At 39.1% G+C, this 72,089-nt stretch overlaps 1 protein-coding gene across 1 annotated transcript; it reads right to left on the bottom strand.

Moving 5' to 3' along the window:
- Positions 1 to 15,880: 15,880 nt before the first annotated feature.
- PAPSS1 (3'-phosphoadenosine 5'-phosphosulfate synthase 1) lies at positions 15,881 to 66,447 on the bottom strand. The gene is made up of 12 exons (XM_086611484.1): positions 66,340 to 66,447; positions 59,021 to 59,135; positions 55,208 to 55,443; positions 53,702 to 53,840; positions 51,017 to 51,135; positions 42,915 to 43,028; positions 40,872 to 40,983; positions 37,626 to 37,831; positions 34,334 to 34,469; positions 32,618 to 32,886; positions 27,233 to 27,462; positions 15,881 to 16,820 (listed from the first exon to the last, which is right to left on the bottom strand). Exons 1-12 carry the CDS (start codon positions 66,397 to 66,399, stop codon positions 16,682 to 16,684), a joined length of 1,875 nt encoding a protein of 624 aa, XP_086467610.1. The 5' UTR covers positions 66,400 to 66,447; the 3' UTR covers positions 15,881 to 16,681.
- Between the last annotated feature and the right edge of the window lie 5,642 nt (positions 66,448 to 72,089).

The following is a 72,089-nucleotide window of genomic DNA, read 5'->3' as shown; positions in this document are numbered from 1 at the left end:
ATACAGCCTTATTTCTCATTTGAATTTCTTCGACCAGTCTCTCTCTCTAGGTCAAGGATCTCGGTTCCTCCACAACTTTAACCTAACTTGGGCACTTCTCAGTTTCTTTTTGAATGAACTGAATGAATTATTTCAAATTTCTTTCTGTAAAATGTTTTCCAGTTCTAAGTTTATTTTGATCTTATTCTGATTTTTTTTTGGTATTCATTCCTTCTGTGTTAACCTAAGACAGTATCTGATGCCAATCTCCCCAGTTCTGTAGAACTACAGAATCCCACACTCCTTCCTGCTGCTCCTGTTCCCCGTTTATAAAAAAAAAAAAATCAAGAACTTCAGGAGCCATTATAGTCTCACTGCAAATAAAGTTTCAACATTTTTCTCACTACAATGCCATAATCTCTTTCAGCATTTGCACCCTATAGAATTTGCATGTTATACTGATCTTCCCACTGTTTGAACTACAGCCCTTATGAGAAATAAATTACTTTTTTGGCTCACATTAAAAAAACCCACCAAACCCACAAACAAAAACAAAACCAGAAAAAACGCCATAAAGATAGCCCCAGTGAAGGTTTAAAGAAAGTTCACTGGTCATCCACTGAGCTTGATAACTGTCAATTATGAAACTCTATTAAAGGGCTATTAAAGAGTGATTTTCTGAAACACAAAAAATCTTGCATTTTGTCATGGCTCTGTGTAGAAGGTGAGTCAGCTTTATTTTTTAGAAAGTAAAAATCTACACCAGGGCTATGAAATAAATCACTAGAGCTCACAGTTTTGCATTACAGTAAGACCACCTTCCAAAGGCACCTTGTAAGTTATATTTCATTTATTCTGAGAGACAAAAATCACATGATCTCTTCCAAAGCTCTCCATGAAGCTACAAATATCTTGATACTATGGCCAACTAGAAGACAAACTACAGCTATGGCATTTAAAAAAGAAACCAAAACCACCACACTAAGTCTCCCATTCCCTTCCCTACAATTTTTAGCAACAGGAATAGAATTAATGTCTTCTAATCAGTCCCGTGTTCTGTTGCCTTGAGCAGTACAGGTGTCCAAAATGCAGATGAAACTTTGAGTTCATACATGCTTTTGGAGGTCATGTGTTTTGGGGATGTTTCTTTTTTCTTCTTTCTAGTAATCTACAAGACTCCTGGCTATAAATTGTTCCTTCTAGCAATCACATGCCACAATTTTGCTGGCTATTTTTATTCATTAATACCAGCTGCTTCACATTGCCTGGAGGTAACGGAAAAAATATGTATATGTGTTTTAAACATATGGTAAAAACTGATGAAGGTCTTTTATGTAGAATAATCCATATACCCAGGGTAAAATTCACTCTTATGCAAAGACCAGGCTAAAAGGCCTGTTCTCCACTTGAACCTTCAAGGACTCCCATCATTTCAAGTTTCTGAGCCAAATCCAAATGTGTAAGTTTGCATTGCTTCCATGAAGTGGCAGAGAAACACCCATCAGTTTCCATCAGTGTGGATTTTCTGATCGAGTGGTAAGCAAGCCTTGATTAGCCTTCTGTACAGGGATAGATTTTATGGTTGCGCTTAAAGCTAGAAAAGCACAGGCTCCCTTCTAACAACCATTAGTCATGCTCCACTTTGGTTCCAAAAGTGTTCTGTTGCCATCATTGCTAAACAAATCAGGTTTTCTCTAAGATTACCTAGTTCCAAAGTTTAACATACAGACAAAAATTAAAATGAGGATGAAATAGCTGCAAAAATAATGTATTCAAATTATGTGTTCTAATTGTCTGTAGTACTAAATAAAATCAAGGATATTAAGTGCTAGCACATAATCAAGTGCAGAAGGCTTTACTTCAGCAAATACTAAGCTTGTGCACAATAACAAGTTTCATACCTCTTAACCACAATAGTCCCAAACACAATCATAGGACACGTCAGGACAAAATACAACAAGATCAAAATAGAGAGGGAAATGGGGTTGACAGAAGAGTAACAACAAAAGAAGATGGAAGAGAGTCATGGATTGATTTATGTACAGGCACTATCAGGATCCCAAGATAAACTAATTCTAGGAAACTATCTTGATTTCTTTTTCTAGAGGTTACACACTATTCTATGTGACCCTTTTCTTTCCAGGATGATCTGCCAGTTTGGTTAATGGATTATTTTTAATTTATGACATTTCTGTTACATAGCAATAATGCAGGCCTTTTTTTGTCTTTTGTTGTTGTTAAAGACTGCATACATTTGTGAATTTTCTTTCATATCGGTCTCACCTTTTCTCCTTTACTACTACTTTCAGGTATGAAACATTTTCTTGTTAATGTAGCCAGCATACTCTCTGGTATAAGAGAAAAGGACAATCAAGTCCTACAAAATCTTGAGCATTCATTTGTGCTGCAACTTAACTAACAAACTGGACACAGAGAAAAATATCCTTATATCATCAGGGACATGATGTCTTCAAGATTTGTTATTGGCTTAAATGGAAAAAAAATTCCTAAGCACGAGAAAACATTAAACCTACTTAGCAAGTTAATTCTCACAGAACTCATCAGTGCTACAGAGCAGAATTAATCTCTTAAAATGACACCAAACTGAGTTTTACCAAGTGATTAAATGAAAGTTAACAGTGGACTTTTTCCTTCCTATCCGTGAATATCAAACTAATTCAAACCACGATTTTTCTGTTCTAGGTATTACAAGAGAATAAAATTTTAAGAGCTTTGCTTGAATCTAAAATGGCTTTTATGAAATTCTGAATAGTAATAAAATCTAATAGCAGTGAAAGCCTCTTTACCTTTGGCTTAACAGGAAAACCTTTCTCAGTGATATTAATTATTCTTTCTTTGCCACTGAAAAACATATCATTTGCTCTTCGTCACTGATTTTCGTACTACTGACTTTCCATATGCAACGCTTGGTTGTATAGCACATATCTTTTTCCCAACTGCCAGCAGAGAAAGAATGACAGGGTCTGAAAAATCGTGTTGCATTATTTCTGCCAGAGGCTATGCATCTGTCCTCTGCACAAAATAACCAGACTAACCAATCACTTGGCTGATTAAGCAATATGGCATCCAGCTCATTCTTCCATATCTGTGTTAGCCTGCAATCCCAACAGGGATAATCACGTGGCTTCGTCACTGAAGAAAACAGATGAAACTCAATAGAAACATATGTTGGGGTTAAGGTACTTCCTCTCTTTTCACATATCTCTATATATCTAAACATACATATACAAACATTTACAAATACCTTAGCATCTCTTGAATGTGAACAACATTGAAGAAAAATAAAACATGCCTCTGAATTTTCACTTGATTATCAAAAAAATCTTTATATTACAGGCAGAGGTTTTTTTAAAAACCTCTCTTGTATTTCTTATTGTGTGATTCCTACTAAATAACACTCAGCACTAGAAATCTACAGAACTAATTCTGCAAGCCAGAAAGGATCAGTAACAAACTCACCTCTTGATCATAAATTAGAATAAAACTCACCTAGTAACACAATTTCACCATACTGAGTACATCTTGCTCACCCATCAGGCAACCTGTCCTGTGGAAACAGGCTAGCATTTCTAGTGCACATTCCCAGTAAATGACAAAATAATCACAACATGAAAAACAAATGCAAATTTAGATTTTTTTTTTTTTCTTCTAAAGATGGCTTAAGATTTATGTCTGTTTTTAATGTTAACTGAACTGTTTAAGCCACCAGTAAAAAAGTTTGGTTTATGGGTGATAAAGATACGCGTCATTTAGTATAAATCCAGAGAAACCAAAAAACCAAAAGTGATAGAAATTAGATTTGGCAAGTTCTTCTGAGAAGCAATTAAAAGCCCTATCAAAGAGCAGAAAGATGAATCTAGTCTAATTTTATGATCCTCACACTCTGATGAATAAGAATTCTTTAAGATGAAACAGAACCCTATAAAACTACCTACCCCAGAAACAAAAATGCAAATATTTTTGCTTAGGCCTTACAGTAAAAGAAAAATTAATAATTTAATTCATTATTTTCTTTATGACAGAAGTAGCCTGATGTCATTGCACTAAATGTAGGCTTCCATCAGAAGGAAAGGAAACAAAACACAACAAACTAAACATGAGTGGCTAGATATTTCTTTCTTAAAAAAAGAAAATGGAGAGCAGAAAGGACCACGTTTCAAAAGTTTTGCTCAGGCAAATATACACTTCACAACTGTCTGCATAAAAGAAAGCTTAAATAAGCCCATAATTAAATCCTATTCAGTTCCTGCTTTTTTATTTGGGCAAAAGATCAGAGCAAATGCAAATAAGTGTGTCACATATGAACAGCAGGTCTGGCTGGTATTTACTTCTGAGGAAAACCAATACAGTCCTGCTTGTTCAGCAGAACCCTACAAAGAGAAGACTTCTATTTTTCTACACATTTGAAAAGAGAATGTTCAATTTCACCAAATAGGGCAGAAGGGTAAAAAGAACTCCCTCAGCAACCGCTGAAGTTTTCAACAATATTCCAATCTTCCCATTAAGCCATTCTAATACACAAGACACGAGGGCCTGTTCAGCAGTGGCAGGAAAAGATGATCAAGTACCGACTCCTGCAGTGAAACCGCAATGCCCTTGTTTTGCACTTAGAAAATTACTTTTCCAGGGACAAGATTCACCTCTGAACATGAGGGCACCTGCCAGCACTGACTGCCGCAGAAAGAAGGTCCAAGTGGTTTGAAAGTCTACCAAGGCAAGAACATGCTAAGCCAGCTGTTCCCACAGCAGCCTGTTCTCACAGAAGTCTATGGAGCATTTTGCACCGCATCCATTAATTTAATCCCAGAGCATCAGCAGTGAGGGCAGATCTGCTGCTGTCCCACTGGGAATGACATCTTCTAATTAGTGCAAGGTCAACAGGCTCACAGAGAGGCTGAAACAGAGCTCATAGACATGCTCATATAATAACCATCAACCTGCAGATTCAGCTTTATATTTTCAGGCTGGGTAGAAAACACTTCTGCTACCAGAGACAAGGGAAAAATCTAAAACATCAAGAAGCCTACCACTTTCCAAGTGCACTTTTCTGTCCTCCTACAATTTAAAAGCGCTATTGATTAAAAAAATAAAATCAGAGCTCTTGGATAATCAAAAGTCAGTTTAAAAACAAGAAGTGGTAATACTTAGTTCTTTGAAAAAGATTAATCTTGCAGGCTTTATGCAATCAGCTCTTTAGTAAAGAGCCTTGCTTAAGACCAATTATTAGTGAAAGCACTAAATTCCTTTAGCATTTTGTCTGTGCTGATTTGAAGTTTTAATGTTCCCCCACCCCCCTCACTCACTGCAGGATTTGTATGCTGCTACTCAGAGAGCAGCGGGCTTCTCTTTTGCTTTTTGTTTCCAAAGAAGCCCATAATAAATACATTTTTTTGATTATTTCCCAGTTTGCACATAGTACCATGGATAGTGTTAGAACAGTTCTGGCAACATTTTGAAAATGAAGCGCTACCAGATGCAGCTTAATTGTGTCACACTGGAAACAAAAAGGTGGGGGTTTTTTTTAATCATTTTACCTTGAAATACTGAAGAATCACAGCCTTTACATCAGATTAGTTGCAAACATGGTTTAATCTCTTTGATGCACATTGCTTATCTTGGAAGCATTAGAGAATACAAAATATAAAACAATGGAGAGGTCAAAAGATAAAGTAGGCATTTTTAAGAGAAAAAGGTGATTTGGAGCTCCTCTTTCTTAATTTTAGTTCAGAACTTCAGTTGCTTCTACGTCACTTAAGTTCATATTGTTTTTCCTCATTTTTGAGGAGAAATTCTGATTACTGTACTAACAAAGTGATATATCACGGCAAGAATAAAAATCCTCCTACAAATAATTGCAGTGTTCTACTTCCAGATCTGGTACAAATTCTTTCAGCAGCCTTCACACTTACATTGCCACTTGGTGTTCCATAGATAGAAGCACATAGAAGTAGAAATAGCAGCATATGGAAATGAAAGGCTCATGGGTCAAAACAAGGACAGGGAGGGATCACTCACCAGTTACGCTCATGGGCAAAACAGACTTGACATGGGGAAAAAATCAATTAATTACCCATCAAATCAGAGTAAGATAATGAAAAATAAAACCAAATCTTAAAACGCCTTCCGTCATCCCTCCTTTCTTCCCAGGCTCAACTTTGTCCCCGAGTTCTCTACCTCCTCCTCCCCAGCGGCCCGAAGGGGATAGGGAATGGGGGTTGCAGTTGACTCATCACATGTTTCTGCCACTCCTTCCTCCTCAGAGTGAGAACTCCTCACAATCTTCCCCTGCTCCAGCATGGGGGTCTATCCCATGGGAGACAGTCCTCCATGAACTTCTCCAACGTGAGTCCTTCCCACAGGCTGCAGTTCTTCACAAACTGCTCCAATGTGGGTCTCTCCTACAGGGTGTAGTCCTTCAAGAACAGACTGCTCCAGCACGGGCTTCCCATCGAGTCATGGTCTTCTTCAGGTGCAGCCACCTGCTCTGGCGTGGGGTCCTCTGTTATGGGTGGATCTTCTTTCATGGGCTGCAGGGGGGCCACCTGCCGTCTCACCACGGGCTGCAGGGGAATCTCAGCTCCAGCATACCTCCTCCTGCTCCTTCTTCCCTGACCTTGGTGTCTGCAGAGCTGTTTCCCTCACATCTCACTCCTCTCTCTGCTGCAGCCGCGCCGGGCTGACCGGCCCGACGAACCCTGGCAGCCCCAGGGGGACAAGCTCCACCCAGCACAGACAGCCACCCATCTGGGAGGCTGGGGGCAAGGGCGCATCTGCCCCCACTCTCTGCTGCAGGTTACCCCAGCAGTTTCATTTTGTGTTTGTTTCCCTTTTTAACTATGTTATCCCAGAGGCGCTACCACTGCCACTGATTGGCTCCGCCTTGGTCAGAGTGGGGTCTGACTTGGAGTCAGAAGAGCTTCTAGAAGCTTCTCACAGGAGCCACCCCTGTAGCCCTTCCCCTGCTACCAAAACCCCACCACACAGACCCAACAAAATCAGAAGAGCAGTTTCTGCCCAATATGGAAAAATCTCCAGATTTCTGCTCCAGCCTTCACAGCTCTATTTACAGAAGCAAAGGTTTACTGGGTTTGGTTGGGATGGAGTTAACTTTCTTTACAGCAGCCCATATGGCACCGCGTTTTCTATTCATGACTAAAACAGTGCTGGTAACACCAGTGTTTTGGCTATTGCTGGCCAGTGCTTGCACAGTATCAAGGCTTTCTCTGTTTCTCAGCAAGTGGGCAGTTGACTGGAAGCTGTGACATGAAAAGCAGCAGCAGAAGCATAGAGAGATGGTGAGCTAGGACACTTTGGTTCGTGCTACAGTAACTTGCTTTCGGCTACACAAATGTGTGAGGCGAGGAAAAAAAACAACCAACCAACCAACCAACCAAATTCACACCCCCAAAACCACAGACCATGAAAACATGCTCCAGAGATAAGAAAAATAGCAGAGATCACTGAAAAGCACACTCAGGAAACCCAAAAAATCGGACTGTGAAAGAGATCCAGCATATGCCACAGTGAGAAAGCAGCTGAGAGTCCAAAGAGAAACATCTCCTGGAGCCCTGCAAAGACAGGTAGAGTCCAGGTAAACCATAAGTATAAAAGGTTAAGGCTGTCAGATCCAAGCCAAATAACCCCAAAGCAGTGAAGTTCAAGGCAGCAACCACATGGGAGACAATGCAGATTAGCACCCTACATGATTTCTTCTTACATGGACAAGGTTCAACATTTTGTGTAAACAAGACTATTGTAGATGAACATTCCATTGGATACAGTCTCATCTGTCTTGGCTCTAACTCTGTAGCTAACGGACACGAGATCCAGTCCCAAAGTTCAGGGACTCAGTTCCTCTGTTGTTCTACTTTAACTGGAGGGCAAGAGTCGTCTTCAGATGCTTGCCTCCTAAGCCTTGGTTGGTTTGCAGTTGTTCTTTTAGCTTCACTGGATTCTCACCTGCATTTGTGGTAACATACAAACCTAGAGAGCCAAAATATACCAGCAACTTTCTTGTACATGGTGGATGTAAAATGGAGTTTGGCCTAAATGAGATAACCCCTCAAATACTGCCTACTCCATTTATAATCCTCTTTTATTCTTTCCCTTTATTTTTATTCTTGTTTCTTTGAATGCTTCTGTACTTTGTAATTTCATATAGACAAAATTAGTGAAAACCTGTTAACTGTTATTTTACAGCATGTTTTTAAACTTGTGAACTTCACTCCCCAGAAAGGCTCACAGACCACCATTAAAGCAACCTCAAAAGATAACTAAATAATAACACGATTACAGGCTGACTAATGCTTACTAAAGGAAAAAAAAAACCAAACAACCAAACAAAAGAACTCTACACACCTGTAGTAGTCTGCAAACCTAAAAAAGATGGTAAGCACCTGTTATACTGGCCCTGACCCAAACTTCATCACTCCAGTCTCTTCTCTCATAGTTTTCACAGATGACTGATGAAACTTTATACTGCATGACTTCCCTTATAAACCACGATGCTTCCCTCTGCACACCCAAGCTGAGAAAATTTTCAGCCTGAAACAATACCAGAATATTTTATGAGAAAAGGAAGAAAAAAGATACAAGAGCAGAATGTACTATGAGCACATATTTTATTAAAATTGCACATGGAGATTGAGCAGATATTGAACATTCCACAGGAATCATGAAATGCATAATAAATTCATACTGCATAAAATCCTCTCCGATGCTGGAATTCTTCATATTAGTGGTAGACTCCCTGGGGATATACATAGGCACAAATCTCTGGGCTTTAGTGGGCAAGACTTCTTGAATTTGTACTGATCATTTTGTGAGCCACTGGTTAAACAGCTCCTAGTTTACATTTTTGTCTTTATTTGGCTAGTTAAGTCCACTTCTTTGGAAAAGCCCATTGTGTCACATTTAAGAAAACAGCGACTTAACCCTTTTCTGTCAAAATAAATGGCTCTGTGTATTTCAATATTCAGTCACGGACTTAAAGAGAGGAGAATTAACACACTCTGCAGGCTCTGAACACAATCAGATTAATTTCCACACAGGCAGCCAAATCTTTCTTCAAGTTCACATTGATGAACATCAATGATGCCTTCCAGAGTTAATGTCACAAAATCAATGTGGAAAGGCACCTAATTCCTTAGCACTAGTTTCAAGATATACAGACACATATAGGATAATAACCAAACCAAGAATGGGTAAACAGGCTGAATTTTCTTTCATTAGTTACATGGTTATGGAGAAAAATCTGAAATGAGGAGTTGTTGCAAGTTACATACAGATGCAAAAAAGTCAATTAAGTATGCCAAAATGAAAAGATGAGCTTGATTGTTTGAAACTGTCCAGTGTAGGATCGGTCTAGATAAACTACAATTTTCATTTCATTACCAATATTTAGCAAATCCTCAAACTGAAGACAAGGCAACTGTTTGAAGGAGAGAAAACACATTGGTTCCCCATCAAGACATATCTTGACGTACCGAAATGGAAAGATCAAGACATTTATGTTCCATTTTTCAAGTACATTAAATATGTGAAAAGGAAGCTGCTTTCCCCACCCCACCCCACCCCAAAAAAAAACCACTGTCTTCTTTCTGCACATCTTTTATACACAACATGCTACTTTGAATTTGCATTTAGTTAAACTAATTTGCATTAGTTTAGTTTTAGAGAAGTTGTGGATGCCCTATCCCTGGAAGTGTTCAAGGCCAGGTTGGATGAGGCTTTGGGCAACCTGGTGTAGTGGAGGGTGTCCATGCCCATGTCAGAGGGGTTGTAACTAGATGATCTTTGAGGTCCCTTCCAACCCGAACCATTCTATGATCCTATGATTTTATATCCCAACTGTAGTTATAGAAATGGCGCAATATTCTTTTGAATATTGTCTTCAAAATAGATGTGGTCTTTTATTGTCAGTGCTTGAATGAGGCTATTCTGGAATTCTCCACCATCAACTCACCATCCTTAAATAAACTTTTCTCCAGCACACGAAATATTCGACAAGAAATCCTCACAGCATGAATGAAGGACATCCTGAACCAAAAGCTTATATGAAAAGGAAACCAGCTATAGGTGCGTTAACAGTTGACAAAAATTCTGTACCCAATCTCTACATAAGATTGACCTTTTTAAGACTGGTTCCTTTTCTTTGTACAGAGGGAAAAATGACTAAACTACCATAAGTAAAATAGCCAAGAATGTTTACAAAGAAAAACTTCAAAGATTTAATGTTCTTTTCAAAGCCATTTCATTGTGGAGCTCAGAAGCGTGCATGTATTTAAAAATACTCACAGCAAAACAGTAAAAACTATGAAGAATCACTGCCATTCTGAGTGTCTCTAACTACCAAGTAAGGTAAAAGATTTTCAGTTTTCATAAAGAAGCAGTATTTTTCCTTGAAGAAATAATAAACAAAGGAGTTATAAATAACTGTCTCTAATGAAGAAGCGTCAATAACACTTAGCATTTTGCACTGTATTTCTGATGTTGAGTCTGATGGCATGTTTATTGCTCTGTTGTCACATAGTATGATAGGAAATTTTTGCTCATATAATTGTAATACTGGATCTTTCAGACCGTATCCTAGTTTAAATATAAACTATAATAGAGCTAAACTTTTTCCTAGTGGAAAGTTATGCTTAAACATGATCTTGTCTCACGATTGTCTTCATTGTCTGGAAATAATCGAATCAAATGATCACAATACTGTTTTTCACAGGTGGTAGGTGAAATATAAACAAGGCAGAACTCAATGACACGTGAGCAATGCTGCTAACAACCTTCTGTGGGCTATCCAGCTGCAGTTTTCCATTCTACAGCAGGCAACCCATTTGAACCCAATGTTTAAGGGTCAAGGAGTCTCTTCTGCTTCCACTTAAGCCTTTGAGAAAGCTGTTGATGAAATCAAATTAATAATACAAAAGCCTAAACATTTTCACTTTCTCTGAGGAGCACTCCTGAAATCAGATAAGTGTTTCCATGTTGGAGGAGTGTGTTTGTCCCCCTGAACAAAATGACATGCTTTGTAAGAAACAAACTGCACCAACAATGATCAGCACAGTGAATGGATACTAGTGTCTCTCATCTGTCTCATCAAAACTACCGCAACAAACTTTACTATCAATCATTACAGAAATAATTGATTTAGACCCCAATAATTCAGACACGGGTCATCTGCGTGGAAAGCCTGGAGATCTGCAGGTGCTCAGCAAAAACTGAAAACTCGCAGCTTAGACTGCAAGTCTTTTACTTGCAATCATTAACTGCTGTTACAAGATTAAAATAAGTGGACATGGTCAAAATGTTTGTGTTCTCATATGATGCAATTTAGAGTGATGAGTGTAGGAATCCACAGACAAAACAGCTTTTTTTTTGCAGAGGATGAAAGTAATATTTGGGCACTATCTCCATCCTACTGAAGTTTATACTGAAACTGATTTAATATTTTTCCCCTCCTTTTATACACAGGCAGGTAGTGTTCTGACTACAATCATACTTCAAAGCATTGTGTAGTTGAATTTTAACATGAAGGTCGGGTGACAGTCCTTATACTGAATCCAAGGCTCCTTGAGTTTTATGACATATAAAAATCTCTGTATTCTCTTTTTTAAGTTGGAGCCGTTTACTATCTAAGAATTCCAGATGTGGCTTTAAAGCAGTGTTTTCTAGCTTTCAATGTAGTTGCCTTCCCCCCTCAACTTCAAAATGGTATCAAGATGAAGTTTCTAGGGCAAACAGATCTGGAAATGTTGAAGGCATGATTCTGGCTCATGCACATACATACCCTCCCATAAAGAAGAAAAAAGTGATTTTAATAAAGACTAAATAATGAAAAGCGATACAGGTTTAAAAAAAAACAAAAACGAAAAAAAACTTAATACCACAAGAGCAGAAGAGACACGAAGAAAACCCTTCGATGGACACTTCAAAAGCCTAGTAAAAATCCATCTATATTCATAACCAAAAAGTTCTTTGTGAAATGAGAAAGCAAATTTAGAAGAGGCCCTACTATTCCAGCCCTCAGGCTTTCTTCAAGGTAAAACACCACAACTGAGCAGAAACCTCAGCAGTGTTCCTTTAAATCATGTTTACCCAACACCTGTTTGGCTGCTGGCAAGGAACTCTCATATCCAATGAACTGGCCATTGAGGGCTTTCAATTTACCCTTGGCAATCTAGCTTCTCAACTCCATCTTGTAAAAAAACTCTAAACGTTAAAAAACTGGAACTAGCGTCACTCTCCTCTTTAACAGCATCTAAATCAGGAGTTTTGATAAGCAAGTTTCCAAGACCAATTCATAAAGAACAACAGAATATTAATTCTGAGCTATCAGTTGCTTTCATTCCAGCATTTGATTCGGCTGAAGTCCTTATTATTTTAAGGGTGGTTGTGAAAGATTCTGTGTCAGGTTTGAGGAGTAGAACACCATTCCTACGCATTTCTTACTAGTGTTCAAGCACTACACTAAATCCCGTTCCTACAGATGGATAAACAGACATGCACGCAAAGTTACATGAAGATTCAGTTTCTATCTTATTTTTTCCTGCGGATTCTCCTATATTAAGTGACGGAATAGTTTTCTCTTTCCCTGTCTTTGGAGATGATGCCATAGATGCAGTAAACTTATCTTCTGGCTCACAGGGAAGCAGAGTTTTTTTCTGTGCTACTGTAGTACCTAGCACAAAAGCTTAAAGGTTCATGATCAGATACAACAGATGCCATGTATGGAGACACACACTTGTTTTTGAAGCTGTTAGCATTTACAGGGAATACATTGATCAACACCTTTAATCCCTCGGGAAAGGAAAAGGATCTGGACTACTCTTAGTATTTGGTCGGGCTGCTCAAAGTAACCTTTATTCTTTTTGTAGGATGGAAAGGCAGCAAGTTTAACCCTCTGTGTGACTCACCTGTGGAACTTCTTGAAATTAAGGAAATACAAAGTGCAAAGGAGGTCATGGTAGCCCTGTTCTATTTCCACCACCACCATGCCAAGACGTCCACTCATTTAATCCCTCTCCTGATTTCTACTGAATTATTCCAGATGTAGAAGCCTGGTTAGCTCCAAACTGCATCTAAAAAAACCCTGTGACCTAGTCTACATTTTCCATTCCACACCTCTGATGTATTACTAAGTTGCTAGGGCTCAGAACCCCTATTGAAAGAAAAAAGATCAGGCAGATGTCAGCATTGCCAGCATTTATCTACTGTTTTTCCATCACAACCTGTATGTCCTTACTTGAAAAGTTACGCTGAATATTCACGTTAGTCAAAACCAGGCATATGGGAGCTCACATAGGAAAATAGAATTCTCAGTCATGAGGCTCTTTACAAAAAAAGATTGCCTTTTTCATAAATTGCTCAAAGGTCCTGCAGGAATCAAATTAATCATTTCATCTAGGAGATGTAGTAATTTTCTACCATTTATTTAACCCCCAAGATTAGGGATTGGTAATCTCCACCTACCTCATTAATCCTTGTGTTATGGAAAGCTAGGTCCAGATTGTCCTTCTATCAGCCATACAGATCAAAGGTGTTAGTACTTTCACACATCACATGCCCAAAGCAGCAAAAAGAACAGCTAGAAGTGAATAATCATCCTGAGACTGTACAAAAAGCACAGGATTACAGCCATCATTTATCCAAAAGTAGCAGGTAAAGAACCATTTATAAGGTGGATCAATGTAGAGGCAGAGGGTGAGAGGCAGGGGGGAATACTTTTTGACAATTTTCATCAATTAACAAAGTAAAACTCCTCTTGATTGTTAAAGCAAAATAACCTTTAGAAAAAGAACATACATGGAAGTTTCGTTTTGCTTTTCTTCACAAGAAAAAACATACCTATATAACTGCTTAGATTCATGATTCACGTACATATCAGTATCTTTCCAGTAAAAAAAAAAAAAAAAAAGAGTTGTTTTAGAAACTGAAGAAATGAGACAATGGAGCTTTTTATTTTCCCTGCTGGAAAGTCAGGTCCTCCTTGTCCTCATACCCATTGCGTGGTTCAAGAGCATTATTACTTTGTATTGCATGTTCCTGAGGTCATTGCTCTTCGGTAACAGAACAGATGTAGGAAGAACAAGTGTTGGGTGCAACAACCTTTATTACCTCATTAGTCCTGTTGCTGCCTCCTGGAAGACACCCAACTGTTGTCTCACAAGAGTCTCAAACACCATACCAACCTTAATGAAGTTGAACTTACTGTTAAAAACAGAACGTTAGGACTGGCCAACTGACAATGCTGCCCTTTGAGATAAGACAGAGAAAAGCTAACGAAAGAGAGACACTGGCAAAAGAATAATTTCTGGGGTAGCCCTATCCTGTAAGTATGGCTTCCTTAAATAAGGCAGCTGCAGACAACAGGGAAAATTTGAACTTTACAGTGAAAATTCATACGATAGAGGAAAATACGTTTGTAGAGAGCAAGTCCTGCCCACAAATCGACCATATGCTCCTGTTCTTAATAAGGGTTATGCTGGGAATACCATGGCTGTTGGCTTAAAGTTAGAATAAACCTGAAAGCTTCTTTAATACAGAGCCTTGCAAGGAATGCTTTCCAGGAACAGTGTAACAACAGGGCCTCAGCATCAAACCAGCTAAGTATGAAAACTAGATCTGCTTGTTATCACGGTATTAATTTGCTTGAAGGCATTCCTGTTTCTAAATTAACTTTACAGGATGATTCATATTCATGATTCCCATTCCCACTTATTCTCCAGAATTCATGTAGCACATATAGCATTTTTAAAACACTAACTTCTGTAGATTTTCACCTGTGTTTGCTATTCTGCCAAAATATTTTGATTGTCTTCCATCATAGCTAGTGGAAGAATCAAACCTGACAGCAAAAAGTCCAAACTCCAACTTCCAAGAGCAAATCCCATTTTAGCAGCTGATAACTCTTGTTCACCATCATAGTTAAACTTGAAGTTTTGCATGAACAGCTGCACACAGATGAACTGACTCCTTCTTCTGGATTTTGCATAGCCTACATGTTGATAGAATCTAAAAAGAAAGCCAAGTTTGAAGAAAATCTGTTCAGCAATTCTGAAAAAATAAGCTTTACACTACCAAAACACAGATTCATGTAATTGTTGAGGTTTGCTAATAAACATGCCTCTTTGCGTTTTCCCAATTCTGCCTTACTTTCTATCAGAGATAAGAATCCCATTAGAAGATACTTCCTACATCTCTTCAAAGAGACAGAGGAAGAAGAGAGAAGTAATTCTCAAAGCATTTATCTTAAATACTACTGTGAAAAAGTAAACAAAGATTGCAAATAGCATTCATCCCACTCATTACACAGGTCCCTTCATCACAACCTTCCCCCCACCCAAAAAAATCTAGATGAACATAAGTTTCATCCAGGCTCAGTAGCAGGCCGGTATCCACATTCTAAAAACAATTTTGAGCTGGTTCCTCCTGTATACGCTGTTTAGCAACAGAAAAGTAAGTTTCTGTGAGAAGGATATGAGACAGTTTCTAGCTAATAGCCTAAAAGGGATTATGACTATTCCACTGATTACTTGCAAACGCTTGAAAAGATCCCAGTAGGTCAGTGTTACTTTACACTTAAAGAAGTGTTTCACTTTCCATTTTTTTATGTTTTCCTTTAGCAGTTAATGTTTCATATACAAAAGTAACCAACTTCAGTATTTTTGAAGACTCCTAGAAAAGAACATATGCTTTGTCTTTCAAGCAAGCAAAGCTGAACCAAGAGAAGATTACTCTTTGGAGATCCTGAAAAAAATAGCCAGAAAATTAAACCAGGACCAAGCATTTGTACCACAGAAAATGCCAAAATCTAAGGATTTTTTTTTTTTTTTATTGCAATAATTAAAGATTAATTCAACTTTGGTCTGCCATAGTTTTTTTAGTTGAAGTAAGCTGAACAAGTATATCTGGAACAAAAAACTGGCAAGTTATATCAACTGAAATATAACATTCCGTACTGACACCTGTGGCAACAAGTACATATTAAACAAAAATCTGGATTAGTTAAAGTGAAAACTAGATATTTTCTTTTATTCGTTACTTGGCCATCTTTATAGGTCCTCCACAGCAGAAGAGAATCACCGGACAACTCAACGAACTCCAAACGTAAAAAAAAGCAAAAAAGTTTAACCATGCTACATAAAAAACTCTGCTTTTTTATTACATATTATGAGAAATTAATGTTAAGTGCTTTTGGAGATGATGATAAAGATGAGGACACTTTTACTGATGTTTTAAAACTTATTTACTTTTTTGATTTATAGATAATCCATCCATAATAAAGGCTCTAACCATTACATTTTCTCCTACAAACTACTAAAATCAGAGACTATCCAGCAGTTTAAATAACATATGAAAAAAGCTGCATCTATTTAAAAGCTAGAGAACTCATAGGACGGAGGGAGTAAAATATAAAAAAAGACAAGAGTTAAAAATCCTACTGCAAGAATATTAACTGCAATAAAAGAGAAGACATTAAAACCAGCAGCTAGTTAGGTGCCAGGACATAATAGAACCCATAAGCACAGGCAAAGAATGATGCTAAGTTAGGGAGAAAGACTGTTTTCAGAGAAGAACTTCCTGGCAGACACCACAACAAAGCAACATGAACGGTGACTGTGTGGTCCCCTTCTCGTAAATAAATCGGGCGTCAAAGGTTGATCTGCAGTTAATAAGAGGCCTACGCCTTCTCCAAGGATTTGTAGTATTCTGTCAGCACAGTCCAAGCCTTAGGAGCCATGAAGCCTTCCGGTGGGTTTTGTCCTTCTCGAGCCAGCTTGCGCATGCGGGTCCCCGATATAAATTCAAAGTCTTCATGGCTGCAAGAGTAGGAGGGGGGGCAAGGGGGAGAGGGAGAGGAGCAAGGGGGGGGGGGGGGAAAAGAACATATTTTAAAAGCAGGCAAAGTTACTCATATTCTTTCTGCTTTCTTGATACTTTATAAATTTCTTCTTGGGAGTATAAAGCTGTATAGCAACTGTCATCTCCAGACATTTGGCCAGCAGTGCCAATAAATCTCTACAACATATGCCCTCCGTAATTTAGCTTAGTAACTCCCGAGGTTTAGCAGCATGGTCCAACTGATCTCCTGCGGATGGAATTGAGCCTGTGCTTCCATCCTTCCATCTAGCCTAGCTGGCTCTCTGTAAGGAGACAGGGAACTGCTGTTGAGAGACAACCATTCCTCTACCTCCTGTCTCAGCCTTTTACCAAGCAACAGCAGCCATCTCTGGTTTGCACCTCACCCTGCCATGCCAGCAGACTAGCTCTATGTGCTGGCTGAAGAAGGTCATCTCAGTGCCACTAGAGGATGTGAAAAAACAACATTGCATGAAATCTTAGTGAAGGAGAGCTTGCAGAACAGAGAAAGTAAAAGCCTCAGAGTCTAGAGGCAAGCTCCACACCTGCAGCTGGGCCACTGCAAGCCACTGAGCATGCATATACATATATGCAAGGTTCTGCACACAGGTCGGGGCAATCCCAAGCACTAGTACAGGCTGGGCAGAGAATGGATTGAGGGCAGCCCTGAAGAGAAGGACTTGGGGGTGCTCGCTAAAGCGGAGCTCAACGTGAGCCAGCAAAGTGCATTTGCAGCCTAGGAGGCCAACCATATCCTGGGCTGCATCACAAGAAGCGTGGCCAGCAGGTCGAGGGAGGTGATTCTGCCCCTCTACTCTGCTCTTGTGAGACCCCAACAGGAATACCGCGTTCAGCTCTGGAGTCCCCAACACAAGAAGGACATGGAGCTGCTGGAGTGGGTCCAGAGGAGGGCCACTAAGATGATCCAAGGGTTGGAGAACCTCTCCTATGAAGACAGGCTGAGAGAGTTGGGCTTGTTCAGCCTGGAGTAGAAAAGGCTCCGGGGAGACCTTCTAGCAGCCTTCCAGTATCTAAAGGGTGCCTACAAGAAAGCTGGAGAGGGGCTTTTGACAATGGCATGTAGTGATAGGATAAGGGGCAATGGCTTTAAACTGAAAGAGGGGAGATTTAGATTAGATCTAAAGAAGAAATTTTTTACAATTAGGGTGGTAAAATACTGGAAGAGGTTGACCAGAGAAGCTGCGGATGCCCCATCCCTCGGATTGTTCAAGGCCAGGTTGGATGAGGCTTTGGGCAACCCAATCTAGTGGAAGTTGTCCCTGCCCACAGCAAGGATGTTGGAACTAGATGATCTTTAAGGTCCCTTCCAATCCAAAACATTCTGTGATATCAGCGATGTGGCACATACAGTTCAAAAAAAAAGAAAAAAGCAAAGGAATAATAAAAATATATTCCCTTAAAGATATTTTTCCCTAAAAAAAAAAATTTGGTTGGCAAATGCACAAATGAGCCCAGATCAGGATTTTTTATCATTGTTAACATGACAATCTAAATTAATGTTAACTTCTCGAGTATGTGGTCATAAGCAGCAAAAGCTCCACAAATTAAACTCTTACTCCTCACAGGACTGAAACAGTAGAGCAAGACGAGCACCAGAGTTCTACCAAATGCTCCAAAGCAAAAATGATTTATTCTTAAATTAAATATGTATTTTTTCTTACGCCATTTGCTCAGTTTGCAATACGTATGCATTACTTATTCTTTACTTGCCTATTTGAAATAAAAGCCAAGTATTGATCTCAGAGACACATGCCTTTAGACAGAAACAAGAGCCAAGTGTGTGCATCAGAAGGCATAGCTTGGCTCTACGTGCTGAGCTATGCTCAGTAGGGTATGGAAGTTCGCAAGAGACAGAAAACATTCCACAGTTCCCTTTCACAAAACCACTAGCCCCATAACTTTTTTATTTGGATTGAATACATTTACACAGCAGCACTGTCATACATGCTCTTTTCTTATTGCTCTCAATTTGAGACCGTGGGTTCCTGAAGTGTCACAAGGCAGAAAACCCTACTGTGCTTCAATTCTGCAAGATATAAGTTACATAAAAATGAAAACTTGAAGTTGTTGTAAGCTTATGGTGGAAAAGTTATATCACTGCTATTTATAACAGCTGAAAATTTTGCTCCTTGGCAGAGAGATGCCTACTGTCCACTAATGCTTGAAGGTAACTTGTGTTCTTTGCAAAAAACTATTTGTATAAAACATTTGCGAGGAACTGATACGCCTGGTTAATTCTAGCAAAAAAGTACTAAAGTCTTCAGATGCTCAGGAAGAGAAGAGTAAAGCAAGTGCTATAAAGTTTCTCTATGTGTGGTTTTCTCCACAGTATACTAGTAATACCAAAGTTCAAGTATTAAAAAAAAAATGTTAGCTGCTTTATCCCTTCCTTGTCTGTTAAGTTTTCAGAAAAACACTCAACTTCCTCCCACGCCCTACAAGTGAAATAAAGGTACTAAGACAATAAATTAAGACATGCCATATAAGCTTGCTTCAGTAAGACCTCAATTCCTTTAGCTTCCCGTTATCTCTAGTTGCATAAAAAGTAGCTCTAGGAATTGGAGATATCAAGAAAGACAGAAACAAAAAAAAAGCTAAGGAGATAAGGAGCTTATAGAAACTATAAGAAAAGGACAGGAAAGAAAAGCAAGACCGAGGACCATTTAAGAAACATACTACATTCAGCATCTCATAACGTTTCTAGAAATATTTCAAAAATACTATTTAAAAAGTACAAAAGTACTAATGATGCCATCTCATTATCCCAAATCTCTGTTTTGAATGGGTCTTTCTTTAAAAAAAAAAAAAAAGCCTTAATTAGTAATCACTAAAGTGATTCAAATGGAGCTTTGGTAATGTATACTGTATGTTGAAACAGCACAGTAATTTTTGCCTTTTTAAAATTACTGCATTTGCAATTTTATTGTTTCTAGTTTAACCTCCATTTTCATACCCAAAACAGATTATTTATTTGATTAACTACTCAGTACTCACTGTCTTTACTAACGGTAAAAATCAAATCTCTTGAATATCAGAAACTTAAGATTTCCATTAAGCAGAAATATCTTATCAGTACTGGCACTGTGGTGTGATGTGAACCACAAGCATTTTTAAATAAAATGTATCAGTAGGAGTAATTTGCTTTTGTAGAAAAAGAAACAAGAAAGAAGAGTCAAGTACTTTTGTTCACAGTGAATTTTGAGGAGTTACTCTACATCAAATGGATTTCAGAGGAACATGAGAGGAGGAAACATTTGACCATTAACGCTATGAAATGTAAACGTCAGAGCCATCCAAATTCCATTCTCAAGTGAGATTTGGAATGGCTCTCAATAAAACTTAACCCAAGCCTTTTCTGAGCATGGGATTTAAATACTTTTGAAATTTTTATTCAGTGACTGCTGGAATTAGCTTTCTTTGAGCCACATCGTATGTTAGTAAATGCTTGTAACATTGATTTGACCTTTTGGTACCCATTGAGTTTGACTAGTATTGACGTAATATTTGGTGCCTGGAGGACAGGGCTAGGCAGACAGAAGATGCATAACTTAGCTGTGCTCTCATACATCTAGCAATGGGAGAAAAAGAATCTTCTCTTACACTTCAGATTGTGCTCTCCTTCCACACTCAAGCAGTAAGTGGTTTAATTCAGAATAACATAGAAAAAATTTGCGCTGTTAATTGTCAAACTATTCACAGTAACTGAGCATCAGACTCAAAGGACACTACAAACCATGTACAGAAGATTAAGAATTCATATACCAGTTCTTTCTTTTCTTTCATTTGCAAAGACTAATGTTTTTATCTGTTAAATGGATTTCCCTTTTTTTTTTTACGCATTCAGTAGTTATATTTTACTAAAACATCACAGGTGACCACAGCAACAGTGACAGCTCTTTATGCTTTGTTGCAAGCTCAAACACTCTCAGAGCAGTGTGCGACCTTACAGTTCTTGTGACAAAACAACAAAGTTATCACCAATTTGCAAGTGGGAAATGACTGCACGAAGATGCCCGCAGTCCTACAGGAAACCTCTGCTGTATCTCTGAGGTGTCAGTACATTAATACAGTGACTGAGGAGAACATTTTTTCCACTTCAACGATTATTCCCTACAGGTTTAATCTAAGTATAAAACATATTACATAATTGATTTTTCACCTGAGAGCACTAAAGATCAGTCATAATCTTCAAATCCAGACCTTCTGTTAGGGTATCTGGCACTGTGCAAATGACCTTCTTGGAATTCCCATTTTCTGTGGAGGGCAACGTCTGGTGCTCTCCGACCCTTAAGAAATTACTCTTAAATACAAGACTCATGATCAAAGTAGACCATTTGTTCATAGTTTATCCATTCATAAAAATATGGTTTTGGAAACAAACGTAAGAAAATAAAACAATAAAATGACTTATTCACCCTGGTCTGGCTTCAAAACAACTGCCATGTTCTATTCAGCTGGTAAACTTTAGATCCAATTAATTCCTAGGACAATTCACAGCCTCTTTATCTGGGGTTCCGTCCTTTAACAATTCTCCTTCCCCAAATTCATGCTTCCTGAACAGCATCTGTCATGAGATGAAATCTGATCTTACAATCCTTTTCAGAAGGATTTTCACTCAACGTAAATTCGCCTTTGCAGCATCAAGTCATCGTAACTCCAAGAGGAACAGAACATTGTCCCTTATCCTGTCAAGTCTTTGTTACGCCTTGGAAACACCCCATGATGCTGAATGAACTAGCTACTATCAACTAGGTTCAAAACCTAACTGGCCATGAACAAACTCTCTGTGAAAGTAGAACATAATAATGTGATTAGTGCCAACATATGCAAAGCAAATCCTTTACCAGCTGTGAATAAATTTCCTTTCTGACTGGCAGGAAGGTTTAAGCCTTCTGAGCTGCTGTAGTGTTTTCATGTATCCTAAACTATGTACTAATGTTAATTGAGAAAACGTATTTCACACAGCTAAATTAAGACGGACAGTCAATGTGCTTATCTCAGTCACTGTCACTTTAAAAAAATCAGGTATCACACCAAACAAATTTGGGAACAGTGTGTACTCAGTTGGAACAACTGTCCTGTAAGTATGACTTGATAGTATTAAAGTAGTTGTAAAAGTCCTGGGAATAAACTACATAAAGTTAAAATCTCTCCTCTTCACAGATACCCATGCTTCATTCATATTTTACAGAAAGCATGAACAGTCTGGTCCAGTATCCTTACTTATGGGTTTCTTTTAGCCAAAATGATCTCATCAGTTTTCTTTCAGGACTGGAGGAAAAAAAAATAAAATAAAATCCATTTTTCCAGACACTGCTGTGGCTTTTTTAATTGCCAGACTAATTTCCTTTCTTAATTGAGTTTTTCCTCAGCAGCAGTTTGTGGCTGAATTTTATAGGACTGATCTTCTGTAAAGAATTGGGAATCTCTGCTCACCCAAACAACTACTATTATTAAGCCACCAATCCCAAATTACACTTGTCTGTGGTAACTGCTTAAGAGGCCTTTTTAGCTGAAGAGACACACTAACTGTTTTTCTGAAGAGATTTCAGCACTGGGTAGAGATTTTTTGGAGGGTGATGGTGTTTTTTGTTGGTTGCTTGATTCTTTGGTTGGTTTTTCTTTACACTTCAGTCTAATAGTGGTTCACAGATCAGATATTCATTTGGAATTTCTCTGTTATAACCAGAATTCTTCCTATAAACTTTTCCAAAACATGTTTGGACGCACTCAGTTATGGATCCAAAATTCTATGAAATCCAAAAGGGTAAAAAATGATAAGCGACAGACTGTACCAATATTCATACTAGTTTCTATATGTATTATTTCTTGAGTATTCTATGCAAGTGGAAATGCTCAAGTTTCCTACAGAAACTTAGATGAGGCTTGCTATCTAACTTCAGCAACAATTAAAAGGGATTTTATTTTTTTTTTTAAATTATCCTCATTTTGACCAAAGGGAAAATAAAACGAAGTTAGCTCTATCTGTGCTGCTATACGTCGCTTCAAATGCATTCCTCAAATCCCCTTCTTCAATCTTAGTTTTAGATACATCTTTTCAAAAATATGTTTGAAGACTGCAGTTCCATGAGGTGCTAAACCTAGTTCTAAGACGTCCCAGAAACAAATTAGAAATTGTGGTGGCTTCATAACGTAAAACACAAATACAATTTCAAGTTATTGGTTGTTCACAGGTCTTAATATTTTAAAGGGTAACTTCAGTCAAACAGTATTTACAAGTTAAATTTTGTGCACCACTCTGCAACTACAATTGCTGCGCAGCTAGTATAAAGGCTTTTATTTCAGTCTTTTCTTACCCCCTATCTTCACACACAATGTTCCATGATTACCCCTGAATGCAACCAGGATATCTCTGCCTTTCCTTATAAACAGGATTACATGTAGATACACCTGCTGCCAAGTGACTTCAGCTCCAACACAGCACCACAGCAACTCAATACTGTTAACCAGCAGCGCGAAGCCCTGACACTCAAAGTTAACAGTCATGTTCTCCAGACTGTTCCCAAGCAGAGATATTGGGTCTACTGAAACTCCAAGGGCAGCATGCGTTCTGGAGGATACTAATGGAAGTGAGAAACAAACTTAACTTGTATATTAACTCCACAAAACTGCGCTTGCGTGGACACCTTTCAGAGTCGAAGCCCTTAAGAACAATGACCTCTTAGAATCACAGGCAGCACAACTGAGAACTAAGGGTCTTTGTTACTAATGTGGAGGCATGGCCATGGTAGGCTTTTTGGTACTTCCCAGGCTTGCCACCAGGTCACGAGCAGTTTAGCAGCAGCTAGGTATCACATAGTTGTCCAGTATCTTATGATACGTAGCTGACCAGTACCAACCCATCATCTGAAAACCTATCGGCACAGGCATACATCGGATGCTATCAGCAAGTGCTACATCTTCCTCATAACAGCTGTGTAGGAATATTTAGAGATGTCACAAGAAAAGCAACTCTCTGCCACTGCTAATGCTGCCGCCCTAATTTGTCAGACATCCTTCTGGCAGCTGGATCAAGTTTTTGGTCACCACTAGCCAAAGATTCATCCCCCATTGCCCCCATGGCTTGGAATTGCCTTCAGAAGCAGACACATGAGTCAATAACAGCAGCAAAGAAGCCAACTGCAATAACCTCTTGCACGTCTTTTCTGCCAAGCCAGGTGTGAGTCCAACTCTGCCAAATTAGAGAGACACCCAAGGTAGCAGATGGTGTCCGTTATGGTTTCGTACAAGCACTTTCCCAGATAGAGGAGTCTAGGAGGCCTGAAAGAATAGACAAGATGACCACTCGTGGAGAGAATAACTATTTCCAGCAGCTAAGACACAGCTCAGCTATAGCTCAGTCTAAGGGAAGCTCACTTGCCATAACCTTCTGTGCATCCATTAGTGATGTAAATTCTTCAACTGCCTAATCGGCTGTCAAGTCTCCAAGCCTCAAAGAACTAGGAAAGGTGCAACAGAAGTCAAGTTACTCAATTCCAAAACCATCAGAGCAATGCTTCTATGCGAACAACCCTCTTCCCCATATTTTCATGTTGTGTTTTTCACCAGGTAAGCGGTGAGCGAAGGAAGATTTCCACGAACATAACTGTTTCACACCCAAGGGTCTTCCACCAGTACTGATCCTCTCCTATTTCCAGACAACCCTCTGTTCCCTGCCATCTTCCTTACAGACTCGAACACCACACGGTCCAGGAGTCTGCCACATTTTCAGCATGACACAGACTGAGCTGAAACGCAGCCAGCTGCACCCACCCAAGCTCTAACTCTGTCTGGAGCCTACCACAGTCGTCCTGTCTGTGGCAAGCAGGAGCGATAACGCCTCTGGCTTCAGGGAGTCTGCACGGGTCCGCATTGCCATCTAGAGGACTGCAGCCGCACTCCAGTCTGCCCAGTATACGAGCAGCGCCTAGGGAAGGACAGGACAAGCGGTCTCACGTTCTGATGGCAGCAGGGCAAAACTGCACACCAACAGCAGCGCGGTCTTTTTTTCCAAGCCGCTGGCAGGAACAAGAAAAAAAGCCTTAAACCAAAGGGTCCCCCCCAGGCACGATGAAAGGATAATCGGATGTGCATTATGCAGTCTGTGGCAAAAGGCAAACCTGTTACCACAGAGATATTTTTATTTTAATCATTTCTCTGGCTAATGACACAGGTACAATTTTACTCCCCCTGATCTAAATCAAATCTATCCTGCTAAAAGTACAGTATCAATGATCACAGAATCAATATTATTCTATAAAGATTTTTCAATTCCATGCAATGGGAATTCTAGCCTCTCACATTGCTACTCCCCTTCTATTCCAGCTTATTAAGAAAGGACACACCAGCATAACTCTTTCACTTTAATTTTTGTGTATTTATCTTCTAAACCTTGCTGAATTACTTGGACAACAAACAGGACAAATACCCATAGTATCTACTACAACAGCCTGTTGAACCTTACATTATAGTGTATACAGGTTTGCATAAAATTAGCAATATTTACGTCACAATCCAGTTACTGTGCACATCAGCAAGGATTTCTTGATGCATGTCAAATAACAAAAGGCACGAAGGTAGTGAAGTGTTCCGCAGCTAGCTAAAAGGCATTGATTTCAGGAAAAGACTTTCATGTCATATATGCTAGGAGTATACTCCCCTCTGATTTTGTTCCTGCTAATGAAAATATCGTATGTGTCAGGGCATAGGTCTGATCTGATGCTACTGTCCATAGCTTCATCTGAGAACGAAAAAACCTGCTGCAATGCCATCCAAAGAAAAGCTTCAGAGCACTAAGGAGAACCTTATGCTGGAGCACTGCGTATATGGGAGGGAGGAGGAAGGAAGAACATCATCAGCAAACTACAACTGCTAAATAAGCCTCCCTGATTACCTTCAATTTTAAAACATCTGCAATGTAGCAAATCATCAAATTTTCAAACACATATGGATGTCGTAGAGTAATACACAGTGAAACTATTTTAATTCTTGTCAGATTTCAACAGATTTGCCTTTATCATGCTGCTTATTACTTCCAAACAACAGAAGAACATACCATAAAGTTATACTTAGTTATGCAAGAGACAATAGCACTTTGTGGCTTTTAAAAATAAAAGCAGACAAATTCAGGTGTCTGGAACTTACTGCTGAAATATAAAGCAGTTACACAACTTACAATCAAGGTTGTAAGCACAACTATTTACTAATAAACACAATTCATGGTAAGACAGACACAAACTGCGGAATAAAACTTGTTGGTTAATCGTCACAAGCCACAGTGACATCTCTAAGGTCCCTTCCAGCCTATGCCATTCCATGATTCTATGACATCCTTGGAGAATTTTATACTCAGTGTAACTGCAGCATAAGAAGTTGAAGAACAAGCGATAAGAGATGGGTTCATTTTTACAGATCAATCCATCCCATGCTGAGTTCATGTTTTCAGAGATGAACTGTTTTGTGCAGACATACTTCTTCAGTTAGAAGCAGCAGGAAAAAGTTGAAATAAGAAATACAAGAGTGTGTTAGAAACACATCTTGCTCGATAGTTTGTATTTCAGTACTAACTTCAACTGCAGTTTGATGGAAAACAACAGCACAGCTCAATAATCAAAATAAAGAGGTTTAAACTAAAATGTCAAGTCACCTTCCCAGTCCCACTCATTGGCACCACAGCAACACATATGGTGAGTTTTGTACTCTGCTATGCCACATGAGTGAGAAACAATATTGAAATATGCAGAAGGTGAAATTGCCTGTCCTGTAAGTGGATTAAAAAAAAAAAAAAGCACAAAAAACCCCAACCCACCACAACAAAAAACAAATCACCTCACAAAACCAAAAACAAACAGCTGAAAGCCGAGACATATAACGCAAAATGATGCCCTAAGTCCATTTTTTTTTGAACAGGGTAAATAGTTATTTGTCACCTCCTCTTGTCCACTATCCTCTCATTATTTGTCTTCCATCATATCTGATGCATACCTGACATCTGAGAGGCATATTTAAAACGATAAACCAGCACAAAGCTAATCTTACCATTATAATAAATAGTAATATTTTTATATGGATTTAGCAATCTGTGACAACATGTTCCAGGAATTGAGAAATCCCAGTACCTGGGAGGAAAAAGGGAGCTTCCAGTGGCAGCTAAAGTTGGATCAGGTTAGTTGTGCTGTGAAACTGCACCCAAATCATGCTGAAGTCAAGTTGCATTCATAAGCTAAAACCACATCTAAACACTGACATCTTTGAGCAATATGAATGTAATTAAAAGTAATTTTTTTATGTGGGTGGGGGGTAAAAGGCAGCTATTGCTCAAAAAAATCTTAAAACAAGAAATATAACTTACTGATTAGAGTCATAATAATCCATGCACTTCTTTTTCTTGTTATAAGCTGCAACTCTGAAGGGTACAATTTCCAGTGCTCGGAGGCCTGGAGCCATTGTCAGCACTTTGGCACCATGGGTTGGTTCGTACAGATCTTTCCCAGTGTCAGGGTGTGGCATCCCTGCTGGATCTCGCCCTACAATGTAGAAGTTAGCTCCTGCAACCATCCGTGATCTACAGTGCCACTGAACCTAGAACAGAGACAGGAGAAAACCAGTTAACAGAAGCAAAACTGTCAAAATATGACCCTTAAAATGTGCATGCACTGTTTAACTACCTATCCAGACATGATTTTTACTATGGAGCCACAACAAAACAAAGAATCAATTACGTGAATCACCACCAAATTTACAGATAAGACATACTACTCCCGTTTCATTTGCAAATTAGGATGCTTAAAGAGTTACTTCAACACAGTGTTTGGAACAGTCAGAGCAGGAAAGATGGAGTTCATCCATTTCTTAGCTCAGTTCTTTCTAATGTCATCACTCTCCATCCTTTTCCTCTTCATATAGAAAAATCATGTATGATTCTATGATTCTATGATTAATGCAAAAGCAACCGCTTTGGGAAGCATATTGGGATCTAGCCATATATTACTCTGTTTTAATTAGAGTAATTTCTCTAAAAAGACACCCGGACCAACAGATAGCTGTCAAACATCTCATCGGAAGAAAGACAAGATAGGCTACTTAAACACAGTGTTCATGAGCGATCTAATCAACCCATCTACACATTAAAAAAGAAAAATTACCCACCCATGCTCAGCATTTTCACCTGGTGCACGTGGCAAGGATGTTATCTGAGGCAGGACTAACACTTAAATCTGTGTCAATATTAAGATCCAAAGGACGTATAATCTGGGTACATGATGCACGTGAATGCTTGGAACAGGCTTTCAGAGTACTAACATCACCTATTCATACCACGGGCTTCCAAGATGGGAACAGATAAAGCAACTCGAGTTTTGTTAAATATTTAGTCACTTTTCCCTGATCATTTTGAAATAATTTGATCCTAACACATCTGTATGAACTGAGGAGGAATCAATGTCAAATTCAGAACATTTAGCTTTATTAAATTTTTGCTTGGATGCACCAACTCCCTTCCACCTAATATTTCAAGTATTGTAAACACTGACAAACAGCTTTTCCGCATTACTTCACTGCATGTTTCAAAATTAGTAGTTCCACAACTAACAACTTGATTTTTACTTTTTTCCTTATAGCTCAGTTACTACTGAAGGAAAAAAAAAAAAAAACTTCAAAGGAAATTTTCCACAGAGACTATTCAATCATCCTCACCCTACAATCAAAAAAGTGCTTTTGAATTATTTAGAACACTTTTACTAAATACAGTGAGGGATTTTTTTTTTTCCTCCCAAAGACTATTTGCAGTATTTACTAGATCCTAGACTGTTAGATATGTTTCACTTATGACAGTTTTTAGGCTTATGGTATAGGACTGTTGGTGAATTTTCCTCATTCATTTTATATGCAATATTTCCAGTTGAAAATGTAACTGTACAGTATAGCAAAAGTAAAATAATTATTACATTGCTTTAGGTAACAAAGACACACCACTTCAGGAAATGTCAACATGTTCTCATACTGGGAAGTATTTCCCTAAAAGAATTGCCATACCATCTGTATAGCTTAGTGTCTGCCAAGGATACTCAGAGAAGAGTTTAAAAAAAACCCAGCAAGTATATAACAGTAGTTTCTTATATGTGCAGCCTTACCTTGAAACAAAACTAAAGAGCCTACCCAGTAACTACACAGTGCAAAATAGCTTCACAAGTTGAACAGTAATAAGCATCTGTCAAAATATGTCAAGCACTAAAGGGAAAAAAAAGAATGGGAGGCGGGAGGAGAAAAAACCCACAAATAATAGGACAAAAGTTGCTGCCACTACTTTGTAGTAAACAGACAATGTAATGGATAAATTTTCCTTCCATTACACAAAAAAAAAAATTGCATCTGCCTACTGCAAATCTTTTCAGAAAACAAAACCACAGCGTTCCATATTTTAGTCACTGTGCATGCTGTTCTATGTTAATAAGCTTTAGGCAAGAAGCTCAGAAGTGATTTCTCAAAGCAGTAACAAACTTAGTTCTACATTAGTTCTACAACTAATTGTTACAGAAACCATTCAAGGAGGAAGTTTTGCAGTCAATATGGACAGAGTTCTGTAAATCAGTAATCGGATAACAAAATTAAGATCCGTTCGTGAGTTTTGAGGATACCGTTGGCATCAGTTTTCATCTTGACCACAGCCAGACATTACACACGACGGATTCCACTGCTATTCAAGCATACAGGGTGCTATGGAAGCATCTGGATGCTGATAGTTATGCTAATATTTTAAATATTTATATTAATGTATAGTGATATGAGTGCATATTCATAATATTAATGTGTGTTGATATTCCTGTACATCAATATTAATGTTATCTTAAGATTAATGTGCATCAATATTGAATATTAATGACATTAATGTATATTAATATTTCTGTATTGGGTTTGCATGGCAAGGTTTTTGGCAGAAGGGGAGCTACAGGGGTGGCACCTGTGAGAAGCTGCTAGAAGCTTCCCCAATGTCCAGTAGATCCGATGCCAGCTGGCTCCAAGATGGAGCTGCCACTGGCCAAGGCCAAGCCCAGCAGCAACTGTGGTAGCACCATTGTAGTAACATATTTAAGAAAGGGAAAAAGTTGCTGTGCAACAGTAACTGCAGATGGAGAGAGGACTGAGAATATGTGAGAGAAACGACTCTGCAGACATCAAGGTCAGTGAAGAAGGAAGGGGAGGAGATGCTCCAGGCACTGCAGCAGAGATGCCCCTGCAGCCTGTGGTGAAGACCATGGTGAGGCAGGCTGTCCCCTTGCAGCCTAGGGAGGACCATGGTTGAGCAGAGATCCTCCTGCAGCCTGTGGAGGACCCCATGCCAGAGCAGGTGGATGCCCAAAGGAGGCTGTGACCACAGTAAGCCTGTGCTGGAGCAGGCTCCTGGCAGGAGTTGTGGACCCACGGAGAGAGGAACCCACGGTGGAGCAGGTTTGCAGTCAGGACTTGTGACTCCACTGGAGCAGTCTGTTCCTGAAGGACTGCACCCCATGGAAAGGGCCCACACTGGAGCAGCTCATGAAGAGCTGCAGCCTGTGGGAAGGACTCATGTCAGAGAAGTTCTTGGAGGACTGTCTCCCATGGGAGGGACCCCATGCTGGAGCAGGGGAAGAGCGTGAGGAGTCCTGTCCCTGAGGACGATGGAGCAGCAGAGACAATGTGTGACAAACTGATCACAACCCCCATTCCCCATCCACCTGCACCTCTCGGGCAGGAGGAGGTAGAGAATTCAGGAGCAAAATTAAGCCTGGTAAGAAGGGAGGGGTGGGGGAAAGTGTTTTAAGATTTAGTTTTTATTTCTCATTACCTTACTCTGATTTGATAGGTAATAAATTAAATCCATTTTCCCCAAGTCAAGCCTGTTTTGCCCATGACGGTAATTGGTGAGCGATCTCTCCCTGCCCTTATTTCAATCCATGAGCCTTTTGTTGTATTTTCCCTCCCCTGTCAGGTTGAGGAGGAGGAGGAGTGCTTAAGAGCAGCTTTTGGTGGGCACTTGGCATCCGGCCAGGATCAACCCACCACACCAGCAAAGAGTGGGCCATATACATGAAATTCCAGCATACCACAGCAGCTAGCAGCACATTTTCTGAAACTATTCTAGCATAGTTAAGAAATTTGTGTTTCATGCTGTCATTTGGGTAACAGCAAGTAAGAACTTCATCTTGCATTAGCAAAGCTACTTGACTAAGAGAATTTAGAACAATGTAAACTACACGTTTGAAACATAAAACTAGCAGCTCTTATCCCATTTCTGTAAACCCATACTACTTCAGAACATATTTACTTTCCTAAGCAAGTGAATTTATTGCATTTTGATACAGAATTTTCCTTTATAAAACTGTTTCTTTTCTTCCTAGGTAACGATCATGAAAGTTAAAAATCTAAAAATGCTAAATTGATGCTTATCAAACATGTCCTTTAAAATCTTTGCAGACTGGAATGCCACATCCATCCTGTAGAGAACCACACTAACAACTGCTTGTTGTTCTGCAAAGCCTTTGTGTTACAGAAAAAAATCTCATACTAATGTCTTAAATGACCTATGGAAAACGATTAAAGGAAGAGTCTCTGTTATTACTTGGCTACAAACATTATTGTCAGGCTATACTTTGAGGTCACTGGAAATGCCACATAAGTTAGGAAAAAAACCTCTTATTCTGTTCAGAATAAGGATTGTGGATTTTGTTCCTCTTCATGAATACGAGGCTGAAGTAGAAGACTTCTGTTAACTCTCACAAAAGGTGTATGGGGAACAGTACAAGACTCCCTACAGTAACTCACTTACATGCCTTGACTAGACCTGGACTACAGCTTTTTCTCCAGCCTGAAAGGCAGTGCAAGCTCTGTTTGATCAGCCAAGTGGCTAACAGAAAGTGAGCGACACCTGTCTGATTTAATTCCACTGGTGAGATCTCTTATCTATCAAAAAGCTACCACAGAGTTAACCTCTTGAGCCTGGTCAGAATTTGAACTTGCTGTGACTTATGGTTGGGGGGTGGTGGTGGGGAAAAGTAAGGAGATGGAGAACCAATATCCCCTAAAGGAATTGCCCTCAAACAAGAGCATGTATTCTCTCCGCTGCTTCCCACAAACCTCTAGGGATTCCAACTCATGACCTGGCTTCTAAATAAAGTGTTGCCAAAGAATTACTTTATAAGAGCCTTGAAACATTTCTCTCTGAATTAAGTTTGCCAAAAAATAAACAAAGCCTTTTTTTTTCCCTATTTGTGCATAGCCCTCACAAACTTTTTGCTTAACAGTCATAAAGCTTCACTTATTTCCCTGCCTATGGCAGGGGGGTTGGAATTAGATGATCTTTGAGGTCCCTTCCAACCCAAACCATTCTATGATTCTATGATTCTATGACGACTATTTAGTATGTCAATAGATCTTATCAATCCTTCTGAAAAAGACTGTAAAAAAGGAGGAAGGATTAATTAATTATCATACCCTTATAACAGTAAAGAAAGGAGCACATAAACCCCAACATTGTCTCCCACCATTTCCAGCAAAATCCTCCAATACAGAAGCTTCTTCATAGAAAAATGCTTTGGCTGATGACAATGGGAACCATTGCAGTCTGGCTTCCCAAAGAAAATTAGTCTTCTCTCTCCATTAAAAAAAAAAGTACAATGCATAAATATCAGGCATAGCATGAAATACTTCAGTGCACTATCCAAAGGGGTTTTGTTTTGTTCTAAACTCTTGATGTAGTTACCTCAGTTGGCCCAGCATACATCATGGGGGAAGGGAATATAGCCACCACTGTTGTTTCCGGATTCAAGATTCCCTCCTCCAGTACTGCAGCATGTTGCTTCATGCGCCACATGAGAGGAACATCATCCTCTTTTGTCCAGCCTCCAAGAGGATGCAGGAGTAAAACTGGGCGCCGGTAGCCACGTTCCAAAAGCTGCTTATGTGTATCTTGCATTAAAAGAGCATGCCCATTGTGCACCGGGTTGCGTAACTGGAATGCAAAGACAGCATCTATGGAGAAAAAACAGACAAAAGACATAAGGAAAGCAAGTTATTTTATCAGGAGTTGTACAACCACAGAAAAAATCTTCAAACAGTACAATCTTTCCTCTGAACTCTATAAAACCTGTATAATAGCAGTAGTCACAGGTCATTGGAGTCTTATGGATTATTATAAAATCATTACACTCAATACGCAAAACTAATAAAAAACAACCATACACAAAACCTCATCAATCAGCTTCCTTCGTTTCTGAGATTTCTGCAGAATTACTCTAGCTTCTCCACTACCTACATTCTTCTCTTTGGATATTTCACTTGCATAAGCGTATAATATAAAATTAAATTCTAAGGAAATCAAACTATGCTACCTGTCTTAAAGGCTCAGTGTATCATCAGGAGAACAAATGGACATGTTTGCAACAAAACAAATAAAAGGGTATTTAATGTGCCTTAATAAATGTCCTTTACCTAAACAGCTTAGTAGAGTTTATGCACAGTAAGAACAAAGCAAGGCTAATTGCTGTTCCAAAGTATTACAAACCCTTCGATGAAAAACCCTGACACAACCAGGATTTCTCCCTTCTGCAAATTAAAATGAACTAGGGCACTCTGCAAGACAGCAAAATGACCAGAACTGAGAGGTTTCCCAATAAGGAACCAATGAAATCTAGAGAACCAGGGTTTTATCAGGTATCAAATACATTTATTTAAGGGCTAGCTAAAAGACTGGTATCTTAAACCTGTAGATCCTGGAAATACTCACCACACTGAAAAAAGACAGGAACTCAGGTCCAATCTTGGTTTGCATTCTTGATATTAATCTCTTCCCTCGTACTTAGAAGTGCTTAGCAGCTGCCTGTCAGTATGTCTGATTGTTCTCTGCTTCATGACATTACTCAGCCTCTTATTTATCTGCCTAACACACTGCTTTAGTGAGAAAAACCATTTTGTTTCTTCCACCATATAAAGCTAGCAGTCAGATAACAATTTTTAACTGCGATACATTCCACTTTGCACTGGTCTACTTGCGTTACTGTCGTAAGCCTTGCTCCCCAGACGCAGCATGGAATAGAGTTAAAAATAGAAGAGCATGAAAACTCAGCACTCAACCATACCTCTACGGTTTTAGCCAAACCTGATGATTTCTAAATCATGTTCTACCACATTTTAACATTTTTAACACTATTTTTTTATCTTTTCTTGCATTAGTAACATGTCCAGTGTGCACAAAAAGCTAAAATGCAGAATCTTCAGGCATTACCAGCTTCTCTTCTGCATTTAGGCAATGCAATGCCTGAGATGATGAAAATGAATATCAGTAAAAGGCAAAGAATGACACCTACGAAAGCATTCAAAATCTTCATCCTTGCAACAATGCTAGCCCCTGTGGTATTGAGGCAGCATGCATTTGGATAAATCTTTGCAGGAAGAAACAAAACAAGAAAAATTTACTCACCGGCATTCATTTCCTTGAATTTCTGCCTTAGTTCAGTTGGAGTGAGACGGTATTGATCAAGTCCATCATTCCAATAAATACGATCAAGGACCTGCAGATCTCCACCTACAAGCCAGTTCCCTTTCTCCATAACCATCTAAGAAAGAAAAATCTGTGTTAGGATTGGTTGTCAGCTACTCCTGAGCATCCAGAGCATTGCAATGAGGGCACATCTTTACCAAGGGAAGATTCCAGGTTAATTTTATTTGACAGTCTCAAGTCAAGCATTAATGTTTAAAAAAAAAAAAAATCACTGGAACATAGTCCAGACATATTATACCATGGTGCAGGTGAGATGCACAAATCTTCAGTTGGCATACGCCTTTCTTTCAAAAGAAAGTGGTTTTTTTTTTATATATATAGAAATGTAAGTAGTATTCTTTACCAACATTATTACATGACAAAAGGAGATAGTGTCTGAAAAGTCTAACACATTAAGTATTAGTACATGAAGTTGCACACTTCTTAATTGTTGGTCAAAGTAAATGCAGTTCCAGTATCACTCTACAGTTTACAAGATTCTGGTCAGCAATAAAGTAACAAATAAAACAGTTCTGATCAAGTACTCACCCTCTTTAATTTACAAATAAAATCAGAATCTTTGAAGTGGGACAGCTTTTGGGTTTGTTTCACGTTAGCACTCCACCAAGGCACCATATATTGTACACTCACTAAAATTCTTTTGATATCTTCAAATATCACCTCATTCTTTATCAAAAAATAATTAGGGCAAACTGCTTAACATACTCTAGCCATGGCGATAGAAATAACTTAGAAATTCTTAATTTCCAAGAATGCATTTGCTTTTGAAGATGGAACCACAAAAAACTTCCAAGTTCCATACATATCTCTGATAATTTTTTAGCCTTACGTAATTTAAAGGTAACAACAAATGTTGACATAAGCTAAGACATTACATACTAAACCCACAAGCCAAATTGTTAAGTTTGGATTTTTCAATTGACTTTTGCTTTTGAGATAGAGGACCTCCTGGAATGAAATTATGCTACAGTCACCACCTCCTTCACAAAGAAAATGCCAGACTTCAGCATCTTACTAAGGTGGGGGGAAGATGTAATAAAGATATGAAGATGAGAAAACTCTGCACTACAGTAATTCTCAGACATCCAAAGATTGCTGACTAATTTAGAAGGGCCACTAGATGTATGTGCTGTCGTAACATTCATGCACACATTCATATGCTGTCATGATACTACTATATACCCCAGTACAGACATATGAACATAGTTCCTCATCTTAGAATCACAGAACCATAGAATGGTTCGGGTTGGAAGGCACCTTAAAGATCATCTAGTTCCAACCCCCCTGCCATGGGCAGAGAAATCCTCCACTACACCAGGTTGCCCAAAGTCTCATCTAACCTGGTCTTGAACACTTCCAGGGACGGGGCATCCACAACTTCTCTGGGCAACCTGTTCCACTGCCTCACCACCCTCAATGTAAAAAATTTCTTCCTTAGATCTAATCTAAATCTCCCCTTTCAGTTTAATGCCATTGCCCCTTGTCCTATCACTACATGCCCTTGTAAAAAGTCCCTTTCCAGCTTTCCTGTAGGCCCCCTTTAGGCACTGGAAAGCTGCTATAAGATCACCCCGGAGCCTTCTCTTTTCCAGGCTGAACAGCCCCAACTCTCTCAGCCTGTCTTCACAGCAGAGGTGCTCCAGCCCTCGGATCATCTTCGTGGCCCTCCTCTGGATTCGCTCCAGCAGCTCCATGTCCTTCTTGTGTTGGGGACTCCAGAGCTGAACACAGTATTCCAGGTGGGGTCTCACGAGAGCAGAGTAGAGGGGCAGAATCATCTCCCGTGACCTGCTGCCCACGCTGCTTTTGATACAGCCCAGGACACGGTTGGCTTTCTGGGCTGCCAGCGCACATTGCCGGCTCATGCTGAGCTTCTCATCCACCAGCACTCCCAAGTCCTTTTCCTCAGGTCTGCTCTCAATCCATTCTCTGCCCAGCCTGTACTTGTGCTTGGGATTGCCCTGACCCATGTGCAGGACCTTGCACTTGGCCTTGTTGAACTTCATGAGGTTCTCACAGGCCCACCTCTCCAGCCTGTCAAATCTAATCTTCTACATTAGTATCAGCTATCTCATTCTGTAATTGCTAATGCATTATAACAAAGTCATCCAAATATTCTCTGCATGAGATTTTATTAGAATGTCTTAAATTCTTATTAAATTTTCAATAATGAGGTAATCTTATGTTCATCAGCACAGAACACATCAAGGGCTTTGAAAATCTTCCAGAACACGCGTATTTGTACCTAGCAGATGTCGTTGTTTTTCAAAAATACTCCTGAATACAGCTTCAGTCAGTAAATGGATATCATCACATATTAATAAAAAAATTGGTAAGAAGTCAAAAAATCCATGGTTTTCACATATGTATTATGTATTAAGCATATGTATTATGTATTGCATACATATGTACATGCATATGTATTACATATATTAATACATATGTATATGTATTAGTCATACAGGTACTTTTAGAACACATCAAAGTCTTTCCTTTTTTAAGAGCAAGCTCATAATTTGAGGTTTGTTTGATTTCTCTTTATCTGAGTTTAAGATATAGTTGTAAACAAAAAGTTCCTGTAGAGAAATGGGGAAAGAAATATATCTTGGCTGTGCAGAGCTCAGATGCAACATCAGCTTGCAAAACCAAACACAGCATTGCAATGAGTACGTTACAATTAGAATGCTTCAGTACGACGTACACATAAAGTCAAGATAATAAAAAGCACTGAACACAACGGATGGGAAATAACTCCCCAGAGTGTTAAACGGTGAACTCTCCTGGAACGGGGCCTATTTCAAAAGCATTTAAACCTGGCAGTTCTCATGTGCACTATATGCAAGCTGAAGACAAGTTTTCTTGCCTTCACAATTCGTATATCCACTGATTAAGGAGCTTTGATGTGGATACACAGAAGGATGTGTTTCCTAGGCACACAAGAGGGCAAAGTTCCCTCTTCTGTAGCACAGATTCTCCAGTACATTCTAAATTCATTTCATGTGTACATATTGACATTAGATTTTCACATTGAGTGCAGACTATTCAACAGCTACATAGAACGAAAGGAAAAAAAAATCACCTTTCTTTCTGCTCAAATGTTTTAAGTAGTTTTGCTGTCGAAATACACCAGTCAGACATCAGCTTCCCTTAATCTGCAGCTCCACGAATAGTACAGCTAATACGACTAGATTTTCAACTTTTAAACACACACCTTGATATAGGGATGTTCCTTGCATGTAGTTCCCCATTGCCTGGCACAGCGTTCCTCTTTCCTGTGCTCGTAGAATTCAGGATTACGGAGAATGGCCACGCGGCGACCTTCATACACCAGTGCAATCGCTGTACATCCATCCAGTCTTTCTTTGTCTTCTTGAGTAGCCGTTAGCACTATAGGCACTGACAGATTAATAACTCCCCCTGCAGAGTGAAGAGAAGAAAAAAAAGCCCTCATCCTTAGTAATGGTCATCAATGATGATACGAAAACCTACCTCCTAACAAGTTACAGTTCAGGCTGTAAGCGTATCACACAACAGATAGTTCAAGTACTTATTTTAACAGGGGTTAAAAGCAACTTTTATAATGAACTCTTGCATAAGATATGTGTGCTATAAAAATGTGCAAGTACTGAGGTTTGAGAAAAAGCAAAGACAGTACTGAAAATAGCAAGTACTTACAGCTGCACACAAGTATTTATACTGTGGGGATGCTACTTTTTTGGGAATCTCAAATATCTTGTTCAAAAAGCTATATAGTAAGCAGAAATACACAACTGACATTTTTAAACAGATCATCTAAAATATTAGGCATGATTACTACTGGAGTGGACAATAGAAAAAAAAAAAGCAGCATTCTCAATAGTCATACTTTCAGTCGACAAGAGAAGTTCAATGTGACAGAAGCAGCCAAACGTACCCAAGTAGGCAGCGTATATAATTCAACTGTTTCAAAAGGTGACTTTTGTTGTTTACTTAAAACTGTATTCAGATTCAAGCACATATATTTCAGAAAAAAAACCTGTTGAGTCAGGCAGACATTTTGCATACTCTGTTCAGCTGAAAGTTTACTTTACTTCTAAAACTAAACCAATGTATCTGAATTTTAAGGTTATGTGTGGTCCTCATTTGTAAGCATCTACTTCACTGCTAGATGCTGGAAGTCTTGTTTTTCTTGACTACAAGAGTGAGATTTGAGAAACCCAGAGGAGTAAATACTGCAAGTCTCATACAAAGGCTTGAATTCTAATGAGCATACATTCACCGAAAGAGCACAAAACTTTTGGGTGGTGTCCAGGAGAAAAGTCATGGAGTCCTTGGAAGTATAACAGGAGTTTTGCTATCGGCTTTAGTGAGGCCAGGACTCTAAATAAGGCTGATTTCCCTGTTATTTGAGCAATACGTTTTTTTATAAACATCTCTCAGTTTTACCTTAAATGCGGTAGGAAGTTAAAAATTATGAAGCTAGATCAAAAGTTTAAGACAAAAACAGGTGCCCCCTTCCTTCATAATGCAAAGTGAAAAACATGCTGCGCATCTTCTCCTAAATTCAGTCTTAGTGCTCAGGGTTCTTTTCACAGCAACTAGGTCATAAAATTGAGCTTGGCAACAGTCACAGAGAAGGTGATTTGCCACCCCTAACTTGATGATTCAAAAATTCCTTTTGCTTTGTGAACAATTAAATAAATATTTCAAACTGGGAAGAGATCTCAAACCTGTTGATTATTAAAATTTTGTCAGTGACTGACAATAAATATATAATACCTTTGACATCTGTCTTCAGCCACTGCACAAATGAGAAACTGAGGCAAGGTGGTGGAGTGAGTTTGTTAAGTCACAGATGAGCACAGTGTCAGCTTGAGACTATTTCAGATAACTTAAGCTTTACAGTGAGAATATCAACACACCTGCGCTGATCTCCATAATGTAGAAGTCAGTCAGTAGGAACATTGCATTTAGAGGCCAAAGGATGAGATGCATTGCAGGAATTAAACAATTTCCCTCACTTCAAAATCAAAACCTTGGGAAATGACTGCTGCTGTGAGACTCCAGAACTAACATCTCAAGCAGGGTGGAAACTTTCAGGATGTTGTTTTGACTTAACCATTGCCACTGCTTCAAGTAGCAAAGCAGCTCACATATAAATGTTGCAGTAGATATTTAAGAATAGGAAATGTGGTAGCATGTAAAGGATCATGACTGTTCTATTCAAGCCTGGGACAGAAAATTGTTTCCATCAGTAAGTTATTCATTATTTTTCATTACTCATTTTTTGCAACACACAAGAGGTACTAAAAACAATTGCAAGAGAAGTTTAAAAACTTGTGATATTGCCATATCTGAAACACTCACCTATACAAGGTCTTATAAATAAGTTCTGATTTACAAGAGATTACAGGACAGAATAAGGAGCTACAAGCTACTTTAGCAGTTGAATGCATAGCATGTCATTTGCAGAATACGTTTCATCTGCATGGACACACAGAAGGCAAATGGAATGAAAACACAACTATCAGTCCAAAACAATACTGCAAAGTTTAGATACTCCAAAATAACAGGATGGCTTTATGTTGCCTAGGATAGTATCTGAGAGACTTACAGAAAAAGGAACTAGAAAACGTAAGAGGGACAACAGACGTCTGGATCATAGAACTGAAAGACAAGTGAATTTTTTTTTTTTTTCCTGCTATTTGGTCTCCAGCAAGAGAAAAGTAATGCAAAGGAAGCAGGGAGACAGGAAATTTTACTATCGTCTTTGATACAGAGAGTGCAAAGAAAACTTAAAAGGCCAGAGTAAAACAGAGCCTTCCAAAACGGAGTAAATGAAAAATGACAGGGGATCACAATCAAATTCCAAAACCTGAGGATGATATCACCTGTTGACTACCTTAACTAACGCTTGCTCTTAGCCAATTGGTAGTGCAAAATAAAATACATTTGTTTAAATAATCACAGGATAATTACTAAGTCACAGTAATTCAATGACATGTGACAATTGTCCATACTTAAGTCACCTCCTCAAATTCTGATTTCATACTTGCAATAGCTCCAGTGCTCGAGTCAGTTTGTTGTCCTTTCCTTCATTACCATTATGGAACACATCTTTTTTGATTAAACAGAGCTAAAGAGCAATTAAATTGCAATACTGAATTCTAAAATCAATTTCTTCAAAACAAATTAGAAACATGGATTTTAGGTTTATATGTTTTTCAAAACATTTGAAAAATATAATTTGTAAAGGCCAAAAGACAAGTCATTAAAACTCTAACATGATGGTAGATACAAAAAGAATAAAACCATCAAGTTTAAAACTGATGATTATAATATCCTGGTGTCTTTCCCCAGGTTGTCCACAAGCCTGATAACCTCTTACCACATGACCACTAAGACACAAAGCATCAACAATTACTTCTAGAAGTAGGATTTGTTTGCTCAGTTTTACACATGGTAAATTTTACCCTACCATCGAGGAGACAGTCAAAGTGAAGGCACTGTAGGTATTCTCTCTCTCTCATAAAGCCATTCAGGGGTGTTGCCCAACCTTCTGCTAGTACTTGCACCCATTGCATATCCACCTTGTGAAGAAATGGAGAAATAGACTTAGAGCAGATAATAGTTGTTACTTAATGACTGACATCAGGTATTAATCATAATAGATCATAATTTACCCATAATATGCAAAACGGTATAAATAGAAGATTTCTCAGTATTAAAGTTTTTAATCACAAAGAATTCAAAGTTGCTACAAGTAAGAAAAAAAGAACAACTTGTTCCTCACTGCTCATATTTTTGGCTATCTTCAAGGTCAAATTTCCATGTGTTAAAAAATGAACAACCCACAATAATAAACTTTCTGTGTAAATGTTTGATAAAGTTCAACTTGTGTTAATTTTTTTAAAAAAGCAAGATAGCCAAGAGACAAAATAGGAAAAAAAAAAAAGAAAAATACCACATACAATTACCACAAAAATATCAGAATTATGGACATGAATATTAAGAGGTCTAATCTTAAAACAGATTAGAAAGAAATCTTTTATTGCAGAAAGTGGTGAGACAATCCACAAGTAAAACTCTCGTGGGACTAGTGCTTATTTTAGTTTAAGAGGTATCAGCCTCAGAGACTGATTCCCTCAGAGGGAATTTCCTTCCTTAGCACTTGAACAGTCACACTATGACTCTGTGTGTGGCCGCTATTATTTCTGCACGTGTGTTACTAAGACTTGATCAACTCTTTGACAAGCACAGCCTCTGCTTGCGCAAGTCCCTTTTGCAAAGAGCATGACTAATTTTATTACGCTGTTTAATTTATGCTGAGGCGAGTACAACACACGTTTTCTTCCCAAGCTTACGTTATATACTTGCTTGATATTTAACAAACCACTGGGTGGAGGGGGAAGGGTTTGTTTTTTCTAGATAGGGAGCAATTTAGAACAGGACACTACAGAAATTTAATAATGGTGACCTTAACTATTTATTTCTCAGAAAAGCAATAAATAGTTTTACAGACGCATATGTGAAAGGAATTTAGTAAGATGCAGTGAAAGGAAGTATTAAAATATATTAATAGCAGAAGGCTAGAAAAATTTTAGAACTATTTAATTCAGTGCTTAGCATGTTGTCTCAATCCTTCAAAGTCCAGTTACTCACTGCAGATGCCCAACTCTGAGTTTAGTCAGCTCCTAGGATCCTTAGCTTTAAGTTCTAGTAATACTGTCAAAAAGCCAGTGAAAACATTCATGCATTGTATCTATGTTTAGGCCTAATTCTTCAGAAAAAGAAGATGAGGTAGAACAGAAACACAGCCAGAAGCAACTTTTTCTAATTTATCTGAGTTGGAAAATAATGCATTTAACCAAAATTAAAAGAATTGATCAAGTTGATCCATGCTTTTCCATAGTTTCTCTGCTGGAAGCCAGAAAAGTAGCATGAATATATTCTCACCAGAAAAAAAAAAACAAAAAAACATATAAAGTAGATCTGATCATCTCTCTGTAGACTTAAGTTTGCAACTGTTTGAGTCTGGTATATAAGTTTACTATTGTTCGGCTCAATGTTACCAAAGAAGAGAATCAAGAAGCAGTTACTGATTTCCTTCATATTTCCAGGTGATTACAAGTTAGAATAAAATGGTTTGTGTAAGTAAATTAAAAAATAATTTAGTAATTTTCTAGAAACAACTACTCATACAAGAATGCCAGGCATGATTTAGTCCACGGATGGTAGGGGACGAGGAAGAGCACAGGAGGAAGTCACTGTAAACTTAATCTCCAGGCTTGGTATGAACTAAGTAACACTATATCAGGCATTATTTATGAAATTATGATGATCCAATTGTTATCTCTGGTAAGCAATCAAAGAAAACACAGATGCTGTGATTTCTCTCAAGAACAGGGAAAAAGTATATCAAGATACTTTCTGTAACTAATACAGGTATTTTGACTACACCTTCTTCCGCTGAGCAGATGGACTTTCAGTTTCAACAATGAGACAACTGCACACACAATACCTTATTTATTTCCAAGGTTAACAGAGATTCAGCATCAGTTTTGGCCAACTGTAGCTTGTTTTCTGGCACATAAAGCTCTTTCACCTCATGAGAGGCATCCACTGGTACAATATCCTGTATAAAGGAATGAACAAAACTTACTGTTTACTCAGAATGCTTCATGGACACTGAACACATGGTCAAGAAGTAAAATTCTAATGTTGTACTACTCTGTAGCAAGAGTTTATTAATTTAGCAATTTTGATTCATTTAAAAACTAGTACTGTTCCAAGATTATGATGTATTGCTAGCCAAGATGCTGGCTTGAGCAACTAATTTGAAACATTCTGACAAGATTTTTTTCTAAACCTCAAGTACCCCATAACATATACCTAGTAAATATTTAACTACTGCAATTTAAGTGCAAGTTTTCATCACTGATTAATACCTACATTACCTACAGCAGGCCGTACTTGCTATAGTATACTTGCCAAAGATGGGAAAAAAAAGATTTGAGGGACTGAGCGTTTATAAATTTAAGTCGTTCACTATACAACATACACTAGAAGCGGTAACATGGAGGTGAAAAAAAACCCAAACACTCTCTTTCCTCAACTGAAAGTGATTAATACAGCAGTACAAATTAAATGTACTACCTACAGCTAACAACATAACACCAGTGTCCTAATCTATATACTGAGAACATTTAAATCTGAAGCCATCTGTGCATATACATATATATGTAATGAAGTGAAACCTAGTTTTATAACCAGAATACCACAAAATAGCAATTTTTTATTTGAAAAAAAATAAGTTTTCCTCCATGTGTTTTAAACAAGACATTCTCACTCCACAATGCTCAACCTTAAACTTCTCATAAGATATGAGCATAACTATAAAGATGTAATTTTTCTTAAAAAAAAAGGGGGAAGAAGGCCATCATGATAAAATTTGAAAGAGTTTCCTCTGACAAAAGATGGTATAAAGTGTCAAAACCCAGTCAAATGTTGCAGTGATATTCAGTAGCCAAAAAATCAGTGAAAAGCAGCTGACAGTTCTTTCTAAAACAGGTTTTTCACAGTTTTGGAACCTTTTGTAAAGTAATGCTTTACTGTTTCAGAAAAAAAAAAAAGTTCATCCTTACAGCAACGTATGTACAGACCCATAACAAGTTTAAAGAAATTATCTTCATTTTTCCAATATATGCAAGCTCAGAGTAAGCAGGTACGCCTGTAGGAAACACAAAGTTTGCCCAAGCATTTTAAAGCAATTATTCAAGTAGTTATCAGACATTAGGCATTACCTCCATGGAAAGTAAAACAAAGGGAGTAGGATGATGAAAGCAAGTGGGAGATAAAGTGACCTTGGGAGTAAAAAGACATGGTGAGCCTCACTGGCTGTTACATAATTCATATCTCCAAAGACAAACAGAAGGAAAATAAATTAATCTAGCATTAGAAATTGTGTTTTATAAGGAAAAGCTCAGTCCATTACATACCAGACATCATTTGGGACACTGATTTAATTAAGCAGTAAGGTAGGCAACACCCACTTTCTATTTTCTTGGCCTGAGCAGCAGCAGCATTACAGCCCAGGAGAGCTGATGCAGGGCAGACTTCTGCCACAGCAATAACCCACAATCAAAGAACTGTATTGCCTGCCCTGAAGAAGAGCAGACCTTACAAGCAAGTGTAATGACTGAGTACACAGTATGCTGCTTGCCCTCTGGACCTAGCTCATTACCATGCTAGAATGTCCTAATTTAACAAACCATCAAAAGCTTAAAATAAATGTGCCTATTAAAAAGGTCTCTTCAAATATTATCCTGTTTTTAGTGCCACACTAATGGGCAAAACAATGGATAAAACAAAGGTTTCAAAATGCAGTTTCTGTCAACAACCTACCTCATTATAAGGATGTCAACAGCTTGAAGACAGTTCTAGCAAAACACTCAGACATTTAGAGAATCTGTAGGGTTAGCAAACATATACTCCCTTGCAGACATAAAAATGGTATTTAAACCAACATTTTAGATTTGGGGAAAAAAAAAAAGAAAAAGAAAAACAGCAGCAAGAGGAATCCGTAGGTCTTTAAACTGTCTGAATTTTATGAAAATGCTGGGCTAGCAAGCCATCTAGCGACCACTTTAAGGTAGTAACTTTACTCAAAGGTTCATTCTACCCAAGGACAAGCTGCACAACATTCCTCAACATTTATTATTTCTCAATGCATTTATATAAATAACAGCAAAATAACGAAAAAATAAAACCTAGATGCTTTATGGGAATGTGCCTCCTCAGACTGCACTGGTAGGTTCTTTGCTGATGCCATCTAACATCCTCAAAAGTCTGCAATGAAAGGGCCTTTCAGGCAAGTTTTTGGTAGGTATCATCCAATTTAAATTACTGAATGACTAGTCTTACAAACTCATATTAATTGAAGGTGCAAGGCCACTGAATTATTCATATATGAAAAAAAATAAACAGAAGTATTTGCTTAACTATACTAATTACTGAAGGTTTGATACTTTTAGCTTGCAGGGAAGTATGGGGAAAACTGAAAACTGCAATGACAGCCATTATGTTGACAGAGTGAGGTACTATTTTCTGGAGTGAGGGCCTCTTGTCTGCCCATCAGTTGTGTTCTATCACATTTTAAATTCACTTAAGCCATAGAAAAACTCCTCCTCTTGTGCCAACAAGAGGAATTTCTGATCCAAGCCATTCACTGCTGTTTCTCTCAAACATGTTAAGACGCCCTTTACACATGTGTTTTGGTCAAAATAATTCATGTTTAGCTTACACAGTACATTTGTATCAAGTTAAATTATTTTGACCAAAAACATCTAGGAAATACTGATACAAACCTATCAGGCAGCTGATCTAACTGGATAATTGTTGTCAATCAGAGTCTCTGCAATTAACATAGAATGACTCTGAACCAAAAATCTTATCTGTGCCTTTTCCCAGAATACAGAAGTTAAAAACAAGAGAAGAAAGCAGAAGAAATAAGCAACAAAACCAACACCATCACAGCCTTTAATGATTATACTGTGACTGAAGCTTGTTCTTTAATAAATAATTCCAAAATTATACACGCTTTTTTACCAATTTGAGCTACTGAAATCTATTTCTATAACATTCAGTAGCACATTTTCAGAAGAAAACAACCTCAACTAAAGCACACACACCTCAAAAATAGGAAATCCATAACTTAAAACACACAAAGTTCTGCTTACTTTCCTAAGGATGAGAAGAAATCAGTGTTTTATTGATTGTGGGAATTACAGAAGTTGAACACGTCGATGTTGTTTTTTTAAATTATGCTTAAAAGCTTATACCAGTTTCTGCTCACTCTGGCTTACATCTTTACTGGTTTGTGTTTAAATCTTCACTGTAACAGTATAAAACCAATAGTATAATCTTGCATGTCCTTTACATAGGGCGTGTTTTTTTTCCCCAGCTTCTCACACAAAATAACTATTAGCCTTATCACAGAATCACAAGGTGGGCCTCTGGATGTCATCTAGGCCATTCGCCAGCTCAAAAATGGTCCCAGTACAGCAGACTGCTCAGGAACTTGGCCAATCAAGTTTTGAATATCTCCAAGGGTAGAGCATCCACAGCCTCTCAGGGCAACTTGTTCTAAAATTTAATCATCTTTACAGTGAAAAGGTGTTTTTCCCCTATGTCTAGTCTGAATTTCCCATGTTTCATCTCATGCATGTTGCCCCTCATCCTACCCTTGCGCACCTCTGAGAAAAGTCTGCATCATCAGTCTTCTCTATAGGCTCCCATTGGGGTGCTAGAAACAGCAACAAGACCTTCTTTAGCCTTCTCTTCTTTAGGCTGAATAAGTCCAGTTTCCTTCAGCCACTCCCCATACAGCGACATGCTCCAGCCCCTGACCGTCTTGGTGGCCTTCTGCTCAACTCACTGTAGTACATCAATGCCTGTCTTCTACTGGGTGAGGGAGAAAGGCACAAACCTGGACACGGTATCTAGATGAGGTCTCACAAGTGCCACATAAAAGCACAGAATTGCTGCTCTTGACCTGCTGGCTATGCAGCTGGCCTTTTTGTTGCCTGGGCACATGTTTTCATAACACTGACAAATATTTTTATAATGCTGAACAATTTATTTCAGTTCTCTTGTATCCTCCTCATGTCTGAGGAAGAGAGAGACTTCGTTTAATTATCAAAAAGGTGAGTAATTCCATACAATGTCAGAATACATCAAAGTTAAAAGGTCGGTATGCTGCAAGTTAATATCATTGTGCTGTGTTTCATATTAAATGCTTACTTCCAGCATTATAAACCATTTACAAAATCCCCATGGTCTGCTCTTGGTTTTACAAATCCTGGTTAGTCCCACCCAATCACCTTTTGCTGTAGGTGTTTGGTTTGAACAGCATCCAAACAAATAACAGTTGTATTCATACAAATTTTCTGCTGAAATGATTTTGAAAGCAGGAGGAGACAGGAAACCAAGTTTCAGGTAAAATAATGATTTAGTACCCAGCCAGTAGCTGGGTATAATCAATTGTGTCAAACATACCATGCTGAGTGCCTAATTTACGGTCAAATAATGAAAAAGTGGGCTGAAGACCTGTAATGCCTGCTCTACATGAATGCTACAGATATTAAAAATACTAAGCTCCCATGTTTGCAAGTTTCTCAATTAAAAAAAGATAGTGAAAGATGGTTTAGAGCCTGCTATAACTCACGTCGATGACCAAGGTGATCACACAAAGTATTCTTTATTATCAAACTTTTGAAACATGAACGAGGAACTAGACAAGACTGAGAACTTTGCTCCATAATGAATCATTGTATTGTTACAGTCATAGCTGCAGTATAATTTGAGGTAAAAAAAAATTACAAATGTACAGAACAGCAGAATCCATTTCTACATATTTTCCAGGAACCACCAGCCTCAAGCTTCACATCTTAACAGAAGAGACTGCCCTTATAAACAACAACAACAAACAACCCCTAACTACTCTGCTCCAAATTCTCACTGCTCCAAAACACAGAATTTGAACACAATTGCAGGGAATTGTGTGAATATAGCTAGGAGGAAATCAGTACTCTAAGATACCACGAGGACCACCTTCCCCAATGCAAGTATAACACTAAGCTTAGATAAGAACTTGACTGTAACTGTTGAGGGATGGGTGAGAGATGGGCAAAGAGACAGCAAGTTTATACATACACTCACAGTGGATTGATCTAAATTGAAGTGCATAATCAGATTCCAGTTTGGGGGTGGTATCTGGAGAGTTGCCGTAAGTTGATGTCTCTAAGAATGGGTCTCTCTGTTTATAGAAAGTGAGTTTAAAGTTTAAAGTTACCTACTGGAAATACAACTCCTTCCTTGTACACTTTCGCACTTCCTGAACAATAAAGGTGGCGTTCCTGAGCTATGACTTTTTCAGAAAATATTTTCTGAGCTAAATATTTAACTTCCTCCATAGTAAGGAAATATGAACCTTGGGCAACGGCTAGATCAGCTGTACTTGTTGACAGGAAAAACAAGAATGAAAACAATTAGATCTTTACAGCCAAACACCTGCATTAGGCTTATCTGACTCCATTGGAAGATATCAGCAGGTTGAAAGCGAAATTTATCAAGCTCAAAAGCCGTATGAGCCTTTCTGACAAAAAAAAATAAAACCAAAACAGAAACAAAAGTGTGCAAGCACTGATTTGTATAGTACTGGAAGCAGCTGGGGGTGGGGGGAGGGAAATAAATAACTTTTCATATGACTCACACTCAGTAGCTTTAGGAGATACTCATCAGTACCTTGCATTCTAGGTCCCTAAAAAGAACTTTGAAGTATCTATTGCATTTACATGCAAAGTAACCAAACCAGGTGACTCTCAAAACCAAATTATACCACCTAAGAACTTTCCAGATTCAACAGCTGCTTATTACTGCTACTTCTGTGTGGTTACCTCCCTTTTTCTTTCATAAAGGATTGAATATGCTTTTGGAAAACATTTGATAAATTTATTTCAGAGGTCTTTCCAAATATTATGAAAAATCCTAAGCATCAAACAATTCCACTACCTATAGAAGAAAAATGTTTCAAATCCTTGATTAATAAATATGTGTGCATCTATCTCTATCTCAACACACATTTATACAGTTCCAGCTGTCTTCTCTTCACTCCCATTATTGTCTGAATTGGCATAAAACAGGCCTTGAAATTCACAGATTACCAATACTTTGAGCAGACTTCTTCCCAAAGTTTTTCACAGCTACTGAAACAAAGCAAACATCCCAAATTATTTTTAATTCTGCTGGCCTATCGTCTTTTTCTTTACTAATCACAATGGATTATTAAAGAAGAACACAGCCACAGCTTGTTCCAACTAAAGGAGATCTACAGAAATTATATTCTCAAGATATCACTGTAATAATATAACCTGAGAAGAAGACACGCCTGTTCAGACATGCCTTGGTCTCCTTGTCTTTCATTAAAGTAAGCAGCCACTAAGATATTCTGGCATTCATGACACTGTTGTCTGTAAAGAAAGAAAAAAAAAAAGTGCTAAAATGTGCCTTAAGCAAAGGACAGAGCAAAGCTTTCTGGGCCAGGAGCCAGCATTCAGCACTGTGTACCAAGTGCACTAGTGCAAGACTTTGGGGATCGCTATCTTGGCACACGTGACATTGGTTTCTACAATTATGAAATGTACCAAATTGTTCTTCTCAGCAGGAGGCACAGGGCGTCTCACAGTCAGGATCACAGGCAGGACTCCTACATAGCTCTTTGTTTTTTAATTCCAAAAAACATTCAGATGAGCATTAGGGTAAAAATCTAAAATTCTGATGTGGTTTTCTGCCCTGTCTTATCTTCTGAGCAACCTTGAGCAAGCAGTGATCTATTAACAGAGTTTTCTTGAAAATTTAGATACAAAAGACTAAATCTCTCCCGAGCTGTACTGGCACAGAGGATTAACATTAACTCCATGCTGGCTACACGATGAGGTCTTTTGCTTATACCAACTTCAACACTTGGTGGAGGTTTACTCAAGCCTACACTCTAAATTTCCAGAACATCCACCTTGCAAAAAAACAGGAATAATTGTCTGCTAGAGTATCTAAACTAAAATAATGGTCTGAAAGGTCATCTCACTATCCACTGACTATAGCTAAGAATGTAAGGAGACACATTTCTTCTACATGAAGATTTGCAAATTCTGGAGGTATGGTTGCAAGAGGCTAAAGCCATCTCAGGGCTGCCTTCACTTTTAGTGAATTTTAGGTTTGGGGGTTTTGTTTGTTTTCTGTGGGTGGTTTGTTGGGCTTTTTTGTTTGTTTATTTGTAGGGTTTTTTTGTTTGGGTTTTTTTTTTTTCGGTTGGGTAATTAGCTGAATCTACTTATCAGGCAACAGGAGGAGGCCCAAAGGCTTCAAAAGGGATGGCATAGACTGCAGGCATTAGCAAGGAAAAAGACCTACCTTTTCAGAAGTTATGAACCATTAACTCAACTCAGCCATGTCAAGATCAGCTTCCTGAACTGATCATTATACAATTACAGGACCACTTTTATTAGTGCAAGATAAACACTGGAAACCAGACACAACCACAGCAGCCCCTACTTAAGCCAGCTCACATTACCGTGTAAGTGCATCCCTGTCTTCACTTCTGCAGTATATATTAATTTGTACGCTATAGAGACAAAGTAAAAAGTTTCAGACTCTTACAAATGCTGGTGCCCATTTTCAAAGTTGGTTTTCATCACTGGTTCTGTAACAGACAGCCTTCTCTCCCTTCCAGTTAGCAGTTATGATAATTAACATAAATTTATTTTCCACTTGTCCAACTCTTATTTCACTTAGAGATCAATGTTATTGCAATGTTCAAGTTTAAAAAGGAAACACACAATAGGACAAGTTTAAAAGCTAGAATTTAAAGATGTATGAAGCTTTAACTCTTAAAAACTCTCTGCTTTTCCCAGTACATACATTCAGATTGCAGCAACAAATGCTTTGAAAAAAGTTACTAAGATAGTTCCAACCCCCCCATGGCAGGGGGGTTGGAACTAGATGATCTTTGAGGTCCCTTCCAACCCTAACAATTCTATGATTCTATATATATGCACTTCCACTCACCCTCTCTTGAAGAAGTTCCACAACTTGTTGTATACAATCATTCACATCACAGGAATCAGTTTTCAGCACAAGCTCTGGGGCTTCTGGTTTTTCATACTCAGAGTCAATCCCGGTAAAACCTACAGAATATACGACAAAAATCTTAAGTGACTTTTTCCAAAAGATGACTCAGTTTTAACATTGTTCACAGACAGTTTTCTAGATATAAACCGCAAGCAACAAGAGCACAAATTTAAAGTTTCCTGAATACAGGACTTCTTAGGCAAATCAATAGCTTTTTTCTTTATCAGACCATCTATCATCATGGAGCTACTGAAGCAACTCCAGAGGAGGGCCACGAAGATGATCCAAGGGCTGGAGCACCTCTGCTGTGAAGACAGGCTGAGAGAGTTGGGACTGTTCAGCCTGGAGAAGAGAAGGCTCCGGGGTGATCTTATAGCAGCTTTCCAGTACCTAAAGGGGGCCTACAGGAAAGCTGGAGAGGGACTTATTACAAGGGCGTGTAGTGATAGGAAAAGGGACAATGGCTTTAAACTGAACGAGGGCAGATTTAGATTAGATATAAGGAAGAAATTTTTTACATTGAGGGTGGTGAGGCAGTGGACCAGGTTGCCCAGAGAAGTTGTAGATGCCCCATCCCTGGAAGTGTTCAAGGCCAGGTTGGATGAGGCTTTGGGCAACCTGGTGTGGTGAAGGGTTTCCCTGCCCATGGCAGAGGGGTTGGAACTAGATGATCTTTAAGGTGCCTTCCAACCCAAACCATTCTATGATTCTATGATTCTATCTGCTAATCCTGCTACACGACTGCATCAAACTTCAGTATTCTGCAGCACACACGTAGCACATTTTCCCTGGTGAAGTTATTTGATTTATATGGTGAATAAAGAAAGGAACACTGGCAGAAGAACTGTGCATATCAACCCGGAACTAGTAATCCATCAACTGTCCTTTATTATTAACTGTGATTGTTTGGTTTGGTTTTTTTAACACAAAGCCTGATGTTGAACGACCAATATATATGTAAATTTACACTCATACCACCAAGAAGTACTCTGAAGAGTAAGGAATTCCAACACCTATTACATTAGTTTAGCTAATATACCCATCTTAAGACAGCTGTTACTGCAAGGTAGATCTGTGCGTTTATTACAGTTATAAAAAATATTATCACAGACTGTACAAGCTACCAGTGACACTTGTTCTGGCCTACTTAGTCAGCAATTTGCTTTGAAACAGAGGAGATTCTGACTAACCATGCATAAACAAGAAGGAAAAAAAAAAAAATCAAGCCCAAAGGCAAAGCATGCAAGCACTACAAATCAGATCTGCAGCAGAAATACCAGCCAGGTACAATTGCAAATGCAAACATTAAAACTCAAGCTTTTCACTTTGGGCTTAAATACTCTCAAAATCAGTAGCTTAATTCCCCACCTAAGAAAAAGATCAAGAGCTGCAGTACCCCTGCCATGCGACAAAAAAAGGCCAGTATCTGTTCGAAAAAAATGTGTATCTGATTACTGGAGGAGTGGGAATAGGGGGCAAAGAAAGTGTCCCATTACCATTGCTGGAGAAAAAGAAGATAACTGTTACAGATGTTCCTTGTGAACAGGCAAGTTCATTTAATTTTCATCCTTCATATGTCAGATATGTCATAAGATACAGCCACTGCTAGATCCACTTGTAGCTAACTCAGGCACTGTATACCTCACTACCACTTCTAAAGTCACATAATTCCATTATGGGTCTTGTAAAATTAACAAAATATTAAGGAAGTTCTACAGCACAAATAAGATTTCTGTACAGAACTCTGTCTTTGTATCGCGCTATCTCAAGTCATCTTGCTTTGATTCTGATCAAACCTTAATTCAGCCTTATTTATTCCTGTTCTTCCCACGATATAATTGGTAGTGGTAGAAGTATCAAGTAACCAGTCATGTGGAATGTCTCAGATTTCTTGATTTTTATGTCACTTTGATTAAGGGTGAGTTTGTCATTGCCGCATCTGCAAACTCAGCCCCTGAAAGCGATTACTTCAAAAACTGCTTTGCTTCTTAATACAGGTAAAAAGTGCTATTCTCAAGCTCTGCAAACTATAAAATAAACACAGAGCAAAGAAGCACTTGAAAATACTTGCAATGAGTGATCACATATTTAAGCCTTTTTTAATTGCAGGCTGTACTTAAATCTTTATCTGAGGCTTGGGATAGGAAATCATTTTCATGGGCACTAGCATAGAACCCTAATTTCAAACTAAAAGTTAGTCTTTTCAGAAGTGTTCTTAATGGTCTCCACAGAAAGATAGTGATCATGCTTTACTTTTTGGAAGAAGTTAGAAACTCTTATTAATGCAATTCTTTATAGGGTTTAGAGAGAATCGGGCTCTTTTTTAACTAGTCAATAGACACACTAAGGAGACAGACTAATCCTAAATCATAAGAGCTTGCAATAGCAACCATGCAATCTGCTCAAGGTTTTTTCGATGTGAGGGTAGCCAGTTTTACCCTTTCATTATCCTATGCATATAACTAGTCAGTTGCATGAGCTAGAAGGGAATCCAAATTTTCTGATCAGTCCTGTCCCCAGAACATGCTGCATTTAAGGGTGGTACACTCACACACTTGAACACATCCAAATTACACCAATGTTTCATTTATGTAGAAAGGATGGGACTACATCTAGGTTCACCTTTAATTTCTCCAGCTCTGGCTTTCTTATAGAGTCCTTTAACATCTCTCTGCTCACAGACATGCAATGGAGCATCCACAAACACTTCAAAAAAAGGCAAACTTGCCCCTTCATGAATTCGTCTGGCGTTATTACGATCCTGAAAGAAAACAGAAAAAACCTCTAAAAAATTGCACCCACATATTGTTACTGCCTTTCTGATTTCGAAGTTCATTTTAAAGCAGCTGACAGTAAAATGTAAACAAGTTTTCAAAGTTCGAAAAAATAAACATATTTGATCAACTGATGCCCTGCAAGCTACATCAGTTGGGCTACAGTTCATCATATGGTAAAGGCTGACACGAAGATCTGAGATACTTCACATTAGCTTGATTAACAAAAAAAAAATAAACACATTGAGGCATAGAATGCAGAATTTTCTATATCTGCCCCTATCTTAAGAGTTACATCCCCAGCAGTGACATCTGCCCAGCTCACTAAAGTCAGAGGAGGTATTACCTGCTTCTCCTGATATGACCACTCTTCTCTCCAGAGCACCACATTTCTCTGCGTTCATTAATCTGACAAGACTTGTATACTCCAAATATTATTTGTGTGGCTTGCCAGACATTGAAACAATTGGTGAATTTCATTTAGAGAACAAAAAAAATTTCAAAAAATCCACTAAAACCATCTCTTACTAAATATGGTTATTTTTCCTCATATCTAAAGACTTCTGGTTTCACTGCAGGATCTTCAGTTCCCCAAATTATTATCAGAAGAACTGTTTGTGCCACTATAACTGAAGAACTAACACCTTCTCACGCCATGAAACATCTGAGCTACAGCCCTGGGTCATTCTTCAAGACACTTGGTGTTCACACATCCTTTTTGACTCTCCCACCCATGTTCTTATATGCAGACGAAAAAAATCTACACAAAACAATACGAACGTGAATTTAAGTTAATTTTCAGTATTATCTAATGTCATGTTGTATATATAGCATGAAATAAAGTAAAAAGAACTACAGGTAATTAAACATTTTTCCCTTAATCCACTTTGTAAAATACAGCTCATGCCATTCATTCACTGAAGGAAAAGATGCTTTAATAATTTAAATTATTTAAATAATTTAACTGAGTTTCAGGTTATGGGTACACCTAGTTTTCATATTTATAAAGTACTGGAACCTACACGGATCAAACAAGATATTGGAATTTTAAAACTCTTTCTTGAACTATCATTTGGGTTTGTTCCCAACATTTGATTAATAATTATTCTTAATAGACTGAAGGACAGTTACAATTATAGGACTAATGCAAACTTTTTTATATTTGCGATTAATGTTTCTGAAGTTTTAGTACTCATCTCTAGAAAGTACAGATGTCAAAAAAAAAAAAAAAACAAACAAACAAACAAGCAAGCATTTGATTCTGGCTCAGTTCAGCGAGGGATTCCTAAAATTAAAATTCTGAGGGACATTTTGCATTCTCCCTGCACTTTATCTAGAGGGTTTTCACATTTACCTGAGCATAAGGAGAGATGAAACTAGTAATGCACACCAAACCAGCATCTGCAAACAGTTTAGCAACCTCAGCAATACGACGGACGTTTTCTTCTCTATCTTCTGGTGTGAAACCCAGATTCTTATTAAGGCCTTGGCGAATATTGTCACCATCCAACGTGTAGCATGGAATGCCATGGCACACTAAATACTCCTCCAGTGCCATGCTCACTGTAGTCTTCCCAGCACCAGACAGACCTAGAATATTCAATAATAATATAAATACATATTACAAGCATAGAAACAAGTTAGGGCAAATGGCAGTACAGGTACCACTGCAAGTATGGAAAACTCAAAGTGACAGGCATCAGCAGCAATGCCTTTCCGAGATTTCGGAGATGCTTACCTGCAACATAAGCCAAGTGCCTTTTACACAGACAATAGGTATAGGGAGAGTAAGGCACAAAGTTAAGTGTGCAATTAGAAGCAGATAAAAGAGCTTGGCCTTGAGAGCTGCTGTTGCTTATAGAGGTGGTGCATGCTCCCCAGTGCTGCTACCGGCAGTTGTTACTACCCGAGGAAACCACATTCAGAAACCCAACACAGAGTTAAGATGTTACATCAGAAGAGGAAGATCTCACACTGAAGGGAATTTCAGTCAACAAAAGCAATGGGATCAGACCGAACCACACTCTGTGCTTACTCCTTGTAGAATAACAGCACCGAATTAGACAGTACAGACACAACAAAACTCACTCACTCATGACCCACACACAGCAATCATGCTCCACTAACCAGAGTGTTATCAACAAGCAAAGACAATTTTAACATTAAATTTTGGTCCAATTCAGAGTCTTCAGCAACAAACTTTTAAACAATTGAGAAGTCTTGCTGGCACTAGAAAGTCTACTGTTTGCTTTAAGTTGGAAATGTATTTAAATAACTTTCCGGACTAGATTTCAGGAGTTTATCTGGAGCACATTCTTCAGCTTATACGGAGTAATCAATTCCTAAATGGGACACAAATTCAGATCTTCATAAAATTACATCAATCCTTTGAGTAAGGAAAAAAAAATAAGGGTAATGGTAGTCTAAAAAAAAAAAAATAGCACTAGTGACTGAAGAAAAATGTTTTGATCTTTATTAGTGGTGGTTAAGATTTATTCTAGCTTTCATAAAGATGAAAAAAAAAATCACACAAAACAGCAGTTTGGTATTAATTCTAAGACCTTTACAAAAAAGGATGACAATCATGCAAACAAGCATATTCAAGGAAAATACAAAGTGCAGAGGAAACCTTGAAACCTGCAATAGTTTAGAGTAATTTAAAGAACTGAGTCATTGCATTGATTCCTCCTTCACTCGATTTAGTGTCCAAGAGATGCAGAGCAGCCTACTAAAAACATAAGAATATGTGTATCCCAGGACAAGTCCCACATAAGAACTTTAGACAACACCTCTCTCTCAAGAAAAGCCCCCACATCCATCTCACAGATTTCAGTATGGCTCATACTCAAAACTTTCAACAAATTGCAAAGCTGTGAATAAAGACCTAACATTGTCCACAAAAATTAATCACAGTTTCTTGGACAACTCAAGTTTCTTCTGTCAATGCTTACCAGTCTACTTTGAAAAGAGCAACTGCTACATAATGCCCAAGCTGAATGTTACGACTTAGGCTACAATCAGCTTCCAAAAGGGGAGGTCCTGCTCTCTTGCCTTCCCTTCTCTCCACTCCCATCATCCTACCTCTATTATTCCACCCTCCCTGGTGCCTGTTAGCCAACTCGAGTTTGCTCATCTTTTTTTTTTTTTTTTTTCCCCCTGTATGGCAGGAGGCTGTGTGAAGTTCACTCGTGATTTAGCAAGTTGACTCAGCTCAACGTTGGGCTGGGTAAGCACTACAGCTCGTGCAAGGCAAAAGAAGGAAAGCAAGGTTGGAAAGAGAACAGTCTTCTTTTGGCAGCAATTAATTACACCCACATCCTACCAAATAAGCATGGCAGTCTAAATCAACATTTTGCCAACTACATCATTTGCTTCTCATTGATGCAGTCTCTGACTTGCAATTTTTGCTCCCACATCTAGTTTGCTATTCACTCAAATGCTCTAGCTTTTCATACGTCATTTACTCCAACGTGTAATGAAATGCAAAAAGTTAAGGTTATATAATAACGAATTTTAAAAATAGCTTTTGAGTTGACAAGTCTTTAAAATAACTTACTCTCTCAAAATTGCATATTATTTGACACACAAAAGTAATGATTTTTCCTTACTTTTGATATGTTCTTCAGGGGTTTTTTTACTAGGACCCTCTGACTCAACAGCACAAGACATTCATTAGAATTTAGCTCTCGAATAAATCTTAGCTTAAAAATGAGAAGTGATCTGTGAAATAAATTTCTCTACACTCCCACCCCATGAATGCTGCTGAGGGGAGAAAATCTTGAAGGGAGTGTACCACTGTTTCAGTTTCTATTCTAAAACCAAGCAGAGTTTTGAAGAATCATGTTTGCACAGTTCCAGAACAAGTACTACTGCTTATTTCAATACCTACAGCCCATTTCACTACCCAACATTAGTTCTCAAACATCTTTAACAACCTAACTTCCCCAACATGCTCTTCTTAATAGCTTACAGCCTTCCTACTTTTCTGTATTCTACCAGAACCCTTCTTCCTCCTGAAAAAAAGGAAATTTGTCATCAAGACTACATTTGTTTAAAGAGAATGATGACTGGAAAATGTGCCATGTAGATAACTGAGAAAACACTTTTATCATGACCTTTTTCAAAAGGATATTAATGAATTACCAGGAGAAACAGCAAGGCAGCCTACCAGATCATTCAAGTATTGAGAGACAGGCTGGAGCTACGTCATAGAAATAGGCAGAGAAAGGGCTCCATTCTTTTATCAAATAAATACATGACAGCAAGCTACTGTTATCAAATCTGTCTGGAATGGCTCTCAGCAATTTGTTATCAACTGCTGCATTACCTTTCACACATGTTCATTAACACTAGCGGAAAGAAATTTTACTTACTGTAGTTATATTTCTCTAATACTCTGTGAAGATCTTTTGTATTGCAATACAACAGTGCTCTAAACAGTTTACAAGCTAATTAAATAAAGCATTTTGTTACACTTATTTTTTATTTTCAGTTTTAACTGGAAAAAACCTCCAAAGAAAACATGTTAAAGCTTCCAGGGATTTTGAAAGGCAGAAAAAAAAAAATCCCCTCACAGTTATGAGACAAAGCTGTCTTCCAGAAATTACTTAACCTTTCTTTTTACAATCAAGACAATTCAGAGAAAAAAACACTGTGCTGATTTCAAAAATAACTCCCAGTATGCATTGCCTCAACATGCAATTGCTGTCCAAAGGCACAGGTTTATGTCGAAAGGTTATTTCAAACCAAGGAGACAAGAACATTCAAAAGAAAGGAGACCTTTACAGAAAAGATTCAGAAACACAGACTCTAAAAAATAAAAAAGTCAAGCTTCATTTGTTAATAGGTAAAACGCACAGGAAGAAGAGCCAGAATTGGTTAAAACACACACAAAAAACCCGCATACACTTCAAAACTCAAATGGAATTAAGCAGCGGAGAGTGCCAAATAAACAATGCTCCTAGAGCAATGAACAAAATACATTTTCAAGTTACTATCTGTCCCAGATCAATTTCTTGCTAGTCTACCTAAAAATAGTAATGAAATTGCATCAAGGTCTTAGACTCCACAATCATTCAACTTTGCATGAGAAAAAGCAGCTACAGCTAAAGTAGCTTTTCAGAAGAGTAACTAGAACAAAAAGATCCTCAGAAATCTGTGACCGTACCTGTTAACCAGACTGTGCATCCGCGAAAACCACTTCTTGTTCCTACCACTTGACCTCTCTTATTCCTGCTGACATGATGAGCTTGGTAGGTAACATTGGTTGCCCTCTGCATTCCCTGTAAAAGAAGTTGTTGATTAAGTCTTTAACTTCTAAAAGGGTGAGCTAGCAAAGCACAGTAAAACTTACTCACAGGCACAAAAAAGACTTGGAGACAGACCAACAGAAGTAAAAACAATACCAAATCCATCAGCTGCAGCATAGATCAAAGGACACAAAGGAAATTAGAAAAGCCACCCATAGCAAACCACGTCCCTTGTGCTCCTTCTGTGAAATTTAGGATTGTCACATTAGTAAACTACTACTTTCACATACAACTTCTTCAAGCAAAATCAACTATAAAAATAAATATGAACTGCTAGAGTTGCTAGACTTGACTTCTATTCAAGTCATTTAAATCTAAGAAGATCAAATGGATTCTCTCTTTGAGCCAAAAGTTTCTGTCATAAAACAGCCAAACATTGGCTCATTCTACACTCTTAAGAGGCCTTTTCATTGCAAACTATGCATGTCTGGTCCAACTTTCAGTTTAGCAGACACACTTCCAAACCACTCTGCCTTTACCCATGATATCTTCGGTCCCCAGAACTGAGACAGTTATCATATATTATGAGCCTTTAAAGGAAGCACTATTTCTAAGCCACTTATTAAAGAACTTATTTTAAAAGATGGAATTTTTGTAATATAATTTTAGTTAAAACAAAGCTGGTTACAGACTTTCTTAAAACTATTTATTCATCATAATAAGATGCTGTACAAATATCGTTAAGTAAGATGACACTGCTGTCAAACACATTTCACAATCTAAGGTGAGGGAATCCACAGGAAGATCAGCCTCAGCATTCCCTCAAGCTTTACTGGTATGTAGTTATATGAACTTTGTTCATAAAAGATCAAGGCCTTAGATAACCAGACAGTGTGAACAATCAAACAGAAGAGAAGGGTTTTTTTTTTTTTAAAAAAAAAAAAGAGGCGTGTGGGAAGGATTAGTGGTATATGTAATGCTGCTTTGAATTCTCTTGCTTGCAAACATATTGCACTATCATCTCTTTCATCATTGTATCAGTGTTAACTGGAAAGAACTTAGGACATCAAATAAGGGAGAATATTCATCCATAGAGTACTAGCAGAGAGCTGTTCATAGTTTCAGAGAGTGACATCACAAAGCAGGGTTAACAGAAAAACAATATCTACTTGTGGCTTCAAGAACTGCTGCTACATCATTTTTTCTGTAGGAAAACACGTCAAAATTTTATCTATAACTTAACTGGAATTTAGGAATTTGTGTGATTGTATGTCCCCTCTTCTATACACAGCTGGGCTCATAGTTAATACAAACAGAGACCCAAAGTAAGAACAGATGTTCAAGTTCTTAAATACAACTTTGTAATTCAGTGGTGACAGTCCAGCATCTAAAATTAGATGAAGACTGAATACCAACCCGTACGAAACCACCACCTGCAAACAGGTTAGAACCATAAAAAATGAAGCTACACTTGCCTATCGTGTTACCTTCAAATAATTTATCTCCTAAAACAAAGCTGTTTTGCACATGAAGTCAGTGCAATACAGCTAACTAAAACCAGAAGTCAGAGTCAACAAATTAAAAAGTCTTTCTTCTAATAGTAGAAATAATTATATACTACATAAAATTGGAGATCTCAGCAAGCAAATGCATAAAATGTGGAATGAAAAACAACAAAAGAATTTAAGTACTCAGCTTTAAATTAAAAAACAGACATACGGTGCATAATGAACGTACACAGCAATTCAAACTAATACATTAATAACAACAACATTCCTTCTCATTAATTCCAGTTGAACTGTATTGTACCAGGCACTGGACAAACAGAGAACAGGCTCAAAGCACAGCTCCCATGCCACTGTCTCGATAAGCTCTTTTACATTAAAATATAAAATCACACATGCTTTGCTTTTAACTCCTGGCAAAGAGTCTAATATCAGACTCGAATACTTTGGAGGTCAAATATCTCATCCAAGGAGACTTCTTCCAGTCCATATTCAGTAAGTTATACTAGTTTTCTTCACTTTCCAGACCCAGCAAAGTGGCAACGAAACTGATCAGGATATTGCATGTGTTACGAAACAGATGAAACTCTGAGGCAGCAGGCGGATTCTTGAAACCAGGAAAAAGACAAAACTTTTAAAAAAAGAGAAGAAACAAAAAAGTATCCAGTAATGAATTAGCAGAGATGACAAATCACAGCAACGAGAAGGCCAACAGATTGCTAAAGTACAAGGCACACGAATGGAACATAGCAGCCAGCGAGCTCAGCGGGACAATAATCCCTCAGGTGGGACAATAATCCATCTGCGCTTCAGAAGCAGGCATCCAGGACTAAAGGTTAAAGTGCCCAAACAGTCCGCATGTATTCAAATCCACACCCTTCCCCAGCAACCTCACCTTTTGTTTATGTGCGCATGCACACAAACAAGACAGCTCGGTACTACTCCTGGGCAAAGTAGTAGCAAAATCGTCCTTATCTTCCCAGAGAAGCTTTTTATAGAGGTGCTCTAAAGAGTTAATGATTTAGCAAGTCATACTCTCTCGCTGCAAAAAAAAAATAGTAACGTTTCCTAACCATGTCCGCTTTGCTACTCGATAATTCACTGGATGGCTCAGCTCTGGGGTCCCCAACATAAGAAGGACATGGACTTGTTGGATCAAGTCCAGAGGAGGACCGACCATAAAAATGATCCGAGGGCTGGAGCACCTCTCCTGTGAAGACAGGCTGAGAGAGTTGGGGCTGTTCAGCCTGGAGAAGGCTCCAGGGAGACCTTACAGCAGCCTTCCAGTACCTAAAAGAGCTACAAGAAAGCTGGAGAGGGGCTTTTTGCAAGGGTGTGTAGTGATAGGACAAGAGGCAATGGCTTTAAACTGAAAGAGGGGAGATTTAGATTAGATCTAAGGAAGAAATTCTTCACTCTGAGGGTGGCGAGGCACTGGAACAGGTTGCCCAGAGAAGTTGTGGCCGCCCCACCCCAGGAGCGTTCAAGGCCAGGTTGGATGAGGCTTTGAGCAACCTGATCTAGCGGAAGGTGTCCCTGCCCATGGCAGGGGGGTTGGAACTAGCTGATCTTTAAGGTCCCTTCCAACCCAAACCATTCTATGATTCTGTGATTCACTACCACCACTGTGCAACAAAAGCTGAACACCGGATCCTCAAAACATTAACAAAAATAAAGAAGTTTTTACTTACTGCCTCGATATATACACTTACTATAAATATTGATGTAGCACAGAAAAACACTCAGGAGCGAAATCAGTGGCTCACATTGGTTGTGCTCTTAAATTATTTAGCCAGTCTTCAAATTCCGGTACATAAAATTTGACGAGTAATGATTGATGAAATTAAGTGGCTATCCAAAATTATAGTAAAAATAAAGAACAGTCATTTCCTTTTACGCTATATCAAAGCATCACTAACCTTGGAGATCCATATTATCTCCAAGATAATAAAATGAAATAAAAGAAATGAAACATAAGAAAATAAACAACAGAAAAACTCAATGTGATGAGCAAGTACTCTTTTTAAAAGCTATTTTTAACTTCTTAGCCTAATTACTTTCACTATAACAGTTTCTAATGAAAGAACACACTAGATTTCTATAAAGGGGCTAATGAAAAAAGGGCATTAATCTCAAAGGTCTACTCATCTGCTTTTTTTTACAACTATCGGAAATTTCTTCTCTGACTTGTCCACAAAAATATTTCTTCCACCCTCTGTTATATATTAAGCGCTTCCGCACTACTTACACAAATATTGTGTTTTAATATTTTCCCTCCCACTTGCCATGTTAAATAGAAATAATGCTCCAGCCCACTGTGCTTCACTGTAACAGTAATGCCAGCCGAGAAGGGTGAGGTGTCCCTCCTTTCTTCTCCCCCACTATGCCTGTTTGTTTCCCACATGAAATCTGAAGTGCTGCAACAGACTGATATCTTTGTACTGAAGATACAAAAATTGGAGTATTGAAGTAACAAGCCCTTCACAGATGTGCACTGAAGAGCTGTAATGTAAGGCAGCAAGGAAGGATGACTACACAGCTTACTTTTTTTGGTGTAAAGGTAAGCTTTTAGCTTTGCAGGTAATGGACCGAGGAAATTAATACCAACATCTAAGAACTATGGGAACAGAAGAGAGAAAGAAGATGGGGACCAAAAGGAAATACTAACTGTCAATTTCTCTATGTAAAGATTTGCCGAAGTAGACTTGATCAATATTTTCTTATCTCATTCTTGATGTTTTGCCCAGTTGCAACTATAATTTTTTTGCATCAAAGGCCAAATCTGACTATCAGTGCCAAACATCTTTGATGTAAGAACTCAGATCAGACATCCAGATGAAGACAAGCAAACCCAAGTTGCAACACCAAGATGAAAAGACAGCAGAAAGAAAAGATTATTGCTTAATTGTTTCACAGTTAACAAACAGACCACTACACTGGCATAAACTGAATTTATTACTTCGGAGCAACAATGAAACATTGTGCTTCTACAGTCACTTCACATCAAATCTGAACTTTTCCCAGAGCAAGACCTGTAGGGTAGGAAGGAAAGCTTTCGGTGGGAAGCAGAGACTCTCCAGCCTACAGCACCAACCTGAGACAGCTTTGAGGTTGGAAGTCTCAGGAAAGAACTGTGTAAACAACAGGCATGGTTTCTATACAAACCCTATATACTCAAGAAGCTGTGACTAATTCCATATTTTTCTGCTCTAAGATGACAGTGTCAATTCCCTAAGCTAACACCACCCATCAGCTAACAACAGCAACACATCCAGCATCACCTCTGAAATGCAGTCTTATCATTAATGCCTCTCCCATTTCCCAGTCACCTCAGATATTTTCTAGGCCATTTCCTAACTTACTCACCGTGTGCCTCTTAAAAGCCAGGGATACCCTGATAGCAACACATTTTTATTACATTTATTCTTCAGCACTGATAACCGAATGATACGTTTCTTTTTCCCTCCAAGCTGCTCTCCTCAATAGCCAAATAGCAACTCAAGTAGACTGGACACTGCCTGTTTTCTTTGTCTACATACAAACACAAGCAAGGAGAACTGACATAGTTTCAACATGAAAATTCTACTACCATGGATGTTAAAACAACAGCCCTTAAGCTGAGAGTCTGTTTGTTAGCATATTTAGACAAGGTTTCAGGACCCGTTCACCAAAAGATCTGCCAGGAATGCCTTCCAATAGCTACCTTCTCAAATTCTGGTTTGAAAACATGTGCTTTGTTTTAGACAACTGTACTTGGTAAAGAAGGGCAAGCCCAGAAATTATATCTGAACAATAAGATGTTTTACAGATATTAAAAACTAACAATTCACCAACCCATTTTCTGCCATAGCCTACAGTATTACGTTCTCTCCCACTGACACAAAAATTATAGAATCATAGAATGGTTCGGGTTGGAAGGGACCACAAAGATCATCTAGTTCCAAACCCCCTGCCATGGGCAGGGAAACCCTCCACTACACCAGGTTGCCCAAAGCCTCATCCAACCTGGCCTTGAACACTTCCAGGGATGGGGCATCTACAACTTCTCTGGGCAACCTGTTCCAGTGCCTCACCACCCTCAACGTAAAAAATTTCTTCCTTATATAATATAAATATCTACAGTACTGTGGATATAAGCAACTCGGTGATAACCGTGCTATAAAGAGTATATCTTCACTTGCCACTTGCCGCAGTAACAGCACGACCACAAGCAGAGACAGCTCATTTCCCAGTACTGGAGTGGAGTCATTTGCTGGCATCAGAGGGAACGGACAAAAACGAAGCCAGAAATGCCTCTGCTGAATACGGTCTCAGAAACAAGAACTGGAGCAAGTTCTTATTAGGAATTACCTGCAAAATGATGCAACATCTCAGCCGTGTTAGGAATTTGAGCTACGCTAAAGACAGTGTCCCACAAGACTTCCCCTCAAGCTGGTGTAACGGCAGTATTTGTGGCCATGTCGTGTGCTGCTCTGTAACCTGGAGTTCGCTGCGCTCAGAGGTGGGCCTGGCGAGGGGGTTTCTATAGACAGAGGTGTATTTGGAATAGTGCTGGATGCCCAGAGAAAGTTTGGAAGACAAGGCTCTGCCTACCCTCCTAGGGGCTGCCGATTCCATCGGGATGTAATAGGTTGCTTTGACTTTGCTCTCAGCTGAACAGACGCAGCCAGAAGTGCCAGAACATTTGTCTGTGGAGCATGTGAATCAGCAGCATTTTTTTTCCTGGTGAAGCTTATTGGGTTATAAAGAGCATTTCAGTTGAGGTCTTCTGAAGAAAAGGGAGAAGCGGAAGGCTTCCTCTGCTTGCCACGTAACACAGAGGGGCTGCTAACCTCAACTGAACTCAGCAAATGGTTAATGTCAGTTAACGTTTTTTTAACATACGATTTCCCTGGTTTCGGCAAATCCATCTTGGCTTTGCTTCTGACAAATTAAAGCAAGACTTCAAAGACTGTTTTACACTGCTACTTTCATATCAAACGTTTTCTGGATCTTATCTCTCATCTGCTTCAGCTCAGCACTGTTTGAAAGAAATACTTTCTTTTTTTTTTTCCCCACTTGCCTTGCATCATCAAAAGTATCAAATGTTCTCAGCAAAGGCCTGCAATGTATCTTCTAAATAGCTGCATTTTGGTCTTCGCTGTAAACCGATCTTCCCTCATCTTTATGAGCAAGAATGAAGGCTTTGGTTAGGTTTTTTTAAGCCCTGTCTCGACAGTTTTCCCCCTAACACCCGCCATACAAAGAACCTCAGTCTTTGGCCAACCCAGGTTTATGAATGGCCACATTGTACATCGCATTCTTAACTCGTTCCTCTTCTAAAACGCTGGAAGCCGAAGGATCACGACGAAAGAGACCGGGATGAAGCTCCCAGATCCCCGGTCCCCTCCGGAGCGGCTTCCTGCCCTTCCCCACAAGCAGCCCCCGCCTTCCCGAGGCCAGCGACGGAAAAATCATCACGCCGGGGACGGGCCGCCCCCGCCGGGCTCCATGGCGACGCTCCCCTCGGGGAGCCCGGGCGGCCGCTGCGTTAACGGTCCCGGCTCGCGGCGCCCGCACGAGCCTTCCGCCCCGCATCCCTTCTCGCCGCGGGGCGGGCGGCGAGGAGCGGGGCAGAGAGCCCCCCGTCCCGGCTCCCGCTGCCTCCCGCTGCCACATCACCGCGGAGCTCAGCCTCCTCTTCCTCCCCCCTGCCCCCCGCACGCCCCTCTGCCCACGGGCGCACCGCTCACCCAGCTCGGCACCCTGTTGCTCAGCTTGACTTTCTTGCACTGGCTCTCGGGCAGCTCCATGGCCGTGCGGTCCAGCGAGAGCAGGAAGGGAGGAGGAGAAGGCGCCTTCCTCACTGATGCTTGGTACGGATGAAGCCGCCGCCGGGGAGCCGTGCCGTGTGCGCGGCACCGCCCGCGGCTTGGCTAAAGGTGGTGCAGGGAGGGGCCGCGGCCCGGCGGGAGGGAGGGACGGACGGACGGAGGGAGGGAGGGAGGGAGGGAAGCGGCGGGGGGAGCCGCCGGCGACAGGAGCCCAGCCACGCGCCTGCGTCGCGCCGTGACGCGCGCCAGGGCGGGCGGCGGCCGCGGGAGGAGCCGCTTCCGCCGCCGCCGCCGCCGCCGCCGCCCGGCTCGGCTCGGCGCGCGCTGCTGCCCCTGGCGGGCGGCGGCGGCGGCCCCGCGCGCCCGTCACCCGCGCCCGCGCTGCCCCGAAACGAGACGCTCGGGCGCTTTGGGTTGCGCGGCCGGTCCTGCTCCTTTTGGAAACGAGGACGACCGGAGCAGGGAGAAGCCGTTTTCCTGCTCCTGCTGCCAGGATCGCTCAGCGGGCGCCAGTAACCCAGTAGCTCCCAGCTTCTCCAGTTGCCACACAGAGGTGGAGGAGAGGTCGTTATGCCCCTCGGGCAAAGCTGGGGAGCGGGGGTGAAGCGGCTGTCCCATTTTTCTGCCACAGGGGCAAGCTAAAGACACAACCAACGCAGAGCGCTCCATCCCCTGTCTTGGAAGAGAGACCCGGCTTTGCTGCAAAGCTTCGCTTGGAGGCTGTGAAAGTGGGCGATGCAGCAGAGTGGGTACCGGTGGTGATGCAGTCACGCGTGACGTGGAAGGCAAGGAGTGTTTCGATTAAATCTCCCGCCTTACCGGGATTCCCCCAACAAACAAAGCCAATCCTGTGCTGCGTTCTGGAAAATGGCTCTTACTGGGAATTTAGCACCAGAAGTTCTTGGATTCGTGCTTCCAGAAAGGCACTGCTGTAGCACTCGGGTGCTAATCTTAAGGTGGAGATGATGCCGTACTAACAGGAGTTACATCACTGTCTAAATATTAGTCTATTTATATTAGTTCAAGAAGGGAATTGCTCAAGCACTTAAGTGCTAATCTTAAGGTGGAAATGTTGCTGTATTAACATGAGTTGCATTTACTGTAAAAATATTAGCCCATTTACAGTCCGTGTGTGGATTGTTTGTTTTCTTTATCAGGAAATAAAAAGGCCTGCTTTGTGGATGAATGTTTGCTCCTGCTATATCAGAAAGGCATCCTCCAAAGATACAAAGGTGTTGGTTTTAAAATATATTTTAAAGTTCAGATTAAAAAAGCTTAAAAGCTGGTAGACGGCCTCTCTGAAACCAAGAAAAATAATCAGAAATGCTGTCAGGCAATTTGAAGGTCAGGTGGAATTAATACAACGTAACTAAGAAATACAACAATTGCAGTTATTTATTTCGGATTGACTGGAATGACAAGGTTGTACAGCGTGCTGCCCTTCCAGTAACTGTTCAACAGATGGTCCCTGGCCATATATTGGCATTCTGACCATGACAAACAGTGACAGAGGCAGGGCCTGCATTTTAATTAGCAAAATCTCTCGCACAACGCTCTCCCAAACATGGAAAGAGAACCAGCACACTGCCATGGAACAGTGGGTTGAGGGCTTGCCCCTGTTGACTAGGACACGCTTGGTTAACTGCCCTTCACACAACATTGTTTTACATGGCTCGAGTAATTCTAAACGTTATTTGCGATCACATTCTTTTTAAAATTTGACTGTTCCTTTATTCTAACAGTATTGATGTAATTGGTACTGTTCATTCTGCAGTCTGAGAGACAATAGTGGGAAAACGGTAGTTTGCAAGAGTTGTAAATGAAATCAAAATCCAGAGGCAGCCCACTCAACTATGCAAGTGACTTCTTACAGGTACAGATGGCTCTTCTGTAAACCTCACACACTGACCGGGAGCAAGACACACTGGATTTTTTTTTAATGGTCTGCATAGGAGTTTTGCCTTGGTCAGCTGTTTGCCAGCAAGGAGTTCCATCTGATCATGGGATTTTTTTGCCACCTAGTTTCTAAAGAAACTCTGTTGGATTCTGATTTCAAGGTTCAGAAGATGAGGCTTTGAGCACAGGTGAAGTTTTAGGCAATGGTATTTACAGTTAGGAAAATCACAAGCAAAAAAAATGCAGTTGTATTAATCAAGATGTATGCACGATGCTGCCAAAACAGGCTGAAGGCAGGGAGCTGTGTGATTCCTTCCACAAAATACTGAAAAAAACCCCCAATGAATGGACCATATACTAGTGAAATCTGAAGTGTTACTGCAAATATATACACTGATGATCACACAGATGACATAATCTTACAGGTAATAAAAAAAACGTTTCTGAACAGCAATTCCTAAAACAGATCACCTTTTACGATTACACTAACTTTCTAAAATAATGTACACACACATCCATGTATATAGTATAGTAAAATATTAACTATATCGTAAAGCCACATGTGCAGATGAGGTATATCAGGCAATAACCAACATTTACATATTTTACAGAGGCTAATGTCACAAGCATAGGTCATATTTGATTAGTCCTTGTCAATGCTGTTTCAGTGAAAACGTAAGTGTAATTTTGGAATTGGAGTTCAGAAGTGTGACATATAAGTCCATCCAGAACTGCCCATGTGTTTTTCCTCTCTAACACCTTAATCTCCTTAAACTATTAAAAAGGGAGATGAGGAGAGCATTCTTTAAACATAGGAAGCAAAGATATGTTAATTTATACAAAGATTTGGGGCAAATGAACAGCATATGAATTCTTTGTAAGGTTATGAGTAAGTTCTGCATGGCTATTAAAAGGTAATTTCCGATTCCACTTTCCTGAAATCTTTCATGATGGATTGATTTAGATATCTAAGCCAGGTGTTTTCTGAACTTGAAAAGCAAATTTCTGTTGGAGCCCTTAGTGAAATTCAAATCAATAAACAATCTCTGATGAATTGCTGTTATTTCTTAATCTGCTTCCAACCCAAGATCAAAAACTGTTCTCGTGACAGCAGCTGCTCTTGCAGCCCTTCTCTATGGAGCTAATGTGCTGTATGCCTGTGCCCTAACTAAATGCTGAAGTCTGGTAAGAGAATGATGGCAGAAAAGATATTATGAGCTAAATCTTTGGCTAGCCTGAGTCCCCAAAAAGAAGACCCACTCTGCCTCTGGAAGAACCCCAGGATTTAGCGTTCTTGAGTTGATTGTGTTGCTGAATACTTCTGTCAAAGGGCTACTCTGTGAAATGACCGTAATTAATTTGGATTTAACGTTCTTGCAGGAGCAAAAACACCAAAACATCCACTATTGTTGTGCTTAATTTCAAAAAGGAAAATTACATTAAAAAAAAAAGGGATCTCTCCACATTAGAAGATTCCATCTTAGGTTATACTCCAAAGAAATGTACAGATCATCTACTACACAGGTAATCATGCAGGCTGTCTACAGTTTTGCCTTTTTTTTTTTTTTTGAGAAAGAGATCATCTTCAATGTAGATGGTGCTGCCTACATATAAAAGGCTCATCACTGTCCTATCAGGATTGTTTCCAAACTTTGTTTCTCACATAAATCATTCTTCTTTGACACCATTCGAGTAAGTGAGAACTTCTGAATGCCTTTTAAAGAGACTGAGCATTTTGTTCAAGCTCTTCTCAAGAATTTTTGACACTGGAAGTAGGACCATGAAGCAATCTCTAATGGCTCTTAACCATAAATTCCTTATTCAGTGGTGTCCTGTTGGAGGTGCTGTTTTTCTTCTGACACCAGGTTTTTGTAGTGGAAAAGATGACCACCAAAAGCTACCCGAGATTAACAAAATTAACGTGTGGATACTTCACCTGTAATGCAGCATAATCTTGCAGACAAGATATGCTCATCTATATACAAAATACACAAATGCAGGAAGTCCTGTGTAACTCCCATATTTGAGCAAGATGCGAACAGAGGAGGTATTTCTGGGAACCCATCCTCTGTCTTTAGCAAAAGCTTTTAATGTTTGGGTTTTTTTTAATATTTGGACTCATATGTATGTCCAGGAGAACAATTTGGCCCAGCTGTTTAAAGAAGCCACAGAAAGATCAGCAGAAATGCTAATAAAAACCCTGAGTGATGAGAATACCATTTGTTTTCTGACATACTGCTGAGTGTTCAACTCAGATTTCTTTTCATGTCCCACAATACTGAGGATTAGGGCTCTCTTCCCAATTATGCTGCCAGTATTCCATCTGCTGAGTTTGCTGTTTAGACAGATAAACTCACTCCATGCGCCGTTGGTGTTCGGATGAAGTGGTGTATTTTGGCCAGCAGTGAGAGATGATGGTTGGTGGCCAGTTCCAGGTAATACAACGATGTTAAGAGAAACTGATGTCACACAACAGGATACACAGCAATGCTGTGTTGTCTGATGGAAGGCTGCCTCTGACAAAGTTCAAGAGAGGCAGGTTGAGGGAGTTACTGGCTAGCAAAGAGAGACAGCAAGGGGCAGTGCAGACACTAGAATTCTGGCTTAAAACTCCTGCAGAGTTCACAGAGTGCTGGCTTTGTGAAGTGAAATAAAATACGATTTTAACAGTGAAACATGGAAGCCTTCCAGGTGTACAGCAAAAGTACACCTTTTCAAGTTTTGAAAAAGTTGATCTTCATGCCCCATATTTTGCAAAAAATGCACATCTCCTCTAGAATGTTCCAAGCGCTGGATTTCAACTGCTGTAATAGCTGTCATGACCACTAGAGGTCATTCAATGAATAAGAAATAATTCAGGCTCGTGCCCTTCAGTTTGGCGATTATCATTAGACCTTCGGGGTCTATTTGTTTTATTTTGTTCTTTGTCATTAACAACATAAAAAGTTAACTTTGCAAGAGAGGTGTGTACTGGATTTCTGAAGATAATTGACTATCCGTGTACTCTACAGGTACACAGCGACTATCTAGGTGACTGCTGACATTTTCAGGAGTGCTAGTTAAATTTCTTTGGGAACTAGACATACACCTAGAAACCTGAATACTTTGCTGCGTGCTTCCCTGTGTCTTTAGATAATTAAAACCCTTAAATAAATCTGGTCCTAATTCCAATGTTCAAAACTTCAAAAATATTTATCTGTATGACAAATGTCTATTTTCCATACAAATTTGTTTATTTTAAATTCAGGTTCTGTATAATTTCATGTTGTTGTATCAGTCTTTGACAGATGGAAGGACAGATGTATTGTTTATTTAACCATCAGGAGCAAGACTGAGCAACTCTAGACAGAGGAATCTCTAGTGAAGCAAAACTAAAGACAGGATAACTTTAAAGGTGATTTCTCTATTCCTATTAAAGTCTTTGTTCAACATTTGAAGAAAAGTACATTTTTTTTCTTTTTTTTCCACATGTCTGGATGTGACATTATGTGGAAAAAGAAATCTCATGGCAATCCTGTAAATTAGCTAAACTTGGTGGGATCTCTGGGATTAGGAATGGAACAGAAGAAGGTTTTCAGGCAGGAAGATAGAGACGAAAATGGGGAGAAGGATGAGCAGTTACAGCTCCTGTCAGGTGAGAAGAAGATGAAGAGATATGCAATGGTTCTTACCCTAAAGCCAAAGATGGACCAGCTCTTCTTAGCTATGATCCCAGCAGGACAGACAAGCTGAGAGAGAAAGTGAATGCGAACTAACACTTTGTTTTCTTAGGG

This window comes from Tauraco erythrolophus, chromosome 5, assembly GCF_009769465.1.
Source record: "Tauraco erythrolophus isolate bTauEry1 chromosome 5, bTauEry1.pri, whole genome shotgun sequence".
NCBI classification, from domain to species: Eukaryota; Metazoa; Chordata; class Aves; order Musophagiformes; family Musophagidae; genus Tauraco; species Tauraco erythrolophus.
This window is presented reverse-complemented; position numbering and strand designations above follow the sequence as displayed.

Excerpts from the sequence above, each read along its gene's own strand:
- PAPSS1 (XM_086611484.1), bottom strand. The coding sequence starts at position 66,399 with ATGGAGCTGCCCGAGAGCCAGTGCAAGAAAGTCAAGCTGAGCAACAGG. Across the intron at positions 53,841-55,207 it reads TCATCTCTCCTTATGCTCAG|GATCGTAATAACGCCAGACG; the intron begins GTAAATGTGAAA and ends GTTTTCTTTCAG. Across the intron at positions 43,029-51,016 it reads TGGAACTTCTTCAAGAGAGG|GATATTGTACCAGTGGATGC; the intron begins GTGAGTGGAAGT and ends TCCTTTATACAG.